The sequence below is a fragment of the Nannobrachium achirus genome, assembly GCF_963921795.1.
Source record: "Nannobrachium achirus genome assembly, chromosome: 15".
Lineage (NCBI taxonomy): Eukaryota > Metazoa > Chordata > Actinopteri > Myctophiformes > Myctophidae > Nannobrachium > Nannobrachium achirus.
Window position 1 is genome coordinate 6454847 of NC_137822.1, and position 70806 is coordinate 6525652.

General features: G+C 42.3%; 7 protein-coding genes across 7 annotated transcripts in view; 4 read left to right on the forward strand and 3 right to left on the reverse strand.

Annotated features, from left to right (window-relative positions):
* The first annotated feature begins 1995 nt into the window (after positions 1-1995).
* enoph1 (enolase-phosphatase 1) lies at positions 1996-11713 on the forward strand. The gene is made up of 6 exons (XM_080743209.1): positions 1996-2303; positions 4114-4215; positions 8168-8370; positions 9176-9308; positions 10217-10340; positions 10842-11713. The coding sequence occupies exons 1-6, from the start codon at positions 2220-2222 to the stop codon at positions 10979-10981; spliced, it is 786 nt and encodes a 261-aa protein (XP_080599335.1). The 5' UTR covers positions 1996-2219; the 3' UTR covers positions 10982-11713.
* A 180-nt stretch (positions 11714-11893) lies between these two features.
* LOC308299430 (E3 ubiquitin-protein ligase TRIM35-like) lies at positions 11894-14041 on the reverse strand. The gene has a single exon (XM_080743207.1). The coding sequence runs from the start codon at positions 13818-13820 to the stop codon at positions 12423-12425; it is 1398 nt and encodes a 465-aa protein (XP_080599333.1). The 5' UTR covers positions 13821-14041; the 3' UTR covers positions 11894-12422.
* Positions 14042-16857: 2816 nt separating this feature from the next.
* On the forward strand, positions 16858-28865 carry trim23 (tripartite motif containing 23). The gene is made up of 11 exons (XM_080743827.1): positions 16858-16932; positions 18972-19134; positions 20033-20154; positions 20832-21110; positions 22250-22432; positions 23047-23262; positions 24495-24629; positions 25792-25921; positions 26098-26208; positions 27033-27157; positions 27607-28865. The coding sequence occupies exons 1-11, from the start codon at positions 16861-16863 to the stop codon at positions 27784-27786; spliced, it is 1716 nt and encodes a 571-aa protein (XP_080599953.1). The 5' UTR covers positions 16858-16860; the 3' UTR covers positions 27787-28865.
* A 6240-nt stretch (positions 28866-35105) lies between these two features.
* Positions 35106-38082, forward strand: LOC308299435 (NF-kappa-B-activating protein-like). Its single transcript, XM_080743212.1, has 2 exons — positions 35106-35597; positions 36166-38082. Exons 1-2 carry the CDS (start codon positions 35302-35304, stop codon positions 37088-37090), a joined length of 1221 nt encoding a protein of 406 aa, XP_080599338.1. The 5' UTR covers positions 35106-35301; the 3' UTR covers positions 37091-38082.
* A 3618-nt stretch (positions 38083-41700) lies between these two features.
* On the reverse strand, positions 41701-43662 carry LOC308299195 (dual specificity tyrosine-phosphorylation-regulated kinase 2-like; the record flags this gene model as incomplete). Its single annotated transcript, XM_080742913.1, has 1 exon — positions 41701-43662. The coding sequence occupies one exon, from the start codon at positions 43660-43662 to the stop codon at positions 41701-41703; it is 1962 nt and encodes a 653-aa protein (XP_080599039.1).
* Positions 43663-48443: 4781 nt separating this feature from the next.
* On the reverse strand, positions 48444-64437 carry lin54 (lin-54 DREAM MuvB core complex component). The gene is made up of 14 exons (XM_080743826.1): positions 64386-64437; positions 60463-61256; positions 60208-60325; positions 59643-59773; positions 58105-58266; positions 56975-57167; positions 56337-56410; positions 55400-55603; positions 54871-54956; positions 54167-54238; positions 52837-52939; positions 52190-52327; positions 50961-51163; positions 48444-49709 (listed from the first exon to the last, which is right to left on the reverse strand). Exons 2-14 carry the CDS (start codon positions 61225-61227, stop codon positions 49508-49510), a joined length of 2451 nt encoding a protein of 816 aa, XP_080599952.1. The 5' UTR covers positions 61228-61256; positions 64386-64437; the 3' UTR covers positions 48444-49507.
* Positions 64438-67209: 2772 nt separating this feature from the next.
* cops4 (COP9 constitutive photomorphogenic homolog subunit 4 (Arabidopsis)) overlaps positions 67210-70806 on the forward strand; it is a gene marked incomplete at its 5' end in the record, with an annotated part of 8413 nt that continues 4816 nt past the window's right edge. The window contains 5 exons of the mRNA XM_080742700.1: positions 67210-67283; positions 67752-67831; positions 67943-68094; positions 69397-69500; positions 69976-70129. Of these exons, the coding sequence (XP_080598826.1) occupies positions 67210-67283; positions 67752-67831; positions 67943-68094; positions 69397-69500; positions 69976-70129 (564 nt within the window). The remainder of the gene's footprint in view (positions 67284-67751; positions 67832-67942; positions 68095-69396; positions 69501-69975; positions 70130-70806) is intronic.

Genomic DNA, 70806 nt, shown 5'->3' on the forward strand with positions numbered 1-70806 from the left:
TAAAACATAACTTTACTAATACTTTTCCCACCACTGGTTATATTTTGTTTCATACAGTCTATGGCTGTGTTGGGCCTGCCACCGCCACTGGGAGGTGCCAGTGATCGATCTGACCTATGCAGCTGTAGATGGCTACCAGCTCTATGCCCTCTGTCAGAAGCATGCAGATGCCAACAACACACCGCAGCAGCAGCACTGGGGCAAGTTTGGTGAGCTTAAGGCCCTTCCTCTGCCCATGGCCTGTACTTTCAGCAGACATCCTCAGTCCCAGCAGGTTGTCTCCACTTACCACTATGCTGTCCGAGCTAAGGACAAATAATATGGTCGCTTTGGGCCCTTATTCTCTGACCCCAGAGTACCTTTTTCTGATAAGCAATGGAAGTCTTTTTTCTTTTTTTTGTCTTGAGTTTAAAGCAGTTGGCTCAAGTTTTGGTTCAAGTTCAATAAATGCATGGTGTTTTTTTATTTGCTGAAGTATTCATGGGTTCTTTGCTCTTCACTGCAACTATCTTAGGTGTTGCAAACTCCTCCCTCTCCCGCCTTCAGCACGTACAGAATGCTCCCGCCAGGCTCCTGACTGGCACCCGTTAGACGGGACCACATTACTCCTGTACTGGCCTCTCTCCATTGGCTGCCAGTCAGATTCAGACTGAACAGATCAGTTTTTAAAATCCTTTTATTTGTTTTTAAAGCACTAAATGGTCTAGCACCACCCTACATCACGGAACTACATGATGTACAGCACTTTGGTCAACCTGGTTGTTTTTTTAAATGTGCTTTATAAATAAATTGACTTGACTTGACTTTACTGCCTTGGCCTTTTATAGGGTCTCTTACCCTTTTTTGGAGCCGTGGGCGGAGCCCATGGTCTCCCTCTGAGTGGCAATGTGTGTCCTGTCTCACCAGTGAGAACTGTCCCGTTGAGTTCGAACAGTACCTTTTATGACCACACATGTTAAGGGAGGGGCGCTGTTTTCAGGCCAGGCACACACACGCACACACACACACAGGGGGGAACACATAGAATCAAAAACATAGATCTGGAAGTGCTCAATTTCACGGCTCTACTTCGAACCAAGGTTTGATTTTTTTTTGCATACAAGATGAGTGCAAGTACAATATACATTGAGATATTACACAAGAATGGGTCAAGGGTCAAGTAAAAAGGAGTTGTGCAGGTGAGGTGAGATATGATATAAGCCTTATATCTGAAGTGAACTGTACTGTCCTGTGCTTTCTTATGCGAAAAAGCAGCATTATACTGTATTATAGAAAGCACAATGGCTTGTTGATAATAATAAACACAAGCCATGCACACAACACAAAAAAGAGAGAAAATACACCTAGACAAGCACAAATCATGAATGAGTCTGATACATAAAAGGAAAATAACAAAATAAAAATATACAATCACAATAGAACTGTATTGTCCTGTCCTGTGTTTTCCTAAGCAAATGTCTAATAAAGTATTCAATAAATCATGTAGGTGTATTTTTTGATGTGTTTTCTTCATTCTGTGCTGCACTTGCAGCACTCAGCAAAAGGGGCTGAACTCATGAGTTATTTGCTCTTCTTTTTTGTGCTCTGCATTCATATGCAGTCTGCATCATGATCTGCATAATGCAGCAGCAGCATGCAGATATGTGTCCAGGTTTAGCAGCACAGCACATGCACCTCCTAAAACACCAATATTGCCATGTCAATAACCCTGAGGAAAAAAAAAAGGTCGAACATTTAGAGCTTTTTTGTTGTTTTTGTTATGGCATGGATAATCTTGCGTTTCTAAACTTGTGAAATAAACTTTTTCACCCCCAATATTGGGGGGAACCTCCACTCATTCGGAGAGAGAGGTGATGCACATCGCACACACCCAGCCTGCAGCGTGCAGCCTCCTACCGGCGAAGCATGCGTGCGTGCGTCGGGAAGGGTCCAGTCCAGTGAACTAACAAAGACATGCCATTCAATGGAAGAAGATAGGATAGCTTAGTGGAACAATAACACGCGCCCCTATGAAAACCACTGGCCTTCGTCAGTTTATACAGTAAGTCCAGCCCGGTGTTAACGGCTACGCGTCTCCCAACTATTAGCTAAAAAACGTCCAGTTTATGTTCAAGTGCTGCTGTGGTGCTGCTAACTAGCCTCGGTTCAGCTAACCGTAACGTTGAGGGAGACCAATACAGACAGGCGCTGCAAGCAGACACACAGACAGCAGCCGAAAAATGGCCACTGTGTCAATCCCGGCGTGTACAAGTGCGTTACTGCTAGACATAGAAGGAACGACCACTCCGATCACCTTTGTAAAGGTAAGGGACCCTGTTTTAATCTTCAATGATCTCTTCAATGTGTACAAAATGTAAATGGTGCCATAGGGCGTACGTAGGGTGGTCCATTTGTTTACATTTCCAAAACGCTCAGAAATTGATGCATTTCACTGTGGATTTTAAATGCAACGTGATAGGCCTATAAAGCAACGCATTGAAACAGTGGCATACATTAGCAGAGCAACAATGATTGTACAGTTTGGCAGTCAACGGAACTGAGACGAGAGTTACAATGGGGATACATGGCAGTCTGCAAAATCAGATCTCCCTACTGGGATCAATTTGCTTTACACGTTGGAGATCCGGCCTAGAGCGGATATGGAAACAGGCTGTGTCCGTGCATGAATGTGTGCGTGCTAAATAACCGGATACAGTAGGCGGGCTCTAGACAGGATCTGATTAAATACCCGTAAATAAAAACACTATCAAGGTGGTGGACGCGAGGTTTCCCTAGAAAGGTAAATAATAAACCCATAAGATAACCACCACAGGACAAAATGTCTCTTCAGCTTTTGTTTATTTATGAGTTTATGGAATTTTGGAGTCGATATAATGGTCAAATGTGGTAAGAAATGTATGCGTTGCCTTGCCTTCCATCAGGATGAGGTGATTGTAAGGAACTGCCAGTGAAGTGGGCTTGGCACATAGGTGGAACATTTTGTTAATGAAATAATTAACAAATTATTGAGTGAGCACATTATTCTCATTTCAAGTTTAATTAACGGCAATTTATACTGTACTACTCTGCTTTAAATCATTTACTTTTAGTTTCATCCAGACTGCCATCAAATTATTACACTTGTTTCTCTGTCTTATGCAACATTCAGTAATCCTTAGTTACTGGGGTTCTGCAAAATTACAGGGTGAAACCCTTAACTAACATATGTTTAAACAGGTGTGCAAAAGTCGCTTTATAAGAAAAGAAAAAAAAAAATTGAATTGCATTGTACATTTTTGCAGTTTCTCTAGTTATACAATTATTGTCACAACCAGTCAGTGTAGTTTAGATCATATTATTCTGATTAACAATTTATCAATGTAATGGAAATCGTAATAATAATAAAACCAAATGGTTACAGCAATTTGAGGATGACACAAGAAAGTCCTGAGACTTCTTTATGAGTTAACTTAATTTCATTAGCTTGGCCAACGTGACCCCGGGCGTACAACAAACTTTGAGCGCTTTGTGTCAAGACGTAGGCCAGATGAATAGGCCATGTTTCAGAGCCCGGACATTTAGTGGGCGTACAACAAACTGTGCCGAGATGTAGGCCAGATGTAGGCCACGCTTTGCGTCCCAGACAAAGCCAGATGTTGGAGCTTAGCTGCTTCCAGGAGCACCGCACCGCTCAAAAATACATTACAATACAAAACACATGACATACACAGTACATAAATAACAACAAGTGCTTTATAGGGGAACCTTTTCTAAAATACATGCCTTTGTCTGCTGCTTAGAAGACCTTAGATTGGTGATCAGTTTGACACTGGTTTCAAGGTTGTTCCACATGTGCTTACCTGGGTAAAACATCTCATTGTTATATGGGGACCTCGCCATATTTGATTCTATAGATAGATAGATACCTTTATTATCCCAAGGGGATTTTTGTACCACCATGGTCAATCTGGCATGGTATTCTCTTCCCAAGGAGTCATATTACATATCTGTGTATGTGTTGCTGATATGGTCTTTCCTTTTATCACTCCTGACTCGACTGTTGCCAGTTCAAAAAACAATGCAAATGAAAAGCGAGTATTTGTGCTGCTTATTGTCTTATTTTGTCTCTTCCAGGATATTCTATTTCCATACATCACAGAACATCTCGAAGATTATCTGTCTAACCACTGGGAAGAAGATGAGTGCAAACAAGATGTTCACCTTCTAAAGAAACAGGTACAGTACAGGGGTTTTGTATTATATCCGTAGGGCATAGATTTGTACTCTTAAACCAGTGGTTCTCAACCAACAATGGCAAATTATATTACTCAATGTCCACTTGAATCGTGATTCATTATTTGATCACCCGGTTATGCACGTACACCAGGACCTATCACAGCAAGGGTGGAGGAGGCGCACCATGCTGTTTGTCCGATGTGCTGTTTTGCCAAGTTGTTGTTTCTCACGCACCGTGAGCTTGTAGATCTGCTATTTTTCAATAGTTAAAGCTCAAAATAATGCGTAATATAATGCATTCCCAGTCTAAATGGGTTAAACCCCCTCCCTCCCCCTATGAAGGACATTCATGGGGGACCCGCAGTGAATCCTTGTACCCAGGGCCCAGAATTTGGTGCGACAGCCCTGCGTAGAGCCCCCGTCCTCCTACTCCCGCCCAACACACACTCCCCGCTGACTGGCGCCGCCAGCAGTTAGGAGTACGTGCAGTGACAAATGTCACCCTCCCCACCCGGCTTCCCTCCCGCTAACACGGGCCAATTGTGCTCGTATATAGACGCTTGACAAAATGCCAAGGCGTTTCTGTACCTGTAGTGACGTGCCTCTGTGCTATCAGCCCCTTAGGCGTCTGGTTTGAGGGCAGTAAACCACAGTAAGTGCACTCAGCTGATGACTACTAAGCACATGGTTAAAGGAGTAGTTCACCACTTTTCAACCTGTCTTCATATAATAGGTCCTCACTAATGGTCATGATTAAATATCACAATTTTTTTCTACTTAGTCCAAGTCTCCTAGGAGAGCTTTGGGAAGTTCAGAATCCATAGTCTTGTGACATCATCATTTTCCAAAAAAAAAATGTTATCAATATTAAAAAAAAAAAAAAAAAAAGAATTTTATTATCGCGAGAACAATGGTTTCCACTTTAAAATTGCAACTTTTCAGGAATAGAAAGCCTGCAGTTTCGATAAGCTGGATTGGCAATCGATGATGTCACAAGACTATGGGTTTCTGACCTGCCCACAGCCATCCTCTGAAAAAAAAAAAAAAAAAGATATTTTTGAGTGAGGACCAATTATATGAACATAGGTTGAAAAGTGGTGGAGTGCCCCTTTAAGGTTTTCTGCAGGTTCCACGCGGGTGTGTCGATTAAGCCTAAACCGCACCACCGTGGATGTTGAGTTCTTCATAACAACCTGGTTGAACCCTATCGTCTCTATTTTGGTCGTATCATAATATTTAAACATTGAGTGAAAATAGCTGATCTACAAGCGCACAACTGCTGCGATGCATTGCATTGTGAGCTTGTAGAAGAGACTTGGTGCTGTAGAGGGAGTGAAAATCTAACCTCTGTTCGAAGTGGAGCTGTGTGTGTGTGTGTGTGTGTGTGTGTGTGTGTATTGCAGTTGATGCTCAGGGCAGGCTAGACTCAACAGCACCTCTCTGGTCACCCAGGATCATGTGTACCGATTTTTGTGACATTTGAAGAAAATATGTAGGAAAAGGAGCAAAAAGTGTGTTTTGGAGAAAATTCAAGATGGCGGAAAATCTATCCTGGCGCAAATGGGCATGGCCTATATGGGGGCAAAACGTAAAGTGGGCCGTTATAGCGCCACCATGAGGCCAGTGATGTAATTATTTTTCGATTCATTCTTAAAATCATTATGAATCTCCTCTCCGAGGTTTGAAACTGTAGCTCCTATGGTTTACGAGAGAAAAATACTTGAAAGTGATTTCTTGCATTGTCCCATTACAAGTCAATGGGGACAATTAAGCGTCGTTTTTTGCCGATTACGTCGGCATGGTAAGGCGGATCGGAACGAAAGGTAATAGAACACCATTCCCGGCCGAGCCGCACATTTTGATGTATATAGTGGCGTAAATGGTGCGGCACTAGTTACGCGCTGAAGTTTAGGCTACATACACGGACGGAGACAGACAGACAGACAGACAGACAGACCCACACACACGGCCACGTATAGGGAGCTTGTGTTCCACACAGCTCCAAAAAAGGAAGGATCCTTTACAGACCCCTGCAGGATTGCCGTTCAAGTGAAGTATATTTTTTACGGAGGTTTTAAGAGGTTGATGTGGGTGTGTCGCAAATTCTGCTGACAGTTCCCTGTTCGCACACAGTAGTAGCTCCCTTAAGTGCAATGTATTGGCACATCCAGCAGCAGTGATGTTTGGAGCGAATGCACTACTAATAAAGAGCATTAACTCGACACATGGTCGTGCCAATAAATTGCACTTAAGGGAGCTACATCTTTTATTGCCGTCTTTTGGTCCAGCAACTGCCTTAACACATTCCCCGCCATTTTAACATACCTTCGTACTCTACGGTGCCTCTGGTCTCCATAGACTTCCATGTAATTCATAGTGCACGGATCATGCACACCCATGCCTAGATAATGCACCACGTGTGTCCACATTGCTCACAGCTTTCAAACAAAAAAATCCGAATGGAAATCCGTTCAGGCATTCATGAGATAGAAGCCATTATGTTTTCCTAAAATGTAAACAAAGATGGCTGCCATGTTTGATAGATGGGGTTGCTATGGGGGTTAAACATGCAATTTCGCGATTTCTATCATGCCTACTACATTTTTTGGGGTCAGAAAAAAAAATTGAAAACAATTTCTTTTTGAATTTTTTTTTTTTTCAAAATGGCAGAAATTCTCGGGACTATCGGGCCTGGCAGGGAAAGACATTGAAATAATCTCAGGACTATCGGGCCTGGCATGCAATGAGTTAATTGGTCTTTGGAGGTGCGTGACTATTAACTCTGTGCTGTTTAGTGCCCATGTCAGCCAAATCTACAGTACATGTCTGTATCTCTGTCTGTCTGTTACTCGTACTTACGACCACCCCTTAACCACTTGAACCCCAGTATCTTATTCAGGGGGGTGAACGTTTGACAAAAATGGCAGATCTACAAGCTCACATTGTGTAAGAAACTGATATCATTTTCCAAATTTGGGAAAAGGGATGGCTGTTTGAAAGAGGTTAAAGGTATTGTTTCGGGGCCCAGATGTAGGCTCATGAGTAGCTTAAGCAGAGTCCTTTTCCCAGCAGTGTCCCCCTGTTTGATAATGATAAATAAAGGCAATACTATTGTTTATTTGTTTTGGGATGTATTATTTGCCTCTGTAGTAAACACAAAGTACCGATACAGTAAATAGAAAAATGATTCCTAACCTCCACATTGCCTCTGTGTGCTTGTCAGACCTGTCTCACAGCACAGTGTTCCTTGGCACCACCGTTTAGTAAACACTGGCCCGGAGGCAGAACGAGGGCAAAGTAGGTCACTGATGTGGGACAGGGTCTCTGCCATTTAGTGCCTCAGTAAACCCTGGGGCAAAGCTACAGCGGAAATGGCTGATCTACGACTGGATCTCTCAAACATTATCATGTCACTCCAAAATGTATATATATTTGGCTGCGGACCCCCCATCTGAAAATGTTTTGTGTGTGTGTGTGTGTGTGTGTGTGTGTGTGTGTGTGTGGGGGGGGGGGGGTATAGATGAGTTGATTGTGGGAAGATTTTTCAAAAATAGCAGCTGTACAAGCTCGTGCTTGTATATCTGCTATTTTTGAATAGGCAACTTATAAAACACGGATAAAGTGGACAAAATAATAAAAACACTCCCGCGATAGTGTTTTTCACAGGACGATTGCGCTATGAACGGTGAACGTGAACGCTTACCGTGAACGAAATGATTTGTTCACTGGAGTGATTAGTTCAATGAAATGAATGGGATTGCTCATCACTAATGTATTTCTGTAAGTTTGGGTCCAGGCCAGGGGAGAAACGTCTCTTTTGCGTCTCGACCTAAAAAGTTTGGGAACCCCTTGCTTTAAAGTCTTAACTCGCCTTTCTCCTCCTGCTTTTTCAATGAAACAACATGCTTAAATGTCCTCCTAATGAAAAGTGTCTGTCTTCTCATCGTGTCAGATTGAGGAGGACATGAGGCAGAACCGGGCCTGTCCTGTGCATGCCTTGGACCAGACGGCCCACACAGACGAGGAGAAGGCCATCAGGGAAGTGATGGACATAGTGCTGTGGGCCATGGCGTCAGACCGGAAGACCACGGCCCTGAAGCAGCTCCAGGGACACATGTGGAGGGCAGCCTATTCTGCCGGTAGAATCAAAGGCGAGTAAGTAGTCGGATTATGTTTTCCTTTTTTAAATATGTCTGCCAGTCCATCATGGCCATTGGGAGTCCTTGGGGAGGTCCCAGGGGGTCCGCAGTGAAATGTGTAAATACATTCAACGCATCAAAATCAAGCACTTAATCTATTTATATGCTGGCTATTCAAAAATGGCAGATCTACAAGCTTCTACCTGTGCTATGTTTTTGATTATTAAATAGATTTTTTATATTGAAAATGCTTCATACCAGTCTTCTCTTTGTGGTGCCGACCCACGGCATAAGATCACAGAAAACATCAAAATGGGGCTGCACATACGCAGACCAAGTGCCGATGTTTATTTGAGGACGCAGAGATAAAAAGAAGTATTGAATAGTTACCCAGAAGAAGGCAGTTGTATCTGTCCAAAACATCTGTCTTTCTATCTCCCGCAAATATTGGCACTTGGGCTATCTGTGTGCGGCCACTTTGAGGTTTTTACATTGTGCTGTATTAACATAGTCACAGAGTACTATCCTCTATACACAAATGAAATGTCTTCTCTGTTGAGTAGAATGTCCAAAACGTACTTTTCAGGATTAAAATGCAACGCGCCGAAAGTAGCAGATTTACAAGCTCATAATAAGTTTCGAAACGCGTTTCCAGCTTGTGGATGTGCTTTTTATATTTTTGTGTGACGCTGTAGTATGATCAAGTGGCCCGTTAATTTACAGAAAAAACATAAAAAGTTAGTATTTCTGCCTGACAACAGTGATAGGTTCATGTTGCAATTAAAATGTTGTCATTGTACCTTGTCTTGGTCTTATTGCAGCGTCTACCAAGATGTAGTTCCATCCATCAGAAGGTGGAGAAGACGAGGCCTAAAGGTCTATATCTACTCCTCAGGAAGTGTGGAGGCCCAGAAACTTCTCTTTGGATACTCCGTCGAAGGAGATGTTTTAGATGTAAGCAACATTGCTTCACAGTTCCCACATAATGGCTTAGAGAATAGACCCCACAATTATAGCCCAATTTATACTTTGACGCTGTTAAAGGGATATTCCACTTTCAAAAACACTTTTTGTCATTGCATGGTCTAATCAGGCTTGTATGAACACCCTGAACAGTTTTTAATTTTCTTCATTCAGTATTTAGATATTTGATGTAAAAGTTACTAGGCCCGACACGCCCATGCCTCTCCCCACACACACTCATTGTAACTTCAAACTCCATTTTAACCATGATAGATTCATTAAAAATACCCATTATTTTTTCTGGTGACTCATAATACCCTCCTAGTACGTGAGCAGGCCGTGTTTTTTCCATAACGTTTTTCATGTATTTTTTATATATTTTTATTGTATTTAATTTTTTCCATTTTCACAAAGAATTATTAAAAAATACATGAAAAACGTTATGGAAAAAACACGGCCTGCTCACGTATTAGGAGGGTAGTTTGAGTCACCAGAAAAAATAATGGGTATTTTTAATGAATCTATCATGGTTAAAATGGAGTTTGAAGTTACAATGAGTGTGTGTGGGGAGAGGCCCTGGGCCTGGAGGGCCAGATAACTTTTACATCAAATATCTAAATACTGAATGAAGAAAACTAAAAACTGTTCAGGGTGTTCATACAAGCCTGATTAGACCATACAATGACAAAAAGTTTTTTGAAAGTGTAATATCCCTTTAAGTGCCAAAAATAGCTCATCTACACGCCCATGTGTCACATTGGCATCTTGTAGGTTTGTAGATCTGCTATTTATTGCATTGCTAAAAAAAAAGTCCTCAACATACCTACATTTTTGGAATGGCAACCGGATGTGTATCATGTATCTCTGTTTCTAATGAGAGGAATTCTTTATCGTTTCAGCTGTTTGATGGCCACTTTGACACCAACATAGGGGCCAAAGTAGAGTGCAAAAGCTATGAAAGAATTGCGGAAAGAATTGGCTGTCAGCCTGAAGAAATCACATTCTTGACGGATGTCACTAGAGGTAGGATACTGTTTTAAGGCCAGTCCGTGCCAATGCAACTGCTTGCAACTGCCATTTGGGGATAATGGTTGCAAGGAGTTGCATTGCAACTTGGAAACTCAGCTGCTGCAGCTGCAAACATCTCACCATTGTCACAGTTTGTTATGAGTGTGGCTAATGTGCCAGTCCAGGTGAATTCAATCAACGGAGACTCATTAGACCTAGGTCCTTGAATACTGTGTGAAGATGAAGATGTAGTCTAATTCCTCACCCACACACATTTAAGCCATGTTTCATCAAGCATATCGTCGCTGTAAGGCAGAAACATCTCCATATTCTAACTTCTTGTGTTTTTTCGTAAATGAACACCCTAGTTGATCATAACACAGCACCACACAAAAGTACCAAAAGTTGTAGATGTTTTTGAATTTGAATCCTGAAAAGTAACTGTTTTGTACATCATGAGTTTCCACTCGACAGAGACTATATGCTGTACATCCAGTCATGAATGTGTCTTTGCAGAGGCTAAGGCAGCTGAAGACGCCGGGGTGAATGCGGTGGTGGTGGTCCGGCCTGGGAACACGGAGCTGACCGAGGACGAGAAGGCCCACTATAATCTGATAACATCCTTTAACCAGCTGGAAGTGACAGGGAGCGCTTAACGCCGATGTGAAAGGAAACAAGAGAGAACTTTGTCCCCCCGACTCCAGCCTCATTCAATTATGAACCCTTTTCCTTGTGCTCCCTTTTTGCATCTCCCATGTTTCACTACCTGTCCTGACAACAGAAGAGGTGAAGGCACCAGCCAGACAGTTTGCAAAAGCAAGGGCCCATTTGACTCTTTTTATCCAGCTGTTTCACGTTTGTATGGGGCACAATTCTACAAGAGATGACAACTGAAATGGAACTAGATCACTGTAATTAGGACATTTTGTTGACCTAAATTTTTTAAAGTTGTTAAAAATGGGTAGACGCATAGTAAATGCAGATTATAGCATAATCTGAAAGAAACTACATGTGGCCTGCAGAGATGTTCATTTTACTATTAAGTAGAATCATTTATTACACTTTCTGTACCTTGTTAATGTTATTCATTACAAAGCAGGAATTGTTTATAATTATAAACGACATTGTCATGACATGAACTGTTTGCCTTGCTACACATTACAGTGATTGAGTAGTATGAAATGTTTGTCACACAAACTATTTCTGCGATTTCAGTACACAGCAGATATATTGGCACTGCAATATATATATTTGTGACTCAAGAAAAAACGTCTCTAACTTGTTGGATCCTCTCCAAATGAATTGCGTCTGTATAAATAAATGTGCCATCTTATTGGCTATTAGTTTGTGTAGAACATGAAATGTAGCCTAAGAATAGCCAAATTGTTTGTTGTTGATCATAAAACTTCAAATGAAAGCCTTGTCTCAAGTAATACTTTTATCTTGTAGTAGTCCATGACGGAATTTCCCTGTCCAAATAATGTCTTAAAATGATTCACAAAAGCATGTTATCACAATATAATGGTAACAAAAAAGATAAAGAGAAAGTCTATTCATTTTAATTATTTTAAGGTGCAAGTTATTCAATCGTGGTGAATGTGAATAGTATATTGTACAGTTTCATGGAATGTTTCTAACGTATTACTAGGTTTCTGTAGATTTATGCTGCCATTCAAATGTGTACTGCTCATTACATTACATTACATCACAGTATTCAGTAAAAGAAATATATATACAATGCTCAGACCTATGAATACACAATATATCTATAAATTCCAGAAACGGTGTCTTCTGTGTTTATGCCCGTAGCCAATCAGGGGCCATGGGCCGTGTGTAACCATGGAAATCAGAGAGGGGCAAAGGGTGACATATCAAGGCTGCATTTGGGCATTTATCCAGTTTAGAGATCGGACGGGTGAGGAGAAAGGTATGGATCCTAGTCATCACAATATGAACATCCTGATTTAGAGACACTTATTGGTGTTGATTGTTATTGACCACAACATAATCACATAGATTCTATCAAACTGGGTAATAATCCCCTTTAAAGGCTTATGTCTTACCATCATCATCACCTCATCATCATGTCGAAGTGCATTATTCCACAGTTACACTGATCTTCCCTGGTAACATCTTCAGAGGGACGGTATCATCACAAGTGCTAATGAATGGAAAGAGTGTGTCAGTGAATGTGTGTGTGAATGTGTGTATGTGTGTGTTAGTATCAGGATCAGAGAATGACAGCTTTCCTTCATTCAAGTCCAGCTGGACTCTGATCCTCTGAGGATTCTGCTTCAATGAGAGATCAGTGACTTCGAATGACCCTGATGATTTTGCTTCGTATTGATATTCATCAAAAAGTATATACCAGGATTGACCAATGTGTCCCTTTCTCTGAAAAGGCTCTGCTAACACACCCAGTTGCCAGTCAAAATTGTCTCCAACCTCAACATCCCAGCTGTGAGTGCCTGAGTTAAAGCCCTTAGAACCCCGGACAAAGCCAACGTAGTGAAACCTCTCTGTGTTTTCAGGAAGCTCCTGCCATTCTCCAGATCTCACACTAGTCAGATCATCAGACATAGTTAACCATGCACTGGCAGTGTTGGGGTCCAGAATCACAGGAGTGTAGGAGACAATGTCCTTCATCTTGTTCCAGACTCTGAAGGTCAGGTTGCTCAGGTGTTTGGCCTCGTCTATCAGTGGTCCTGAGACCGGCTGTGGGTTCTGCAGTGTGAGCTGGACTCTTTCCATTGTGGTCTTGTAGCTCTGCAGGAATGAGAGGTGTTCAGCTCTCAGCTCCTCCTCTATGGCTCTGATGTTGTTTGAAAGGGTTGATATGTCTCTGTTCAGACCCTCAATTTGCTGCTTCATCATCTGACTCTTCTGCTGCTCTTCCTCCCTCAGTGCAGTGATGCTGGCCTCCTCCTCCTCTTGTAGAAACTGATGAAGCTTCTTAAACTCGTCCCTAATCTGTGTCTCTGTGGACCTGGCCTGGACCTTAATGTGTTTTGCTGTTTGGTAAAATGTATTTTTAGCTTCATTAAAGACCTCCAGTTTCTCCTGTAAAGGCTTCAGTAATTTCTGGACCTCCTCCTTGTGATCCAGAGCAGCTTCATCGATGGGTCTGAAACTGTGGTTGGTGTGTTTTTTAGAATCTCGACACACAAGGCACACTGGATCTTGACATGCCAGACAGAACAGTTTGAGCTTTTCAGCATGCAGACTGCAGAGATCCTCAGACCATGATGAAGTTCTCTGTCTCTCCTTTATGAAGGCCTCACACAGGTTCTTTAGAGCCAGGTTACACAGTGGAGGATCCTTAGAATTCATTTTCTTACAAACTGGACATTGCTTTATTCTCTTCTGTCTCCACCATTGCTGCAGACAAGCATGACAGAAGCTGTGGCAACATGACAGGACAACAGGATCTTTAAAAATGTCACAACACACAGGACAGGAAAACTCCTCTTCTGGAAGAGACGACGCGGAAGCCATTTAGTCACTGAGTGAAGCTACAAACGCTCTGCGCAATACAGAACGTCAGTCAGTGGTGGTAACTCTTCCTCCTCTAGAATGTTCCCTGAAGTTTACTCTCACTGTGAATGGTGGTTGTTAAAGTTCTTCAGCTGACAGTCAGCAGCAGGTTCCAGTGGTCTGGGTCAGTAATCCCTCCTGTACTGTGGGAAGACAGTCTGCCCTCCTTACTGGAAGTTGTGTTTAACCTGAACTTCTGTAGGTGAATATCGTTCGCCTCGTCAGCAAGGAAAGTGAGAATAAAAACCTGTCTGTTTGCTTATGTCAGCTGAGTCAGGCAAGGGGTGGAACATTGACAGAACTAACATTGCAAAGTTCACACACACACACACACACACACACACACACACACACACACACACACACACACACACACACACACACACACACACACACACACACACACACACACTCACACACACACACACACTCACTCACTCACTCACTCACTCACTCACTGGCAGGCTAAGGAACAACCCCCCCAGGCCATCAGAGTCTTAAATAGGAAGAAAGAGTGAACATGCAATAACCCTCAGCGCTTTGCACTATGCACTTTTCACCAGTTTTTATTGTTTTTATTCAGTGTTTTTATGTTGTCCCTTTTAAGGGTTATGTTTATTGTAGTGGAGCTCATAGAATTGTTAATACTTGAACTTAGTTTACAGCTCTGTTCATAGCTAAATGCACTGATGGATGTCATAGAGTTGTAGGAATTGATCCAATATCATATCATATCATGTCATCATATCATATCATATCATATCATATCATATCATATCATATCATATCATATCATAGTAATGTTCCATTATTATAGCATAATGTTCCATTATTATATAGTGTTCCATTATTATATCATAGTCTTAGTGTTACATTATTATATAGTCTTCTGTTCACCAGAGCAGCTCCAGTATTTGTCTCTGGTAACATCTTCATTACAGTCTTGTCACTCTGCCTTTCATATTAAGACAATTAAAATGGGTCTGTATAGAAATACATAATGTCAAGTCTTGCCTGTCACTTGGCAGACCAGATTAAAAATTGGCCTCTGTTCAAATTGAAAGGCAAGACACCCCCCGTGTCTACAGGAAATAAATATGAATCAACACATTTATTTATTAATTTACTTTATGTGCTCTTGTAGTGGAAATACCAACTTGTGTTTCAAGTCATATTTAGACCTGCTGCAACAGGCTATATGGGCTGACATCATAGGAGAATTGGTTGACATGCCTTTACTAATTGACGGACAGAAACGTACTCTGTGCTCTTTAGATACCTAAATAAAATGATATGCACATCAAAAAGCAATAGATCAGAAAAATATAAATGTTCTTTTCTTGAACCGATTATTTTACTAGGTTGTAATTCAATTGTTTGTTCATAATTAACTTATGTTGGAGAAATTAACTTTATTTGAACTAGTTGGTTAGTATGGTTACTAGACTAGTTTGATTAAAATAGCTCAGCTGTGCTAAATACAAGACTATTTCCCCAAGCAGTAGTAATATTGTTCTATGCTCAAGTCCTCCCTCTACTGGTTTAAATGGGTCAGCTTTTCTTTTCTTTTTTTTCTGCCTTTGTATTTGTTGTTATGCTTTTGAAACTGATATTATCCTAGATAAAGTACTATGTTCTATCCGTCTGTCTTTCAATGTTATATGAGATACTTAAAGTGTGGTTCCTGTGGAAATAAGCCTCGGCTTTCTAGGATCTCCTTTTAGTTGACCTTGTACCAGTGATTTGTACTGTCATGAAACTGTACTTTCTTTTCTATTGCAAACTTCTAATAAATTCTTCAATCTATCAATCAATGTCAGACCTGGAAAAGTACATTTTAAAATTCTGTTTCAGGCCTTGGAAAGATTATGGAAAATAATAATTTGTAAAACTTCGTGGAAGTCGTGGAATTCTGGTTAAATATTTATTTAAAAATATTTAATCAAACCAAATAACTACCAAAGGGGCCACTTAATGCTGTGTGAAAAATTAAGATCATGCAACAATTAGTTGCACTGGCACCTATGAGAAATTGTGTTTATTTTGATCATGGCAATTAAGTTCAAAGTTCTCGATAAGTCATTGAAAAGTAGGCTAATGTATTTGTTTATGTTTATGTATTACTTACCACCAGGCAGGTAGTACAGGGCCTAAAGGGTGATTTAAGTAAGTATAGCCTATGTATTTACAAGGATGATCCTTCATGAGGCAAGGCCTTGGAAGGGGAAGTTGTATGCCTGAGACAGAAGATAAACAGAACATCAAGAGCACATTAAATAGGCTACCATTGATGAAGTTTGACCTTTTCTACAATTGTTCGCGTGTTGACCGTAAATCATAATTATGCCATAATAGCGCCTCACAACTAAAATATTAGCCTGATTTCAGACTCAGTCCACTCATAGAGTGGGCGCGGGTCTACATGGAGCCAGGCAACTAAAATATAGATGGACATCATCTTAAACACATGTAATAGCCTACAGTATAGCCTAGGCCTATGTGTCATATAGCATGACATAGGAGCATGACTGACACAGTGGGCAAGATACGTTGACATGTCAAATAAAAATGCACAAAAACAATATGGGTTCTTTCAACTACCAATACCTTTCATTTAGTGGCTCCCCAGGCCAGGAAAAGGTCATTTCCTTTTTCTGATTTACAATTATGTTGAGGCTTTACAAATTTTACTAACTAGTCCAAACAGTTTACTAATAAAGCTAACAAATTTGTTTTTGTTTTTCAACCCTTTTCATATCAATTGCACCTTGTTTATATATAGGCCTTTATTTCAAGTTTTTGGACAAGCTGTTAAATGATACCTGTATCCTCCCTCAGTCATTCAGGACTGAAGACTCACTCCCCCATCTTCCACCACCTTTTTGTAGTCCTTTACTTCTACCGTAATCTCTGTTGTACTCCTTCCTCTTCTCTTTCTACCCGGCCGGTAGGTTCTACCGTATTCTCTGTTGTAGAAGTAGAGTAGACAGTCCAACCAAGAATGGCCGCTGCTGCAGGCATAAACAAGCAGGACCGACACCACGGGAGGGGGACGAATGGAAACACAGTGAAGGTTAATGTTTATTTGGTTGTTTTCCAATCAAGGAACGAGTGTAGTCGACCGTGAGGACGTTGGCTTTATTAGACGCGTTGCTTTGCGACTGATAAAGACGCAGTGTCTGTCTGTCTTCGTGGTGTCTGACTTTGGGCTGCTTGCTTGGCATCAGTGCGTGTTTGTGTGTCAGTGCAACGATATTCCGGCATTTTCGTCAGTAAATGTGTAATAGATAAACGCAGTGCTGTGAAACGATACAGTTAATGTGAAGTCGAAAGTTCGGGTATAATTCATAACATTCATAACACTAAAAAGCCAGGCCTTTTTTATGTGTAGCCTGTTAGGCTGGCTGACTGCAACATGCTAATGATTTTAGCTAGTACGTGCTGCGGTTTCATGTCACAAATCAAATGCAACGCAGTTTCTTTTCCTGTGCATAATGAACTGCTTTAAATAAGCTGACTTGAATTAACTGTACGACACAGTGATAATGTCCTTTTCACACAGAGAGAGATTGAGTGTGTGTGTGTGTGTGTGTGTGTGTGTTTGTGAGAGAGAGAACTTGGCCATGATTAAACGTCACCACTTCTGATCTGTTGATATTTTGTGTTCAATATGTCATATCCAGTCAATAATGTCATGGGTCATACTGTGTCGTATAGGGGTATAATAAAGGGTCTGTTATTCTATACTAATCTCATGTTGATCCCAACTCATTCAAACCAACACAAATGTGCAATAGTCTCTAGACAAGCCTTTTTATATTGAGTCTTATCAAATGAGCTGTGCAAACCGTGTATGACGACAACAGCCTCAAATGACAGCTTTTGGAAATACCCAATCTTCTGCTCTGCCAAGCTAAACAAATGCTTGTCATGTTTTCATTTGCAGGTGTCAGAGTGTGACTGTGTTGTTTTCATTTGCAGGTGTCAGAGTGTGACTGTGTTGTTTTCATTTGCAGTTGTCAGAGTGTGACTGTGTTGTTTTCATTTGCAGGTGTCAGAGTGTGACTGTGTTGTTTTCATTTGCAGGTGTCAGAGTGTGACTGTGTTGTTTTCATTTGCAGGTGTCAGAGTGTGACTGTGTTGTTTTCATTTGCAGGTGTCAGAGTGTGACTGTGTTGTTTTCATTTGCATGTGTCAGAGTGCACCCTGGCCACAATATGACTTCCGGTTGGTTCTAGCGGAAGTGGCGGAAGTGCTGTGTTTAACGGAAGTTACGTCATGCATTGTAGTCTTCCGTTGAAATTCTCACGGCGGAAGTTGAACAGTCTCTGCCTGATATTGCCACCAGGCTTTTCTCTTCGCAGATGAGTAACAGCCTGACTACGCGAGGCTAGTCAGAGTGTGACTGTGTTGTTTTCATTTGCAGGTGTCAGAGTGTGAATACCAAAACGCTCGCCCCACAACACAGTCCCCTGGGGGAAATCCGGCGACCTCAGAGTGGTCGCCACCTGGTATACGTAAACGTAACCTCAGTAAAACTATGCCCAAACAAACCTTGCTCTTATTTCACAGACCGTATTCTTGTACTCGTTTTACGGAGGATAAGTTGAGGAATACGTTTAGGGCATAGTTTTACTGAGGTGAAGTTTAGAAATAAGGTTATCTTTTGGCATTGTTGCACTGAGGTTTCGTTTAGGAATAAGGTTCGGTTTAGGCATAGTTTAACTGGGGTTACATTTAGGAATCTTCTTCTTTCGTGTATCATCGTCCTTGATGATTGGTTGACAACATTTTATTTCACAAGATTTCTTGTTACTTAGGGGAGGCCATGGGGCTGGCTGTCATCTTCTCCTAAGGTTAGGTTTAGGCATAGTTTAGCTGAGGTAACATTTAGGAATACGGTTAGGTTTAGGTATAAGGTTAGGTTTAGGCATAGTTTTACAGAGGTTACGTTTAAGAATACCTGGTGGCGAGTCTGGCGACCTTTCTCAGGGTGACCTGGGGCGAGGGTTCTTGTATTCCTTTGCATTTGCAGGTGTTTGAGAGTGTGTGAACGTGCTGTGTTCTCATGTGCAGGTGTTAAGGGTGTGTTGTGTTCTCAATCATGTGCAGGTGTTGGAGTGTGGCGTGTGCGAGGACGTCTTCTCTCTGCAGGGAGACAAGGTCCCTCGCCTCCTCCTCTGCGGCCACACAGTGTGTCATGACTGTCTCACCCGGCTGCCCCTCCACGGCAGAGCAGTCCGCTGCCCCTTTGACAGACAAGTTACAGAGCTAGGTGAGCACCACTGTTGTTCATTCATAACGAGTTAATGAGCTAGGTGAGCACCACTGTTGTTCATAACAAGCAGACTGATTTAGCTCTGTTGTTCTTTCAAAGCCTTTTCATTTCAAGGACCCCCGGTTTGATACGCATTAGGCCACGGACCCCCATTTGATACCATCTTTTTAAAATCTCTAATCTACAATCTACATCTTGTAAAACTTGAAGTTACAGACCTTTAAGGGTCCATTTGGTTCCTAACTTCCTAAACTATCAATAATTTAGCCAGGGACCGCCCTGGGGTTCCGTGGTCCCCACTTTGAGAACCAGTGGATACAGCAACAATCCATAAGTCTTATGTCCTAACTGGGATTTGAGCATGGGCCTGTCTTTAGTAGGCCAAACAAACATGTACCGCTCATTCAAGACAGATTCCCTGCTTGGCCTGGGAAGGTATTTGGGCGTATGAGCTTCAGGCAGTACTACTGGTCAACCATTAGGTGACTGTTGACAAGCGGATTTCGCAATGTTTGGCTGTGCTTCTCGTGGCTAAAATCCGCTTCAGACAACATTTTAACAGTTTTTGCCTAGCTAGTTCCTAACTTAATATAAGGGGCTGTAGTCTGTTCTTACCAAAGCATACCTTTTGTACTAAGTGTTCTGCAAAAGAACAAAAAAAGGTCTGACTAGGTTGAGTTCCGTTTACTCCTCCAACCACTGCAGATGAACCAGTATATTGCATTAACATACTCACTCTACCATATAGACTGGTTAAAATAAGTTCCCGGAATGCAGCTTTAAGAAGACATTATGTTTTATACTTGTTAATTTAGGTTGAAATTTGTATTTTTCTTTTAATAGTTCTCTGTGGTATACTGTGTGTTGAGGTGTCTCTCTTTCATGTCATGTGCAGGGGACTCTGGAGTTTGGGGTCTAAAGAAGAACTTTGCTCTGCTGGAGCTTCTGGAGAGACTGCAGAATGGTGCGTCCAACCAGTCCAGCATGGCAGAGGACGCCCTCAAAGGCATGGGAGAAGTACGACTGCTGTTCTGTTGTTTACTTTACACTAAATGCTACATCCAGTGTAATGGGAGAGTGCAGAGTCTGCAGTGAAGACTGAACCCGGGCATCCACAGCCTGTGTCCAGAGTTGGTGTAGTCATCTATTTTATTTTATCTATTTTTGCACGAGTCACCGGCTGTGACAAATTATAAAATATTGCTTAAAGGGGAAAACCACCCATTTTCAACATTGAACCATGTCATAACATAACTTAGAGCTGTTGTGTGGAAATAAGAAAAAAAGTAATCGTCCCCCCCCCCCCCCCTTCTGTGTTACCTAGAACTGTAATTGATTGTTGGTGTCATGTGATCAGTGACATATGGTCGCTGTACACTTTAGCTCCGCCCTCTGGGCTGCCTCATTCTAGAGTGCACCGACTGTATGTCACTGATCACATGACCGCAACAATCAATTCCAGTTCTAACAGCTCTAAGGTATATTATGACATGGTTCAGTATTGAAAATGGGTGATTTCCCCTTTAAGTGGATGGATTTATTGAAAAAATATATGTTCGATTAATCAACAAGTAATCGATGGCATAATCACTAAAACGTTAATGAATAAATGCACCCCTACATCGCATCAACATCTAAACAGACAAACGCGGTGTCCTTTGAATCGCAGATATAATTGCCCTTTCTTCTTCCAGTGTGTAATCCGATGCGACGAGGATGAAAGCCACACGGCCTCCATGTACTGCACCGTCTGTGCCACGCACCTGTGTGCCGAATGCTCCCAGCTCACCCACTCCACGCGCACGCTGGCCAAGCACCGGCGCGTGCCCCTGGCCGACAAACCCCACGAGAAGACCCTCTGCCCGCAGCATCAGGTCCACGCCATCGAGTTTGTCTGCTTGGAGGAAGCCTGCCAATCCAGTCCGCTCATGTGCTGCGTGTGTAAGGAGTATGGAAAACACCAGGGCCACAAGGTATGCAAGCAGTTACCTGCAGGAAGAAAAGGCACTGACACATGAATTAGGTTTTCAGTCTGATTTCAGTCATTTGAGCCCCGTTTCGACTGCAGCTCTAGCACCACACTACACGACACCACCACTCCACACCACACCACATGAAAATATCTACATTTTCCATTACACAAAAGTACCCCTATCGGTAAGAAACAAATTGACTCCTTAACTGTGATTATAGGCCTAATACAATATAAAATTGTATTACAACTATCCTAATTATAATGCACAATAATGGATTATAACACACTATAAAGTATTAATGTTTTACTATGATAATTATAATACACTGTAATAGATCAGAACAGTGATTATAACACAATAGAATATATTATCATGTATTACAACTATATCCTGGTGGTCTAAATGAAAAGTCAGTGAGTGATCAGTCATTATGAAGTGTTTGGCCCTGTTTGGCCTAGCTCAGACCTACTCTGGATTGGATACTTTTTTGTACCACGTTTAGTACCACTTTCACACCACTCTACCCAGGTCCTTGTAGTGGAAAACCTGGCACAAGTGGGTGGTGTGGAGTGGTGTGGTGTTGGGCCATGTCAGTGGAAAATGGGCTTTGGATTCCTTGGAAGCTAGCATGACTTCTATGGAAGCATGTTGCGCAGCGAAAATAGCCGATCTACCAACTCTCAAGAGCTTGTGGATAGGCTATTTTCAGTTATTTTAAGATTAGAGCATTTGAAGTGATCAAATTAGCAATGTGTTCATAAGCATCTTCCATAAAATCCTAATGGTATGGGATATTTCATATAAAAGTAAATGTTAAAGCCTCTGTCTGTGATTTCTTCACCTGGTTGGCAGTATGTAGAACAGCAGGAATTTTGCATTGTGTTCATTGTTTGGGGATCAGCGCTAGAGTGTGTGTGTGTGTGTGTGTGTGTGTGTGTGTGTGTGTGTGTGTGTGTGTGTGTGTGTGTGTGTGTGTGTGTGTGTGTGTGTGTGTGTGTGTGTGTGTGTGTGTGTGTGTGTGTGTGTGTGTGTCTACTTGTGGATAAATGAACACTGAAGTCTTTATTTGCCTACTGTACATAAAATCAGAGGAGGGTATTATTTAGAGTGCGGCTGTGTTTTGCCCCCTCTCTCAGCATGCTGTTCTGGAGGGTGAAGCCACTCAGATCCGGGCCTCCATCTTGGACATGGCCCACTGCATCCGCACCTTCACAGAGGAGGTGTCGGAGTACTCCAGGAAGCTGGTGGGCATCGTGCAGCAGATCGAGGGAGGCGAGCAGATCGTGGAGGACGGGGTCGGCATGGCTCACACAGAACACGTAAGAGCTGTACTGCATCCTGGGCCAGTGGTGGAAGGAGTAGGCCAATGTGTTTACTTAAAGCCTCACTTTGTAACTTATTCTTAATGAATAAATAAATACCGGTGTGTGATTTTGTCCAATCTGTATAGTTGTAGGTAGTAGTAGAGTATGTTGAGACAATATAACGTGTAACAAATTTTGACCTGATGATCAAGTTGAAATGTATCCCCTGAGCAAGCAGTGCTGACATGAAATGTCAGCACTGCTTGCTCAGGAAACCGGGTGCACAGGAAACCGGGTTAAAATCTGGCGTAGAAGAGGAAAGTTACATAGTCCAGTTTAAAGTAAAAAAGTAGCAATACCACAATTTAGAAATTCTCTGTTACAAGTAAGTCACTTTGTGCTGCACTGTGAACTTGTACATCTGCTATTTTTGAACATTTTCTAAAAATCTTGGAAGTGTGATAACTACTGATTTAGAAGGTATTTTGTAGAATCTGCCTTAGATCTTAATGGGTGATTTGGTGGCATCCCAAAATCCTGTAGGTGTTTCTTTAAAAAAAGGAAAGAAAATAACAATCTAAAGGCCCCCTATATTATGTTTATTTTGTGGGTCTTTTCTTGGCCACCAGATCCCGGGCACGGCGGAAAGTGCGCGCACGTGCGTGCGCGCCTACTTTGTGGACCTCCACGAGACGCTGTGCCGCCAGGAGGAGATGGCGCTGAGCGTGGTGGACGCGCACGTGAGGGAGAGGCTGATCTGGCTGCGGCAGCAGCAGGAGGACATGACCATCCTGCTGTCCCAGGTGTCCACGGCCTGTCTGCACTGCGAGAAGACCTTGCAACAGGTAGGTGTCCACAGGGGCGTCACAAGGGAGGGGAAAGTGGGACTGAGTTACTAGGGCCCAAGGTGGAGGGGCCTGGAATTATTTTACACTTTAGCTAATGAAAAATAGCAGATATACAAGCTCACAGCGCGGCACCGAATGCCGTGCTGCGAGCTTGTAGATCTGCTATTTTTTAAAAGTCGTGAAAATGTGTGCAGATCTTTGAATATATGTATTTTTAAGCAAACATTTGTAACAAAAAAGTTGCTTCTGGGGGGTCCCTGGAAGTACTAAATATTTTGAGATGGGAGGTCTGTGGCCAAATACATATCATTTTGGGGGTCCTTGACATGAAAAAGTTTTAGCACCACATAGAAACATAGGGTTTTCAAAAAACCTTACAAGGATTTGAAACATTCAAAGACACACATTTTCATGAATTTTCGCGTGCCGCGCTGTGAGCTTATATATCTGCTATTTTTCAATAGTTAAAGTACCCAGGGCCCAGAATTTGGTGCGACACCCCTGGTTGTCCACCGTAGACATGGAAAGCTAGATGCCCCTTTTGGCTCTGGGACATCTGCATCTGCGTCACAGAAACGGAAGTTCGGTACGCCAGCATGATCTAGGATGGCCAATCAGAGGCAGGTGGGGGGCGGGTCTTTTCGCAACCCAGGGTGCGTTCCAATATAGGAACTGAGGGCACTGGTGTGCACTCTGGTCGTTTGTTTATTCGAGGGGCAAATATTTTAAAAATAGCAGATCTACAAGCTCAAAACGCTGTTGTGACCTTGTTGTTCTGCTATTTTCAGAATATTTATCTCAGAGCTCCTACTCCTACATTCCAAGTACTTGGGTCAGGGGATCCCCAGTTCAAATATGATTATTTTTGGTGGGGTCGCGGCCTGAAAAGGTTGAGAACCACTGCTATAGGGGGTTCCAAATAGATCCTTACAGGTCCGTTACTTATGATGGTCCATGGAATTAACACCTTTGAGATCCACCAGCACTGAAGTCCACATAACCAGCTCTTGACAGTGTGATTTAAAATAAAAAGGGTTCCCGTTCCTCCAGATCCCTACCCCTAGTATCTTTGCATCCATGAGGTTTATAGTTTACAGATCAGAACGGCGATGCCCTTGAGCCAAATCTCCACATATTACTAAAATTCTGTGTCTATGATGTAAAAATGTGAAAGCGGTGGAAATGAACAGGTCTGTTCGCTTGTGTTTGCATGTCGTGTCTTGCTCTAGGATGACTGCAGAGTGGTGTTGTCAAAGCAAGAGATTAACTGTCTGCTGGAGACGCTTCAGAAACAACAGCACCAGTTCACCGAGCTAGCGGATCACATCCAGCTGGACGCTGGCATCCCCGTCACCTTCACTAAGGTAAAAATACAACGCTGTCCAATCATCAGTGGAAAAGGTTTGGGAACTACTAGAGCAGGGGTCTTCAACGTTTTCAGGCCAAGGACCCCTTAGTTGAGAGACAGATGCAGCAGGGACCCCCACAACCTTATCATAGATTCCATATAGTTTCATTGTTTGACAGCACAATCATCAGTGTATTTTGGATTCATGTAAATTTGTGTTTTCAGATATTTAACCACTTGAACCGTCAATACTTAATAAACTTGACCTTTCACTCTGTAATTAGTCTGCTCTTTTTCCCCTCTACACCAAACCTCTTTGCCGAAAACAGCCGATCTACAAGCTCACAACGCCTTGCAGCGCGAGGCGTTGTGAGCTTGTAGATAGGCTATTTTTGGCTAAAGTTCTCAGAACATGGACGCTAGGGTTCAAGTAGTTCATATAAAAAAGGAGAAAAAAAGTTTCTATCACAAAGATTTGGAGGACCCCCTGTAGTAACTCTGAGGACCCCCTAGGGGTCCCGGACGCCCAGTTGAAGACCCCTGTACTAGAGATATCTGCATGGAGTTTTCTTGCCTAAAAGTGGCAGAACGCTCCTTGCAGAAACTGTTCAGCGAAAGTCCTAAGAACAAAATTACATTGTGGAGAAGTCTTATATCGTCACTGTCTGGCCACTACAGAACTACATTTTTGAGTTTTTCAATTTTTTGGCATAAATCAGGGCTATTGAACATCTGTGTTGGTTAAAATAATATTGAACCGATGGAAAGTAGTAAAAAGTGCTAGGGACAAAACCTCCTAACTCCACACTTCCTGCCAAACCAGCAAACTCCAACCGATTAGCCCTCTCTTTTTTTCATAAATATGTGCTATTGAACATCCTTACCATCTGTGTGTTGGTTAAAATAATATTGAACCAATGAAAAGTAGTAATAAGCCCTTCGGTCAAAACCTCCTAACTCCACTTGAGCTAATTTTCGGCCGAAATTGGTTTCGGCCCAAAAGCAGAGATATAATACAGGTATATCGTCTGTTGAGTGGAAACCTCCTCACATGTCCAAAACCCTTAACTTTTCAGGATTCAATTCAAAAGTAGCAGATCCACAAGCACAAAGCGCGTCGCCTCACGCTGCGTTTCGAGCTTGTGGATACTCAAACCACAGGTTTTGTTTTTTTCCAGGACAACCGGGTTCACATTGGTCCAAAGATGGAGATCCGGGTGGTGACCCTAGGTCTGGACGGAGCAGGAAAAACCACCATCCTCTTTAAGCTAAAACAAGATGAGTTCATGCAACCCATCCCAACCATTGGTAAATACATTTTAATATCCACTATGAACCACTTTCAACCTGGCACCCCTAATATGGGCATGTCATTATTAGGTGAAAATAAATTCTTCAAAAATAGCTCAAATAGATCATCGTCAAAATGTACTGTGACATGAATGTACATGTGCGTTTATGTTCATGTAATCTTTCTTTTCAAGGTTTCAATGTGGAGACGGTCGAGTACAAGAATTTGAAGTTCACCATCTGGGATGTAGGTGGAAAACACAAGCTCCGACCTCTCTGGAAGCACTACTATCTAAACACACAAGGTAACGTCTGACGATGCTTTTGGTTTGCCCTTAGAGCAGTGGTTCTCAAGCTTTTCAGGCCGCGACCCCCAAAATGATCATATTTTAACTGGGGACCCCCCACCCTGATGAGCACTAAGAGTTGAGGCATTACATTTTGTATAACACAGTTCAATTGTGAAAATAGCAGATCTACATGCTCACAACGCCTCGCAACCTGGCTATTACCGCCTCTTATATTAGACAATTTGGTCAAGGTTTAATTTGTCATTTTAGAGGTATTAAAAAGTCTTTTGAAATGTGTAGATACCCTCTATATCTATACGCTTAAACTTTATGTTGGTTTATTTGAGAAAACAATGTTTCACATTAAGTTAATCAACTGGGGACCCCCTTGGGGGTCCTGACCCACAGGTTGAGAACCACTGCCTTAGAGGACGACTTCACCCATTTTCAACCTAGTATCTTCATATAATTGGTCCTCGCTAATTTACTCATGTTAATATGGTACCATTTATATCATGAGCATTAGTGAGGACCAATTATATGAAGATACTAGGTTCATAATGAGTAAAGTTGTCCTTTAACCAGCATCCGTATCGTGGGGAAAGCTATCACAGAAAATAGCTGATCGACAAGCTCACAACGCGCCGATGTTATGTCGCTAGTATGTCTCGGGGGGACTTCTATAGCCTTTCTTTTGGCTGTAGAAACGGCTGGGGGATCGCACCCCGACCTCCCAATCTCAGGGTGGACACTCTTAACCACAAGGCCACTGAGCAGGTGATTGGTTACGTGACTCTACCTTAATGAAGCTCTCCTCCTTGTGTTTTGCACATGGACAGCGGTGGTGTTCGTGATTGACAGCTGCCACAGAGACCGGCTGATGGAGGCCCACAGTGAGCTGGCCAAGCTGCTGACGGAGAAGGAGCTGAGAGACGCACTGCTGCTCATCTTCGCTAACAAACAGGTACTGCATACTGGATGGGGTTATTCATTAGGCCAGGGGTCTTCAACATTTTTCAGGCCAAGGACCCCTTAGCTGAGCCAGAGATCATGAAGCAAGGACCCCAACTACATATTGTATAAAACTGTGTTGCAGATTAAACCTTTTGTTTAGACTTGTTTGGCAGCACTACATCTTCATCTATGTTAAACTTTACTTGTTTTTTCGCCTCTACAACTAAACTATTTTCGGCTTATGCTCCCCTCTGAATAGGGATGCTAGGGTTCAAATTGTTAAACATATAGAAAATCCTATAGTAACCTTTGAGGACCCCTGGGGGTCCCAGACACCCTGTTGAAGACCACTGCATTAGGCAGACCCCCATTTTGATACAGTATTTCTACCCCAAAACACACTTTTTATTAAAAATCCTGCACATAAATACCATGCTGTTCCCTCCCTCTGTCTGTTAGGATGTACCGGGTGCCGTTGCCGTGGAGGAGATGACAGAGTTACTGAGTCTACACAAGCTGTGCTGCGGGAGGAACTGGCACATCCAGGGCTGTGACGCCCGCAGTGGCGTGGGCCTCCACGAGGGCCTGGACTGGCTGTCCAGACAGCTGGTAGCTGCTGGGGTCCTGGATGTGGCCTGAACTGTGCAACACCCCCACCCTAGCTCCAATCGGAACCTCTCCCTCCGCTGTCGTAGCTCTGAGATGAGGTTCCACTGCGTAGGGTGCCGGCGAGAGGTGGCCCTCTTCCGCACATTCTATCCAAAAAGTAAAGGTATCCCCCATTGCTCTCAGACAGACGGGTTGAAACAAGTGTTAAATCCCTTTTTTTTTGTCAGCCTGTGGCCAGTCAACCCACATCCGCATGCGCAGTACTGCTCCCTTTGTGGTTGCATTGGGAAAACATGGCACAGGCTGACTAATTTAAACGCTTGTTTCAACTCTTCACTTTCTCTTTACCACTAAAATTGAAAACATCTGAGACCAGCGGGGACGACCTTTACTATTTGGATACGATGAGCATAAAAGGGTAAAAATCAGCAATATTGGCCACCGTTCAGCGGTGTCGCACTCTGCCGGCACCCTATTCAGCGGGACCTCATCTCGGAGCTATGCAGCGTAGGGAGAGGTTCCAAAAGGTGGCTACACCCCACCCCAAACCTTCTGAACTCATTTTCCTCTTATCTCGTCCCCCCCGTCCGGTGGTTTCATCATGTAACCACATTCCAGCCTGACATCGCTCATCAACCTTGCAAGCTGATTTATGCTTCATACGTCGTATGGCGGTGGTGCCGTGCGCGGAAAACAGCTGAACCCACAAGCTTGTAGAATCGCCTATTTCCGGCGGCGCGAGTAGTGTCTGTTAACAGGTGCAGTAAGTGATATTTTTGGTGTTTTTAAAATGAGTGTTGAATAGCTCTATATTCTCATAGCGATCGTTGCGATTATAGTGTTTGTCCAGCTCTTTAAAAATGAAAGGCATTTTCATGTAGGGATACTGATTGTTCTCCAGGACAGAGAACTCATACAGGACGAACGGGATGAATAAAAGTGAAATCTGAAGTGATGACACAAAGAAATTAGCAGACAAAATTTGAACCTGATAAATGGGTACACTCTCCTGACTCGGGAGAGATGCGTTGGGGAGACTTCTGTTATTGAACAAACACTGCTTTTTAGCAATGATTACCATCGGAATATACTATAGAACTTTAACTTTTTTCTTTTACAAAAAATTGTTTTGTTTTAACCAAAACACATCACTTACACTACCTTTAACATTGAGATGAGCATGTATCATAACTGTGGCCTAAACCTGCCCCTGTCCTTCTTCCTTTATGTACCAGAAAGTGTTTTTCTCAGGTGTCTTCAGTAGTTCTCTCCTTTCGACTGCACCATGGGTAAAGAATTAGGCGAGTGAAGCAATGCAGTATCCAACTGTACTAAAATTACAAGAATAAGCATACAAAATACTAATATAGCAAAATATAAAGCCCCGATATGTTCTTTGTTGCGTGGACCGTCTACAAACTCAAAACTGTGGCGTGCTGTGAGCATGGGGGGTGGCCATTTTCAGCACTTGACAATAGGGCTGGGAGTTCAAACCAATATCACCGATTACGATAAATGACGCCGGTAATTAAAAAAAAGATCTATAAACTTGTGAGCTTGTAGATTAGGCTGTTTTCACTATTTCTCTACGCCACCAACAAAATATAATGGCACGGTCAAGTGGTTAATCATATTCAATCCATCTATTCTGTCGATTCATAGAAAATTATTCTTTTTTTGTGTTGATTTGTTGATATATGATCCAACAAAAAACAAGCAACCTGTTTCTCGATTATAAAATAATCTACATGAGCAAGATTAAGTCAGTCATTGGTTCTACAGTCAATATCAGTTTGGATATACAGGTATATTCGGTTAATTGTCCAGCCCTAGTCGACACCTCATGCAACTAGGCCTCAATCAAGCCTAACTATTGCACTGACTAAACAAAGTCTGTCCTGCTATGCTCACACCTACCACTTCATCCACCAATATATGCATTTTACAGATTAACTAATCACTAATCCTAAAATAAATTTCATTAGTGGATTGCTGATAATACAATAACTCTTATTTAAACAATATATTCACATTTATATACACATTCAAAATAAGATTAAGACAGCTTATTAAATAGTTGGTGACTGGTAACATGGTGACTTTTTTTTCTTTTTTTTACTTCTCGGATCAACCGTTATAAAAGAAGTAACTATGTCATCCCTAATAGGCAAGTACTTTATTCAGTAAAATTTCAGGAATAGTGGCTTGCCCCTGACAGTGAATTGTATCAGTATTTTCTGATTTTCTGTCTGCGGCACACATAAATGCATACTAGTGTATTTTGTACAAAATTATTAGAGAATTATAACTGATTTTACGTTCACTTGAATGGTTGGTTAGCACAGCACATTCAGTGTTCCCAAGTCGGATTAAAATGCGAAAACACTATTGCATAGCATAACAGTATGGATTATGATGCTTTTCACTTTAGGACTGCTATAAGATAATATTTCAATACAAAATAGGGATATTTAAAGTGACTTCCAATTAAATTCAGTTAAGCTGCAGATTACGATATTCACTCCCTTCCTTACATATTCTAAGTGCTAAATACACAGAGGACTTGCTTCAAATTGGCTCTATCACCCTTCTGTAGTTTTACAACTCATATACCAGTTTTTCACTATCCTTTACCAATCTCTTGACGTCTTACATAATTACAGGAAATTATTAGTTACGTGGAAAGAACTGAGATTCTTTTGAGTTGCTTGTATGTACAAGCTATTAAGTGTGTTAACCTTATTTAATGACGGCTGGTCTTGAAACAGCAGTTTTTGTTTTGGAACTGTATGTACATGATTTCTTTGGTTTGAATGTAGAATGTCTGTTACAGAAGAAGCGGGTTACTGCTGAACTTATTTATGAGGAGAGTTACTTTGAAATGTCTCTTTAGGAAAAGTTTATAATGCAACCATTCTCGGACTCCATTTTGCGGGGTGTTTTGCACGCAGAATGCATTGGATGCTTGCCTCAGAATGACGCTTAATTTATATGTCATCGTATTACGGTGTCGTGTGCTGGAAATATCTGATATGCTATAAGTTATGAAACACGTTGCATTAGGGGTGGGCGATATGGTGATAATTATCGTTGAGACGATACAATGTCTCCACGATATGCCTTTTCAAAGGTATCGCATATATATCCTGATACAATTGAGGGAGCCTTGTAAAATCCTGTTTAATCGTTAATACAGAGATTCATTGCAGAATTCAATTAAACCTGCATTTTGGTCAAAATCATCAGTTCTCAAACTTTAAAATGTCAAGGTCTCCAACTCTCCACTTAACTCTGACAGTATTTACGGGTCCATTTGGTTTCATTTGTATACTGTCAGAGTTACATAATTGTAAAGTTCAATTTAGATCTCCCAAAAGGAACCCAGAGAGTCTAGTTTTTGTCAAGTAACTTGAAAAGTAACCATAAAAACCAATGTGAAAAATAATCGTGATAAAATCGTGTATTGTGATACAAGCTTGGGAAAATATCGTGATATTGTATTTTTCCATATCGCCCACCCCTACGTTGCATTTGTGATGCATTGTGACCTTGTAGCTTGGCTGTTTTCGTCACACAACAGCGCGGTACAACAAAGTGTAAATCAGGCTATAATTTCCGTTGTAAGCAAATGAAGAAAATGTCTGCTGTTAAATGGTGGTCTCCAAGTGTTACATATTACAAAACATGTCTGCTGTGATGAACATCCATCTCAGTGTTGCCAGATAGGAAATGTTGAATTATCGTACCGGAGGCTCAGAATTATCGTATTTGACATGAAACTATCGTACGCAGCCAAAAAAGAGAAATCACCCGCGTAAAAAAGTAATTTCACCAAAAAATGCGTCTTTACGGTAGGAAACAACCTTGTTTGAGACTCCTGTGTGACAAAAACGCATCGCATATGCTGCGTGGAGGCAGGAAACCTCCTGGAGCTTATACACAAATAAAAGCCTAAAACTGGTCTGGGAAGACACGACTGGTGTTTTTAATGGTTCCAAGTACAGATCTAGGGTCAGATTGGCTGATTCTTTTGAGAAGCCAAACCTGATCCCAGATCAGCAGCCAGGGAATTTAGTGATTTCACGGTCTTTGTTTGTGATATGCCGAAATTATCGTACATTTGGGCATTTTTGGAATTATTGATCGTACATTGTACAGAGGGTCAAATTATCGTACAAATACGATAATTATCGTACATCTGGCAACACTGATCCATCTCCTGTTCTATCAACCTTTCTGGAGTGCTTACTGCGTTAACTTAACAAGAGTTCTGTGTATATATGTAGATGTGAAATTTAGTCGAGCATTAACATGGACAGCACCTAAAACGTCCGTTATAGTGCACTGAGGAGCCATTGGTTTTTAAATTAATTTTCCTCGTTGCTATGTAATGTTTGCTACTCGTTTAAAACAAAACAAACAGAAAAAGCATGCGTGGAAAGTCTTTCCCTTCAAGAGTCTCTTGGGAAAATGTTTTTTGAAACATGTAGAAGCACAGTGCTCATCCACTCCTTTGTTACCAGTGGACTTGATAATGGCTTTTTGTAAATCATTCATAATTAATGTGATGCTAAAAAAAATAAAACAAATTGACAATGGATTTGTTTAGTAGCTGATCTTCTCTTTTAAAAATTCTATACCACAATTTTTCACCCAGTGCCAATTCCCTAAGCTGTAATCCTGGGCGCTGCTCTCCCTCTGCCAACCTGGGGAGAGCCCCGAACTGAGCTCATGCTTCCTTCAGTGCATGAGAAGTGAGCAGGCCGCTTCTTATCACCTGACAGTGGGAGCTGACGTAGCATGTGGAAGGAACATGTTATTCCAACCAGTTCCTTTCCCCTCCATCAGCCCCCCGGCTGGCCAGGGGGAGGCATTATAGAGACCAGGATTACTGCATGTTTTTGTGAGGGTAAGAGCAAAACCCTAGACAGTATAGAGCCCTTGGGTATCTGGTCAACTAAGTATAGGGTTTAAGAGCTTACTGTCTTGCACTTTTATATTGAGAAACCTAGTGGCCCAACCGTACAGAAAAGTCGTGTATCAGGGCCAAATCTCTTGAGCAAGGAAGTAAATCCCAAAATAAATTTCACATTGTAAACAGTGCATTTACAGTATATAGAGCCTTTTATCCAAGGCACTCTACAATGATTGTGCATTACATTCTCCCCTTCACCAACACATTCATACACTGATGGTGGAGGAAACCATGTAGGCATTGGGGTTCAGTGTCTTGTTCAAGGACACTTTGACAGCGACTCTGGGGTAGGCCGGGATCGAACTGGCAACCTTCCGGTTCTCAAGCTGCCACTCTTCCTCCTGAGCCACTGCCGCCCATTGTGACTTTTTAAAATTTACCCTGAAAGTTGGATTGTTCTTAAACTTTGCTGAAATGTGGAGCCGACTGAACGCATTGTACTGACATCAAGCGTCACAAGGGGGGGGGGGGGGGGGGGGCCTTGATTATTTTATACTTTAGCTATTGAAACATAACAGATATACAAGCTCACTGCGAGCTTGTAGATCTGCTATAACTCAGAAGCAACTTCTGAGGGGGTCCCTGGAACTAAATATTTTGAGATGGGGGTCCGTGGTCAAATACATGTCATTTTGGGGGTCCTTCACATGAAAGAGTTTGAGCACCACTGGCATAGAAACATAGGTTTTTCAAATACTTTTCCACGATTTAAAAAAAATAGCAGATCTACAAGCTTGCAGTGCAGCACTCTGTGCGACGCCCCTGTGTGTCTCTGCCAGGCCAAAGACAAAATGTTAAGATCATTGTTTTCTCCCCTTTCTGTCTGTCTGGCTAATCTCACAATCCACTGGGCTGATGAATGTCAAATGTCTTGAAATAACTCCACAAATAAAATTGTGTCATGGGCTGAAACCTTGCCCACATTTGGAATCATACAACATAGATAGTGTGCTATGTTTGATGTCTAGACTCATATTCAATCTTTTTATCTGTAGGTATATTTTAGACTGAAATGTCAATATGTTGGCATCAGGCATAGATGGACTTGTCTTTATGGTGTGTGGCGCCCTCTGGTGGCTACATTCCTCCTTTGTCATTCTGCTCATCCCACATTTAATGTGTCCATGGGTTCCATTTAAAAAGGGAAATAAACAGGTGTTCAAATGGTATAAAAGTTATTTCCAAGAGGCATTGTTCTAGAGAAATAATCTAACAAACACACATTTCTGAAATGTCAGAAGTTTATATACATATTACAAAAGATATATCCAAACATAGACACCAGACACAATATGTCCATTATGGGCATTCACAGATATGGGCTTAATGTTGATGACATCAGCAATCTCCATATATGGGCATAAAAGTGTACACGTCCTTGTGGCTATTAAACACGTTGTGTATTGATGACATCAGGGATCTGAATGATGTCATCAGACACAGGGCATTAAAAGTTAACAAGGCGTGATCGGATGTCTTGATGACATCAGATCATCAATACACGTCCTTGTCCCTTTTATGCCCATATATGGAGATCTCTGATCAGTCTGATGTGATGACATCAATATTAAGCCCATATCTGGGAATGCCCATTTATGGACATATTGTCTCATGTGGTCTATGACGTCACAGTCACGTCAGTCATCTCCATATTTGGGAAAATATGGCCACAATTTGTCCAACTTAAACAATCAAGCAGGGCTGAGCTTTTTTTTTTGGGTCAAAGACAGTTGATCCCATGCCAAAGTGCTAACGCTCGCCCAGCAGTCTGCCATCACCCAGGCGGATGCGTGCAGTACGTGCCCAATCTGCCCATGTGCTTGTTTAGGGTGAGGTCGCTTCTCGCCCTTAGGGCGTCTTACTAGTAGTCTTTTTTTTATATATATATATGTTTTTGGAAACTATGTTTTTGTAACAATTTAAATACAAAAATATTTTATAGGGGTCCCTGACTCGGATTGACTCCTCCCTGGCACAAATAGCTTTTATTTTTTTTTGCATTCCTAAGCCAAAAATGTGAGGTGATCTTTGTGTCTCCATTGGGAACCACTGCTGGTCATGATCAAATTATTGGCTTTATGCGACAAAAAACAAAAGCCTATCCATGAATTCAAGTCTCCATCATGGGGCGAGTAATCGATAGAAGATATTTTGTGTGTGAATATCCCTTTAATCTGGGGGTCCTTGACATAAAAATGTGTTTTAGAACCACTGGTTTAGGTTTAAACAACATTAGGAAAAAAGCCCAAATAAGAACCCCCCCTCCCGTTGCACGCACGCAACGCAAGGCTATTGGCGCAAAGTGCAGACTGCTGGCCAATCAGATGAGGCGGATTGCTGTGTGAAACGCACACAGGAAACAACCAACAACTTGTTACGTTTTGGTTTACAACGCAGAGACCACGTTTAATCTGCTTTGTGAGCTCAGCTGAGAAACTCGTCAGACCGGTTGAAGGTTGAGTCATTCTTCTCCATTCGGCGTTCGTTCTTTGAACAGACAACATCCCACTGCTCCCGTGTTGATTCACAGTGAAACCACTTTTCATTGTTTTAGACAGAAAGAAGTCGAAATGCCGTCTGCGTCGTCGAGCTCTTCTTCTTCGGACGATGAGCCGCAGCAGCAGCGGAGGAGCCCCAGGCCCAAGAGACGGAGTCGGTCCCGGTCTCGGAGTCGGAGTCGCAGCGGGAGCCGCGAGCCACGGGATCGGTCACTACTATGGCCGGATTACTTCGGCCCCAAGCCTCCTAAGCCCCGCAACAGAGAGAAGGAGAGGGAAGACGGCGAGCGTCGCCTCAAAGAGGCCAGGAACATCAAGCGCTTCCGCGTAGGAAGCCCCCGCCGGAGCCGTTCACGGTCCAGGGAGAGGTAAGGGATGGGACCATTATGACATTTTCATCATGTCACGATTATTGTAACCTCGCCTACCAGGCTTTCTGTACGATTATTGTGACCAAAGAAATTGCCATTCACGATATTATCGCGGTAATCAAAATGTCCACAACAACATCCATTATCTTGGGACGGAATATCAGCCAAAAAATAGCTGATTTACAACTTGTAGATTGTGAGCTTGTAGATATTTTTTGGCAAGGAGATTTCTTTTATTTTAGGACGTTATCTTGTAGAGAGAAAACGTCTCAAAATAAAACCACTCTACAAGAGTTGTGATTTATGGCTAGAGATTTGGTGAGTGAGAAAAAGAGTCAAGTACTTTATTTCCAGGTCCGTTTTACAAATGGAGGGTTTAAAATTTAAACCATTTAAACTTTAAATGGTAGCTAATATCAGATATTGCAGCTTGGCGCATAAAAAGTGAATTTATCAAAGTGCATGATAATAAATTTAGATTTCCAGTTTTTTCCACCGTAAGATTATTGTGAGTGTTTCTTTTTATCACGATACACGATAATAACTATTATCGTCCCATCCCTAGAGAGAGGACAGCGACAATGGATCGGCTGGAGAGACACAACAACAGCACCCACCACTTGTTCGAGCCAAGGAAGTATGGACCCAGAAATGATCACGGCGACCCGGAGAGGGACGCCGCTCAGCGCCAGATCCAGGAGGCCTTCATGACCCGCCGCCTGCAAGAGAGGGAGGCGATCGGTGAGACTGGCCTGCCGGAGGTTTGGGGATACTCGCCACGGGTCAAGGAGCCGGACTCTGACGAGTTCACTCCGGTAGAGGAGGACACGAAGGACGACGACAAGAAAAAGAAAAAGAAGAAGAAGAAATCCAAGAAGAAGAAGAAGAAGCAGCGCAAGAAGCACTCGGAGGAGAGCGAGTCAGAGGAGGCGGAGGAGGACGAGGGCAAGAAGAAGAAAAAGAAGAGCAAAAAATCCAAGAAGTCCAAGAAGAAGAAGGCCAAAAAGAGCCGCAAGTCCTCCAGCGACTCGAGCAGCGAGCAGTCAGACGAAGAGGAGGATAAAGGGGTGATGTGGGTGGAGAAGACCTGCATGGACGAGCACCTGGTGGGCCCGGAGCCCCTGCTCACCCACACCACCCAGCAGGGCGAGAAACCCCTGGACTTTGGTCACGCCCTGCTGCCGGGTGAGGGCGCGGCCATGGCGGCGTACATTGCCTCGGGCAAGCGGATCCCGAGGAGAGGGGAGATCGGGCTGACCAGCGACGAGATCGTGCTCTACGAGAAGTCCGGCTTTGTCATGAGCGGCAGCAGACACCGGCGCATGGAGGCCGTGCGTCTCAGGAAGGAGAACCAGATCTACAGCGCGGACGAGCGGCGCGCCCTGGCCTCCTTCAACCAGGAGGAGAGGAGCAAGAGGGAGAGCAAGATCCTCTCCAGTTTCAGACAGATGGTGTACCAGAAAACCAAGGGCAAGGAGGAGAAGAAGTGATGCCGTTCACTTTCTCCGCCCCGGCTGTCACTGAGCTCATCTTTATAGGCTAGGACGGGGTTCCCCAATTAGTTTTCCCCAAGGGCCGAATTATGTCTAGGGTACCAAGCCGAGGGCCACAGCATTGCAGGGGGCGACGGCGGCGTTCCCGCTACTCCGGCGACAGTTCAGATATCGTCGTTGTCGGGTGAAAATCTTGTATGTCCAAAACCGTTCGTTTTGCATTTATCATTTTAAAAATGATTTAAACTAGTGAAAACAGCCGATCTACAAGCACACAACGCCTCGCACCGCAAGGCGTTGTGTGCTTGTTTTCACTACTTTTGTGAGACGGCCTTGAATGATGAAGCAATCTCTCAGGGACTTCAACGTTTTCAATGTTGTTTTTTTGTCTTTTTTTCATGGAACGTCTTTTGAAAGATGTTTTTAATAGATGGACAATTTAGATTTTCAACTACAATTTTTTAAATTGTGAAAAGGAGGGGGAAAAAAGTGATATTTACTTGCGGCCCACAAATTGTTTATGCGACCCACACATGGGGGTCCCAACCCAGTGTTTAGGAAACAGTGTTGTAGTAGACGACGCTTTCAGACTGGATGCTGATGCTTCTAATAAGAGTCCTGTGTGTGGACACGGGACATGTTATGGACCATGTTGTACACTTGAAGAGGACTGTGTTCCGTTGTGATCATGCTGGAACTTCTCTACACTTTTTGACATCATGGATTCAGGTGTTTTGTTTGCCATTTTTGTCTTGAATCATCAGAATTTAGGTCTTTGTTTTAACAATGTGAACACACCAAAGACAGGTTATTAACGTGTCAAACTTTTGCAGCATTCACTAGCCAATTTCACTGGAAGTTTTTCCGACTATAGGGCCTACCTCTAAATGATGATGTCTTTCTTGCACAAACAATATTTGGTTCACTGTGTAAACTGCTTCAACAGCACTATATCTTTTATTAGATTTATTTTGTAATTAAATTGACTACATTTACTATTATGGTCATGTTTTTCTTGGTGCACAAAATACATTTGAAGTGATTAAAGTCCACCCAGGAAATGCAATAACAGTGTTCTGATTTGGAGTGTGTGTGTACAGTATAGACACTGGAATGGAGATGCAGCTTCGTCACAAAATGATAAATCAACCATCTTAACTTCCCAACTTTAACTGCTCAACTCGACTGATTTCAGTGAGACAACTTGTAATTCACAACAAAGATTTCAGACAAGGAGCTGCTTGTGGCATAAAATGACTTATAATTTATAATACAAATAACTAGGTGAAAACGTGATGAGACGTTTTTGATAGGGATCCCTAGAGACAAGCTGTAGTCTCCATACTGCCCTACAAAGCCAAAGTGCAGTAACTATGTTTTTGGACAGTTATGGACACTGACTAATTTGTGTGTCCCAAAGGTCAAATTAGCCCTCAAGATTTTGGGGGATATACAATTAGCTCACAGAACAGCTACAGTTACAATTTGTTTAATATCATGTATATGCCGATAGCCCATTTGACTGACCAATTGAAACGGTTTTAAACCCTTTATTTTTTAAACCAGTTAAATAATTTGCGTAGTTTCACTCAAAGGAGGTGTGAAGACTGACATGACCAAAAAGCCAGCCCAAATCTCACTCCTGTTACAACGGGACCATATGTTTCACAAAAGGCCTCATTTCAATCTCTACAGTTCTTGATCTGAAGAGGAGGGTGTCGGGGAGACTGCAGAGACAACAATGGCAAGTTGAAAGCCAGTATAGAATGCAAATATAGATCTGACTTTAGGGCTGTCACAATTATTACATAATCGTCTAATCGTGATTATTTGACATTATCGCAATTATTTGTCATAATCGTGTCATAATCGTGAATGTTGAAAAATGTCAGAAATAGTGGAAATAGCAGATCTACAAGCTCACAACGCGTCGCATCGCGATTAGTTGTGAGCTTGTAGATCGGCTATTTCCACTATCAATGTTATTTTTTAAGTAGTAAGTTGTCAAATATGTCAGTAATGTATTTGTATATTTAGGTTATGTGTCATATCTACCATATGCAACTTCAAAGCCTAAAAGCCAAACAGAAATGTAATTATCAACGACAAATACACAATTAAATCGTTAATCGCCAATTATTTGAGTGACAATTAATCGTCATGTAAAATGTCATATCGTGACAGCCCTATCTGACTTACAATGCACAAATAATGTGACACATGATTTTATCCTGAATAAATTCTATAACAAACTACAGTATTAATTTTGACCAGGCATCCACAGTTTGAGGGGGGAAATATAAGAGCACTTCTGTTTGCAGTGAATATTTGTTTTTGAAATAATAGTGGAGTAAAAGTCATGTTTGAGACTCCATGTTGACACTCATACTGGCCTAGTTAACCACACAGCTTGGGTTAGACATTACGCTCTATTCTGTGATAATGTTGTCAACATTATCACATTTAGGTATTTATTTGGGGATCTGTTTAGAATATTCTACTTATCACTGAATATCCTTTGCAGGCTATTATGGCTGATTTCATCATCACTGACTTGATTTCACCATCAAATATTCTGCTGTGTTACTGTGGAATGGTACTGTATACCTGCTTAACTCATACCACATGTCACCTTTAAGTCTGCCATAGAGAGTTGGCACAGCAGACCTATAAGCTGTTTCTAAATTGGGAACTGCGCAGATAGTAGGCATTGTGGTTCCCGAGAGGTTTGTTTTTAGTGAAAATTTGTATTTTTTGAAGGCATATTTATTTTTGTTTTGTTTTGACCTTAGTATCGAAATTGTAGATGGTCTGAAGTCTGATCCTGATTCAGAGGAAGCAGACTAGTTTGGTCATCTGTAAAGTATGCAAAAGGCTTCAACCGGTCAAAAGTCTGAGGGTAACCAGAAGGCTCGGCCCAAAACACGCTCTGCCTCATTTTTTTCCATCAACCGCACGCTGGGGCCGTTCTTGTATTCTTGAATTTGTTTTACTGAGGATAAGGTTAGAAATAAGTTTAGGGTTAGGCATAGTTTTACTGAGGTTAAGATTAGGAATAACGTTAGGTTTTGGCACTATGTTACTGAGGTTAAGGTTAAGTTGAGGCATAGTTTACTGAGGTTTAGGTATACCAGGTAGAGACCATCCGAGGTCACCGGATTTGCGCCCCGGGGTGACTGTGTTTTGGGTACGAGCGCTTTGGTATTCCATCTGAGGCCCAAAGCTGTTTAGAATTTTGTAGATCAGCAGGAGATGGTCACACTAATTGCAATGGTCACACTAAGCCACATTTGAGAACTGATTCAATCCACAAGGGGTGAGAGCAAAACATTTGAAATCACATTCAACCTGACCCATGAGGGCCATGACCCATATCTTGTCATTTTGAGATAAACATTTAAAGATATCAGAAAGCTTAAAAGGCTATTCTTATTGTATGGTGAGGAGGAACTGAGGATAGACATTTTCTCAGGCTTTACTACATTGTCTACTTAAAAGGAACAACGGTGGTATTGTTAAAAACCAGAGATGACAGAATTTGTGAGGCCATTAAAGAAGACAACAGATCATCATTTCCTTTGCCAGGCATTCCAGGGGGACATCTGTACCATCGACTTCTACAGAGAGAAGAACTAATAGTGGGATAGAGTGTTCCCTCTACAGGGAGAGGAACTAGGTTGGATAGCGTGTCACGTTCTCAGTGTGAAAAGTGAAACTTCTTACCATCAGGTGAAGAGAAGCGGCTGGGGACTTCTATCGGCAAAAAGGGGTCAGCAGTGTCGGAATACACATAATATGTGGGGACAATTGGTGGCTAATTTGGGAGAAAATGGAAAAAATATGAAAAAAGAAAAGAAAAGCTTTATTTAAGTTTTATTCCATTTGTTTCCAAGTTAAATCATACATTTTCCTTTGAAAAAAGAGACTATCACAAGTTAATTTACAGCTACTCTACAGTTTCTCTTCTCATAGTCCGTATATTTGTGATCTCATGCTGGAGCAACCATCTTTGCCCTTACTTAACTCACCATCACTTTACACACCAGGGGCGTGATGACTAAGACTAAACAATACGAAAATCACTAGTGAGTATTTTGCATCAAAACAACTATATTCACATAGTTGACGCCTCAGTTGAGCCATTAATCACGGTAAAAAAACAGCCTTGTTAAGAATAAAAATGTACATTTGAATGTGAATTGTGTGAATGTACTCATATGACATTATGATATATCAACAGTTCGAAAAAATATATCTTCACGCAAATTAATCATAAAAACTGTCCTGTTGTATAAGGAACTCAGCGGTTAGACAAAACGGTTATATACCGCCATGTTGCAACAATGACTGTACACACTACAGTACTTACCTTTCTGTTTAACTTCTGAGGGAGTATTCATCTTCTGATCTTCAGCACTTAACAGCATTGATCTTAAGGGTGCAAGTGGAGTCCTTGTTTTCCCAGAGTCTCCCATCATCATGATGCGCCTCACTATGCTGTGGTGGGAGACCCAGGGCTCTAGTGGGCCCCGGGTTGGCTATGGCGCTTGAATCACACAGAACACAGAAGTCATGTGTTGCTGCTGTCCTCCTCTCTCCTGCAGTCTTCAGCGTCTGTAGCCAGCGTTCACAGCCTCCTCAACGTCCTCACTTTCAGTGCGCCGACGTTTATTCATCGACCAAGAAGGACGACTATGGGGGGCATAATGCATCATGTCGTCCCTGTGAACTGAGGTGACATGCGGTTTGAAGCAGGATGTGAAGTGGTGCTCGGGGAACCGCTTCCCCGCGCGTACCCCTGGGCTATATTCCTCTTGCCGGGGGCAACTGGCCCCGTGCAAGGGCTTGCCTGCCAGCCAGGGGTGCTTGAGGGCTTCGCTTGGAGAGAGGCGCGTCGAGGGGTCCCAGTCCAGACACTTCTTTATGAAGTCAGTGAAGGTGGGGTCCTCGCAGCCCTTGAGTGCAGCTCTCCACTCCTTGCTCCCCGGGGGACCTCTCATCTTACCCAGGCGGGAGTGTGACCCCGTGAGCATGGTGCCCCCTGTGGGCCCTGGCTTGGCCACGCAGTAGCGCGGATAGCCTTTGGAGTTGATGAAGTTCTTTGCCCGCTTGGCCTGCTCCAGGACCTTCTGCGGAGGCTTGCCCAGCAGCTCCATGACACAGGCCAGCTGGTCGCCTTCGTCCTCACCGGGGAACAGCAGGTTGCCCGTCAGCAGCTCGACCAGTATGCAGCCAAAGCTCCACATGTCGATGGGCAGGCCATAGCACATGCCCAGGATCACCTCTGGGGCGCGGTAGAAACGAGATTGGATGTACGCTGTTCGGAACACGGTCTCCTCGAAACAGCTGGAGCCAAAGTCAATCACCTTGATGGCGGCATCGAGATTGACTTTGGCTCCGGGCGACTGACTTTGGCTCCCCCGTCCTTCCCTCTTGAGCTGGATGTTATCAGGCTTGAGGTCACAATGGATGATTTTGAGTCTGCTCAATGCCTCCAGACACTGCAGGATTGAGTGGGCAAACTTCTTGACCACCGGCAGGCTGAAGCCATGGAACTTGGAGCCTTGCGACTTGATGAACTCGTGCAGGTTCATACCCAGCAGTTCGAACGTCATGCAGATGTGGTTGCGGAAAACGAAGTTCTCTAGCATGTGCACCACGTTCATGGAATCGTTGAGGTCCTGCTTGCGCAGGTACTCCAGGATGCGGATCTCCTCCTGCGCCTGCCGGTAGTAGCGCTTGTCGTTGCGAACCATCTTCAGGGCCACAAACTTCCGCTGCTTGTGGTCGTACACCTTGGCCACTTGACTGAAGCTGCCCTTGCCGATCACTTTGAGGAACTCATAGCGGTAGGCAAGCTGGTCATGGAGGACAAGGATGTAGTGAGCGTTATCGTCGTCGTAGCCGTGGTTGTTGTTGTCGCTGCTGCCAGCGATGCCGGTGGTCCTTTTCTTGGCGTTGGTTCCCAGAAAGTAGATGTCCGGGTAGGAGTAGACCTCCGTCTGCTCCAGCGGGGTCAGCAGGGTTCCGTACAGCCTCAGCGCCTGCTCGGGAGTCAGGGGCAAGCGTGTGCTGTTGCCCTCGCTCCCACTTCCCTGGGGGCCATGCGAGTCACCGGAGCCTTTACCGGAGTCCACACCGTGCTCCTTGGACAGGCCGTACACTGGGGCGGGTTTGACCGGCACCTGAACCGCCGCCCCGCTGTTCTGGGCGTTTGCCACTGCAACAGCGTTGATCTTATGGCTGTACGCGTGGTCCTCGTATAGATAACTGACCTTGAGTTGACCACCCTGCACCGCTACCTGATCCCTCGCCATGCCCTCATTATTACTCACCACCGTGGGTTTAGGCATGGGGGGTGGCACGGATGGACTGTTACTCACCACCGTGTGTTTAGGAGGTATGGAGGCGAGCCCAGAAGGGCTGTCACTCACCAATGTGTGTTTAGGAGGTACGGAGGAGGCCAGCCCAGATGGACTTTTACTCCCCTCTGTGTGTTTAGGCGTGGAGGGTAGCCCAGAAGGACTGATTGCGTCCGCATGTCCCTGTAGGATGTGGTCTGTTCTCATGTACGAGTCATCGTACAAAATGCTCTTTTGTGTAAAGAACTTTGAAGTTCCTTTGTGCTGAAATGTGGTATTCAAATTATTAGCAATTGCACTGCCTTTCCTTGGCTTACTCCATGGCGCCATGCAGCGAGCTGTTTGCAGTTGGGCCTACAGTTCTACGGCGCCTTTTCAACGAATCAATGACTTGCTATTTTGTCCCACTTCTATATAATTTAATGGCTAGATGGAATGACTGAATCAAGAGTGTGCAATGGCATGCCACGACTCAAAATGAGCTATATATATGGTGTGGAACGATGACGTCACCATGAGCTCTATACCTCCGTGTTGACATAATCATCTGTAACATAACGGATGGCAAATATTCGTTTTGTTGTACTAATCTAATGTTTTGGGCTTTCATTCACTCTTCTGCACGCTTTCATTGTGTCTAGGGTGGAGTGTCCTTGGCCTAGTTACCGTCACTTGGATCATGTCGTGTTTATTTTGTCTATTGAGAAGATACAATCTAACCTTACGTTCATATACTTTTAATCATCTGTTTTACTATTATGTTCTCCTATAAATGTATACTGTGGGGGATTGGGATTCAGAGTTTTAGTGGTACCATTTTGTTTTGTTATGAAGTACTGGAATTATTTTTGTCAGCTTGATATTCCATATTAAATAACATTCACTGATGTTGAAGTTTAAAAAGTATGTTTAAATTGTAATAAATCAAAATGTATTCACAGACCCATTGGAATTAAATGATTACTGGTATATTCAAATACATGTAATGAATAGTAACCAACATAATAAATACTTTGGTTTGATAATGTTTGTGTATGACTGTGTATGTGTATTGTTTGCATTATTCTTTCATGACTGCACTTTAACCTGTTAATACACACACACACACACACACACACACACACACACACACACACACACACACACACACACACACACACACACACACACACACACACACACACACACACACACACACACACACACACACACACACACAAAAAAAACCTCAGACTCTGACATAGACCTTCTGCACATATAAACACTATCAGTATGACTGGACCTCTGACAGACCTGCACATATAAACATAAACCTCTCCTCGTTTTTCCCCCTCTACACCAAATCTCTGTGGCCAAGGCTATTTTCGATGAATGTTTGCAGAATGTTAGCCTCTTGTAAAATGCCCAGAATAGGGACAATTTAGCAGTTCAGGACTTGACACTCAGCAATTGGGTCAAAATATGATCAAAATAAAAAACATTGTGTGTAGAACTGAATCTAAAAACTGCCACGGAAAAATATGTCCATGTACGGACATATTGATGACCCCTGTCCCCAACAATGTCAAGGCCATAGGCAGCTAGTAACTATCATACTTCCTGGATTCTAGACTTCCAGTTCCCGATTTCAATATAAGACTCACACCCACGGTAATATATCAGTGCTCCATTTTCCAACCTTTTGTTTTTTTGTATAAGTCAGTGCTATTGAACACCCGTTACAAATATTGAACCAATGTAAAGTATTAAAAAGCACTACTGACTAAACCTCCCAACTCCATAGTATCCTCAACCTGTTGGACAAACCACCTGACTCCAACTTGCAGGGGTGCCGCACCAAATTCTGTGCCCTGGGTACAAGGATTCACTGCGGGCCCCCCATGAATCATCTTCATAGGTGGAGGGGGTTTAAACCATTTTGACTGAGAACGCATTATTTTGTGCTCTAACTATTGAAAAACAGCAGATACACAAGCTCACAGCGTGGTACCGAGTGCCGCGCTGCGAGCTTGTAGATCTGCTATTTTTGAAAAATCGTGAAACTTTGTGCAAGTCTTTGAATATTTTGACCCGATCCTATAAGTGTCTTCTAAATCTTTCTAAGGTTTTTTGAAAAACCTATGTTTCTATGTCAAGGACCCCCAAATGACATGTATTTGGCCACGGACCCCCATCTCAAAATATTTAGTTCCAGGGACTCCCAGGAGAAAAGTTTGAGTTACAAATGTTCGCTTAAAAAAAATATATATAATCAAAGATTTGCACACATTTTCACGACTTTTCAAAAATAGCATCTACAAGCTCACAGCGCGGCACCACAAGCTTGTATATCTGCTGTTTTTCAATAGCCAAAGTATAAAATAATTAAGGCCCCTTCCACCTTGGGCCCTAGTAACTCAGTCCCACTCCCCCCCTTGTGACACCCCTGCCAACTTGTGAGATAAGAATGACTACGGGATATACCGGGCCCGAATTCAAGACAGAGGATCGCTGTCGTTTGAAATGATCACCGATCAACCCCCCGGGGACGAGATCTGATCTGATGCAATATCTGCCTCGTCTGGGGGGCCCTTAAGTCAGATGGAAAGAACTAACTCTCAACATTAATGGTCAAAAAGGGATAATATAAGGACACAATCAAGTATCTGACAATGTTTAAAGTCACCATACCGACTTTGATGAGGCAGTACCAAAACTGAAGTGTTGTTCTAAAATCTTTTTTTCAGAAAAGTTAATATTTTGGACTGGTTTCTGCCCGACATTAATTATTACATTCCCACAAGAATCTATATCTGAATATACATTATACACGTCTTCCCCAATTCTTCCCTTTCTGTGTGATATAATCTAAATCCAAGCCATTTTATTTAAGGTCTTTTATTCAGCAATTGGTTTACACATTTATCTCTTTTTTTTTTACATTTAGTTTGCTCAATTCACTTTTCTTTGTCACTTTGATTCTCCAGTGTTTTAGTTGGAGATGTTTCCATAGGTGACCGTTGCCTCGTGTAGACTGCATTTTCTCCACTTCCTTGTTTAAAATTAAAAATATACATATATTCTTTGCAATGATGATCAAGGTTTTTCCCAAAGGTCACCATATAAAACGACAATGCTGCGATGGTCACTAAAATAACACTAGTCCGAAATGCATATGAACACCTCGAAGCATTCTAAAAAACCTACCAAGAAACTTAACCACAAATTTCAAGACCTAGTGCAATTAGTATTAGTCAACCTTTTACTCGCCACAATGAAATGTTAGGCAACCAAATAGAAACACCAATTAAGTCTGTGACACCAACCTGAAGACAATTTCGAGGGGGGCGGGGTTCTAGGGCTGGGCAATTAAATGAAAATATCAAAACTATAGATCAATATTAAATATTTCTCGTGGCAAGATTGATATTTTGATATTCACAAATTATCGAGATGCTTCTTTTTGTCAGGGGGTATAATGTTTCGTAAATTTCATATATATCACCATGTCGACACGATATATATATTTTTATAATCGACTAAATTGATTAATCTAATCACTTAACCATGTATTATACAGTACTTCATTGTACAATTGGTGGCACACAAAAATAGACAATTTATAGTCATATCGCCCAGCCCTAATCTCAGGGTTCATTCACAAATTGGTTGTGGAGCAATAACAGTAGGTGTATTGAGTAGACCAGGGGTCTTCAACAGGGGGTCCTCAGAGTTACAAGAGGGGGTCCTCCAAATCTTTGGGTGATAGAAACCTTTTTCTCCTTTTTTGTATTAACCACTTGAACCCTAGTGTCCATATTCGGAGAACTTTAGCCAAAAATAGCAGATCTAAAAGCTCACGCCGCCTCGCTGCGAGGCGTTGTGAGCTTGTAGAAGTGGTTGTTCAAGTGGTTAAATATCTGAAATCACAAATTGACCTGATTCCAAAAAAATGCAATGAGGATTGTGCAGTCAAAGGATGAAACTATCTGGAATCTATGAAGATGTTGTGGGGGTCCCTGCTTCATCTCTCTCTCTCAACTAAGAGGTCCTTAGCCTGAAAATGTTGAAGACCCCTGGAGTAGACCAACCTTGGTGTTGGCGTTCTCTCCCCTCTCCCTTACGGGCGGCTGATTCACACTACTTGGGTTGTGCGCCGTCGCTTGCTGAAAATAGGTCGATGTACTGGCGCACAAAGCGACTCTTATAGATCATCTATTTTCAGTGCCCGACACTGGGCGCAACCATCAGGCTTTACTTGACAGCAACTCCACATCAGTGGTTCTCAAAGTGGGGTAAGGGACCCCCAGGGGGTCCTTGATCGGGGTTCCAGAGGGTCCCCAGCAAAATGATTGGGTTTGGAACAGGGACACTTTGAGGTTTGCAAGTGACAGTGTACAAATGGAACTAAATGGACCCGCAGGCCTATTGCATACCAAACCCCAGGTCCTTGAAATTAAAATGTTTGAGAACCACTGCTTTACACCGTCATGCATGACTCCCAACTTTGCCTTCGGCAGACGTACCAGCCCAAACATCGCCAATACAATGGCGGAATCCTCCTTCACACACAAATAAATAAAGAATTTAACTGCAAAATTAAGATTATAGATATAGAAAACACACTAAATGTATGAAAAAAAAAAATGCAATTACACAAGTCTGTTTGACCTTTTTCCTTATCATGTCACCATGGATAGTACTCTTTAAAAGGGGATAATAGAAACCACAAACAAGGCTGATGCTGGATATGGCTCACAGCGCAGCCGCGCCACCTAGAGGCGAAGCGGAAAACGTCAACACCTCCAGGACATCAGACGCACACACACAGGAAAAATGTAATCCCCAAGTCTCGCCGAATCAAGGGGCGAGAGGAGGATATGTCCTTGGAACTCATTTTGTCAAGTCCGTAAGCAAAACTCTGAGTTATTTTACATGATCTGGAAGATGCTTTTTCTGGTAAAAAATAAGATTTTGTTTAAAAAATAAACATATTTTAACGAGGATTTATATTGTCGAGTATGTACTTTATGTAAGCTTATGATGGAGAAAACGACATGGACCAGTTTGAGCTTGAGAACCGTTTCTGGGGAAAAAAAAGAAAGCATAAAATTAGTACAGTACTGTTTCTCACACCCACGTACTGCAATTACTTTTTCTATTCCCATATATACTCAAAACTGTGGAGCATGTGAGCAAGCATAACGTAGTGTGATTTTTATGCAAGTTACATGCCAACTACACGGGACATAATAACTACATCCTGGTTAACTGTAATAAGGTATTTGAATTTTACCTTTTCCTTGCATTAATTCTCCCAGGTTGATTCTACACACCAAGATTCTTTTCTGAATGACTAACACGCAGTTGTAAAACAAACCCCCCCAAAAAAGTCATCCTGCCAAAAGCAAATACAAATATTAATCAGATAATTTAAGGCATTTCTGCTTTATGTGACAGAGCGGAAATGAAGCTGGAGAGGTTAAGCGTCAAAGCGACATCCGACAAGCGTTCACGAGTTCGTTTTCTGCCCACGAGTATGGTCTTCCGGACTGAGCGCCCGGGACACATCCTGATCTCCGTCCTTCCTTGTTCCCCTCGCCTTGAAGTGTCCGTACCCCACGTCCCCCAGGGCGATCGCAGTGTTCCCAGGGGAAGTCGTGATCCTCGACGCAACATATCAAGTCAATAATAATAATAATACCATGTTCAGTGTCGCCGACGAGCTCCAGACTTCAACCAGTTAAGCAATCACAAAGTCATTAAGGTTGAAGTTTTGGGGTTCTTGGACTTTTAAAAACAAAAACAGACACTCTGATTGGGATGAGAACCTCTTCTTAATCAAGGCCAAAGGGGGGGACGTTCTTCGGGGGGAAAAGAAGGAAGTTCAATCCTTGACATGGAACAAAGGGTGCGTTTTTTTCATTTTTATATAGATCGATTACTGAACGCATCCTCGCATCCATGAGTTACTTTTCCCTCTCGGAGGACAAGCCTGAGATGTGAGACACAAGACCTTTATCCGCTGGTTCTCTTACTGCTGGGTGAGCAGAGGAGAGCCAGAGAGCCTGGCCTAGCAGTTGATGGAGGCACAGTCCGTTTTAGCTTTCCCCGCCGAGCTGATGATCCTCATGAGGCAGTGTCCAAACTCCTCCAGGATCAGCCTCTCCGCCTCGGCCTGGGGCTGCTGGTTGGCCTCCGCCTTCTTGGCTTGCTCCAGCAGACACTCGCACGTCGCCTCCAGCACCTCCTTTGTCACAAACGTGTACGGCAGCCTGCGGGGAGGGGGGGGAGAGGAAACGGCATGAATACACAGGCAGGCAGTGGTGGACAACGTATAGATACTAGGGCATTAACTAAAAAGTAGACAAGTCGACTGAGTCGACTTCATTACACATGTCGACTCCCACCAGAGAAAGTCGAAGTTGAAAAAACAGCATTCAAACAGTAGGAATGCTCATTGTCAAGGACGAAATGAGCCAATATTACAGTGCTACATTACATTTGGTATAACATGGTTCTATTGTGAAATTAGCAGACCTACATGCTCACAACGCCTCGCGATGCAAGGCGTTGTGAGCATGTAGATCGGCTATTTTCACAATTTCTGCCTCTATATATTTGCCAATTTGGCCAATGTTTAATTTGTCATTTTAGAGGTATTAAAAAGTCCTTAAATTGGCACTTTAGATGTGTGAAGATACACTTAAACTTTATGTTGGTTTGTTGCACATTAAGTTAATCATCAAACGATAAAGTTGTTTGACTCAACTTTTTACTGAGTCGAGTCGACTTGCAAAAATCACAAGTCGTTAATGCCCTAATAGATACTCCTGGTCAAATGTACTCAGTCAGATTTGTACTTTGGTTAATGAACAGCTTATTTGGACAACACCTCACAGCGGATAACGAACAATAATTGCGATTAGGTGATTAATAGGGCTGTCCTAATTATTACATAATCACAATAATTTGAGATAATTGAAATTATCTTTAGCTTAATCGTCATAATCATCAATCATCAATCAATCCTTTCCATCTCACAAATTCTTTTCAAATTCTTAAAGAAAATGGTGGAAATAGCAGATCTAAGCTCAATAAATCACATGGGCAGCAGCAGCAAGCGAAAACTCAGGGAGAGAGAGAATGAGAGATGCATGACAAAGGGGATTTTACATTAGGTCTACTTTAGCCAATTTTGTGAAAAATGTAGCATGTTTTATGAACAACTGAACACGTGAAGTTGCCTTTTCGCCAACTATAATTTCAGACACTGGTGCTGCCTACTGGGGAGGTTTCTTTTTTTTCCTTTCTCAGGTTGTTAGGGCCGGACCGGCCCAGTAGGGCCCAGTTGGGGCCCTTAATTTTCAGGCCCGTTGAGAACTCGAATTCATAATGTTTCAATAATGTTCAACGACAGAAACACAATCAAATCGTTCATCGCAATTATTATGAGCGCCAATTAAACGTCCAGTAAACTGTCCTAATGGTGTACAGCCATAGTGCTACGTTGTGTGACCGACTACCTTCCGCCTCCACTGTTGATGACAGGTGTGGTCCTCAGCAGCAGGTCAGAGATCTGGGAGGACAGCTTGGTCTTGGCGGCGGTCTGCTGCTGAACCCGGACCTCTGCGGCGTCCGCCAGGTGCATCAGCGTCTTCCTCTCCGGACTCTCCTCAAAGTTCTTGCAGCCGATGCACTTACAGATCGACGAGCACATGATCTTTGCCTGGTGGGTGGGTGGGAGGCAGGGGGGAAAGAGAGAAAAGGGACATCAGTTTTATCAGTCTGGGGCGCGGTGGCGCAGTTGTTAGCGCTGTCGCCTCACAGCTAGATGGTCCTGGGTTCGATCATTCTGTAGACCAGGGGTTTTCAAAGTGGGTGACGGGGCACCCTGGGGTGCCGTGACGGCAATCCAGGGGTGCCGCAAGATAATTTGATAATATTTGGAATTGATTTGGACACTTGAAAAAATATTTAGTATCATTTAAAACTTGAAGTACAAAGTTATTTTCAGTCAGTTCTAACCAAAATGGCGATTATCTCAACGTTTTCCTCCCAACATAATCACTAAAATATCGTCACTGTCGGGTAGAAACCTTGTATCTCCAATTTTCAAATGTGTACATCTTTTGGTAAAGCAAAGCCCTGCTTCATCATACAAGACTGTTGCACAAAACTAGGGAAAACAGCCGATCTACAAGCACACAACGCCTCGCGATGCGAGGTGTTGTGTGCTTGTAGATCGGCTGTTTTCACTAGTTTAGTACATTTTATAGAAGATAAATACAAAACGAACGGTTTTGGACATACAAGGTTTCCACCCGACAACAACGATATGCTATAAATATAAGGTGCTGGGAGTGAAAATTATAATGTAGGGGTGCCTCGGATTAAAAAAATATTCATGGGGTGCCCTGAGACAAATAAGTTTGGGAACCCCTGCTGTAGACTGTTGGAACGTCTACTGCAGTAGTTCTCAACCTGTGGGTCCCAAATGATTTTAGAGGGGTCCCCAGATGATTAGCTTAATGTGCAACATTGTCTCGACAGTAAACAAACTAACATCTGGTGGGGTCCGCAGCCAAATACATGTTAGATTTGGCACAAAAAGATTTGAGAAGCCCTGATCTTAGCACAGTGTCTCTCCACGCGGGATCCTTGAGGTTATAGTTGTGGATCTATAACTCAAGAGACTGTCCAAAGTGAACCAAATGGACCAACTGTAAGACATGTCAGGGTCAGAGGAGCTCACCTCATAGCACTCGCAGTAGTTCTTTAGACAGCCTGATCGTTTGCAGTTGCAGCCTTTGCTGTGTCTGCGGTCTGATTCTCCCTGTTTGCCTTTTCCGATTTTAGGCTTGAAGGCCTCTGGATTCCGGTCTAGGCATGTCTATAAAGAAATAAAACAAAATTGACATTGACATCTTGAAGCAATTCAGTCTGTTACAACAAATAATAATAATAAAAGGTGGATCCGACTCCTCACAAGTGGTGGAAAGTAACCAAGTATATTTACTCAAGTACTATAATTGACTAACTCTACCACATCTGAGGCAAATTTTGTTCTTTTTTTACTCTACTGCAATTATTTTAAAACTTTATTTGTAAGTTACTACGTGGATAAAAATAAATTATTAGAAAACATACCATAACCACTTAAGCCCTATTTTATACTGCGGCTATTCAAATAATAGCCGATCTACAAGTTCCATAAATAAAAAGACCTTGTAGATTAGTTCTTTTCAAAAGATCTGGACAAAGGTTGAAAACATTCTGCATAATAATTTATAGTTTTAAGTAAGAAACCCTGAGCACTTCTTCCACCACTGTTTGACATCAACATGTCTATCATGAAGCAACCCTTTTACCATAACTAATGCAACAAAAGTGGGTCCTCACCTTGATGGCTTTAAGTCGTTCTGTTTCGTGTTCCAAGTTGTTGAAGCAGTTATTGCAGTTACAGTTGCTGCAGAACTCTCCGTTAGCAAAGCAGTCACAGTACCTGCAAGAACCAGTGGGTGTCAGTCAGATATTAACACCCATTTAGGCCTAGAATTATTGAACGCTTTAACCAGTGAAAAATAGCAGATATACAAGCTCACAGCGCGGCACCAAGTGCCGCGCTGCGAGCTTGTAGATCTGCTATTTTTGAAAAAGTCGTGGAAAATGTGTGCAAATCTTTGAATATATGTATTTTAAAAGCGAACGTTTGTAACTCAAATTTTGCTTCTGGGGGGGGGGGGGGTCCCTGGAACTAGATATTTTGAAATGGGGGTCCGTGGCCAAATAAATATCATTTTGGGGGTTCTTGACATGAAAAGGTTTGAGAACCACTGACATAGTAGTCTCTCAAGAACAGACTAACTGAGCTCCAGTTGAGTGAAAAGGACCTTTTCTTTGACGATGGCTGGCCAGATTGCTGACATAGAAACATAGTTTTTTTTCCAAAAACCTTAGAAGGATTCAAAAGACACTTATAGAATCGGGTCAAAATTCTAATTTTCACGGTTTTTCAAAAATTGCAGATCTACAAGCTCGCATTTTTTTTCTATTTAAAGCATAAAATATTGCGTCATAATGTGTTCAGGCCTAAATGGGTTAACATAATTCCTGTATGATTTATTACAATGTTAAGGACTTTATTTGTATAGCACCTTTCATGACATGAAATGCATCTCAAAGTGCGTTACAGAGCAAGAATAAATCACATGTGCTTTACAGAAAAGAACAAATAATTTAACAATAAAGCAAAAAAGAGCATAAAACATAAAAAATGGTCTGAAGCACTCAAAATGATGTGGGTCCTTGCAATTAAACGTTAGAGGCCCAAGGATCCCTTCGCCGAGAGACAGAGATGAAGCAGGAACCCCTACTATACTGTATAACATTGTGTTGCAAATGGAACCTTTACATAGATTTCATAGATAGCTTCATAGACTTGACAGCGCTGTTATGCTGGAATCACGTTAACGTGTATTTTCAGACATTTAACCACTTAAACTGTCAATACTTAGTAAACTTGACCTTTCACTCTTTACTTTTTCCCCCTCTAAAGTCTCAACCAAACCTCTTTGCCGAAAAGAGCCGATCTACAAGCTCCCCGGCCCCACTGCTGTAACTCTGAGGAATCCCTGCTGAAGACCCCTGCGTTAGAGAACCATTGGCATACAGTAGATCTTTTCACTTCAACGCTACAGGCTACATTTATAGACGTGCCATTTGTACTTACAGTTTGAGACACTGTGACTTGGTGCAGTTGCATGGTTTCCTTGGTCTCGATGTTGTATCTGCTGCTGACAAACTGAATAAAATGACATGCTTTGAGATGACGCTTACATAAAGTGTGATGTAACAGACTAAATTGGCTAAATACACAAAGATTAACACACACACACACACACACACACACACACACACACACACACACACACACACACACACTTTTTTTCCTAAATGTGCTTACATATAACAAGGGAAAAAAAGTCAGTGTAGAGCGCAAGAGTCATGTAAAATAAATGGCATGGAGAGTGAGTTTTTATAGTGACACCAATTAATAGGTACTTAAAAACACTCATGATAGTCGTATCGTGGAGATTTAAGTTATCGTGATATTGTCCTCCATCATGGACTGGGATCAATTCACCTTTTATTTGCCGAGCTGCATATCCAGTACCACTTAAACCCTCTATAATTGGTAAAAGTTACTCATAATATACATACTTTTTTCCACTCTATGAAATGTCTTCGCCAAAAAATAGCCAATTGCTCACAACGCGTTGCGCTGTGAGCTTGTAGATTCGCTTTTTTGGCAAATGTTCCGCCCCAGGATAATGGATTTTTATTGCGATAATATCATGAATCCCATTTCTTTTGTCAAAATAATAATGATATGAAATTTTAATATCGTCCCATCCCTACCCTGGATAAACGTACCCATTGAGTGGCAGCCTGGCCTGAGTCTGGATGCTGGTCGGGGTGGAGAAGGCAGAACTGCTGGCCATGGAAACAAAAGGTGACTGCTGGATCTATGTGAGAAGTAAACACAGGAATATCATTAAAACATCACACTTAAATATACAGTATCGTTACTTTTGGGCAGAAACCTCTTATCTCCATATTCTAACTTTGTGTTTAGCTTTTTTTTTTTTTCTCGCCCTACTTGATCATACTACAGCATCACACAAAAGCAGCAGAAGTAGTAGATCTGCAAGCTCGAAACGCTGCGCATAGCATGTAGATCTGCTACTTTTGCTATTTTCGAATTTGAATCGAATTTGAATCGTGAAAAGTAACAGTTTTGGTTTCCACTCGACGGAGACAATAAACACATGTTTCACCCTGCCATACAGCTGTATTGCGGGCAATAATAGCTGATCTACAAACTTGTAGATCGCCTATTTTTTACGCACAATTTCAGGCCGTGTGATAAGGTGTAGATCTGGGTGATTACTTTGTGTGACACACTGACTTGTGTCACGTATTGTGCTGGCACGACCGCGTAGCCCACGTTGCCTCCCCCGGGAGCCGGTGCCAGCACGGTGCCCGGCGGAAGGTTGGTGAAGTTGGGCTGGATCTGGGGGAGCGGCGTGGCGGGCATGATCAGGCGCTGTGGCGTCTGGGTGGTGGTCACCACCTGGGCTGACGACGTCATGGGCTTGGGGACCACCTGAGGGGGGGGGGGGAAATACTGACCATGAATGACACGGATTGAAAGCTTTGTAGAAGAGAATATTTCTATCTACTGTATATCAGTGATTTTCAACATGTAGGCCGGGGGCCAATTCTGATATGTTCACAAATTGGTACCACCCAAGGCGACCGTACATTTTTTACATTTTTGAATTCCTACATGTCTCTAGTTTACATTTTGGTATGATAACCCTTTCTGAGACCCAGCTTATGTTTTAATGTTTTCTGGGTATTTTCCTCCTGTGTAGAAAGTCGATGGGAGACCGACTCTAGTGGCTGATAACATCAATTAAGCTGGGTCTCACAAAGGGTTTGTCATACCAAAATGTAAACTAGAGACATGTAGGAAGTCAAAAATGTAAAAAATGTACGGTCACCTTGGGTGGTACCAATTTGTGAAGATATCAGAATTGGCCCCAGGCCTAATGGGGTCTGGAGGTTCTTGAGGGGGTGACCAACTAAATGATTGATAGTTAGGAACCAAATAGACCCCTATATGGGTCTGTAACTCTTAGAGTGTACAAATGGAGCCGACTGGACCCTTATGGCTCCATTTGTACACTCTCAAGAGTTAAATTAACTTTGAGGATTCTACAGAGCAAAATGGTATCAAATGGGGGGTTCCACACTCCACAGCCCAATGCATATCAATCTGGAGGTCTTTGAAATAAAAAAGGCTGAGAATCACTGACCTACACTGAGATGCTAACCTGTTTCATGGTCTGCGCCGGGACGATGGGGACAGACATCCGTACTGCTCCGGCATTGACCACCATGGGCTTAGCTGTGGGACAGAAGCATGTATCACCACAACTGCAACTTCAACACGAACGACAAACATCAGCTTACCGATCGGTAACTCATTTTAACTGGAAAATGAAGGTTCCAAATGGAGTGTAAAAATGGAAATTGGATTGAGGGAAAGATGTGTAATGTTACCTGGTTGCATAGAGCTGGACTGAGGGAACCGTGCTTAATTCATTTTAGACCGAGAACATGTTATTACGCACTACTACATTTACCACTATTTTATGCTTTAACTATTGAAAAATAGCAGACGTACAAGCTTGTAGATCTGCTATCTTTGAAAAATCTTGAACATTTGTGCAAGTCTTTGAATATTCCTGACCCGATTCAATAAATGTCTTCGAAATCCTTCCCAGAAGCAAATATTTGAGTTACAAATGTTTACTTTAAAAAAAGATATATTCAAAGATATGCGCAAATCTAAATGATCTTTCAAAAAAAGCAGATCTACAAGCTCGCAGCGCGGCACCGAGTGCCGCGCTGTGAGCTTGTAGATCTGCTATTTTTAAATGGCTAAAGTATCAAATAATTTCAATGTTACCTGGTTGCATAGAGCTGGTGCTGGGACTGCAGGTCTGTCCCGTGATGCTGGACGTGGCTGTGACCAGGCGGACGTAGTGGAAGCGGCTGCCTGGCACCTGGATCTGCTGCACGTTGGGCTGGGTGTTCAGAGGGATGATGGTCTTGTAATGTCCGCCGGGAGTGGACGTCACCGTGTGCATCGTTTTAATGGTCTGGTGGCAAAGGTTCAGGGAAAAAGAAGACAAGGCAAGTTAGAGCTAAATCAAATCTCACGTCGGAATTCTTTTTTGTCAGGCAAAGTCGTGAAAAGAGCCCCCCCCCCCCCCAACATATACTAGTGCTGTGTTTCATAAACAATTAGCACTATGTGTACGATTATAGTGTATAATGATAGCTATATACATCCAACCGGTTGAAAGAAATTGCAGATTGAGGTTTTATCCTTTGCTTATATGAAATATCGGAGACCATTAGGGTTTTCTGGAAGATGTAGTCTATTGATAGTTTGACCACTTCAAATACTCCTTCATCTTAAAATAAATAATAACCTAAATTAGGCTCTCTACAAGCTTTCGATGAGCGTTGAGAGCTTGTAGATAGCCTAATCTGTGGTATCTTGCATTATTTAACCTCCTACGCGGTCAAATCCAGAACCAGCATTATTAGATGCATTAATTCCAACACATTTTAGTCTTGGTCTAAGATAGGGCTGTCACGATTATGACATTTTACATGACGATTAATTGTTACTCAAATAATTACGATTAACGATTTAATGGTGTTTTTGTCGTTGACAATTATATTTCTGTTTGGCTTTTAGGCTTTTAAGTTGCACATGGTAGATATGATACATAACCTAAATATACAAAGAAATTACTGACATATTTGACAACTTTAAACTTAAAAATGAACATTGATAGTGGAAATAGCCGATCTACAAGCTCGCGATGCGACGCGTTGTGAGCTTGTAGATCGGCTATTTCCACTATTTTTGACTTTAAAAAAAAAAGATAAACATTTTTCAACATGGTAACGATTATGACGATTAAGAAAAAGAATTTGCGATTATGTCAAAGAATTGCGATCAGACGATTATGTAATAATTGTGACAGCCCACGTCTAAGACAGAACTTTCCGTGCTTGACATACTTGTGTTGTAGACTGGCTGGAGACCACCTTGGCTGGGGAGGTGGAGGTAGACTGCTGTACGTGCAGGATCTGCTGGCCCAGGGCAACGTTGACGGGCAACGCCATAGACTTCTGAGAGGCGTTGGGGGTCTGGGAGTGGGAGGCCAGGGACACCACGGTCAACTGGAACAAACAGAACAAGACAAGTAGGGCTGTGCTCAGAAAAATATCTATACGGCAACATATCGTATGTCAGGGTTCCCCAATAGGCGGCCCTGTCTGGCCCCCACCAACCTCAGTAATAATGGTGGTATAAGAGCAGCAACAACACAAGTATATCGTCGTTGTCGGGTGGAAATCTCGTATCTCCAAATTTGTAGGTTCTTTCGCAAATCATACAAGGTCGTCGCACAAAAGTAGTGAAAACAGCAGATCTACAAGCACACAACGCCTCGCACCGCGAGGCGTTGTGTGCTTGTAGATTGGCTGTTTTCACTAGTTTAAATCATTTTTAAAATGATAAATTCAAAACGAACGGTTGGACATAAGATTTTCACCCGACAACAACGAAAACTGTCGCTGGAGTAGTGGGAAGGCCACCGTCGCCCCCTGCAATGTTGTGGCCCTCGGCTTGGTACCCTAGACATAATTCGGCCTGTGGGGAAAACTAATTGGGGAACCCTGTCGTATGTAATACAATATTTTTTCATTTATTATTAATATGAACTCTGAACTCGGGACTACAAACATCATCTTGTATTTTTCTTTAAGTGTTTTCAATGTGTCTTACGTAAAACTTTGACTATTCTTTTATAGAGAAAAATAAAGAAGAGCTCTTGTAGTAAATTCAGTAGGACAAAGTCAAGATTCAAAATGTATCACGATACGTATCGTAGGGTTGTAGGCAATAAGGCGACAAAATATATAGAATATGTACCTTCGTCGCAATATCACCATGCGAGATATACGATACATTTCAACAAAGACGTCTTTACTCTTTAACTGTTCTAATTGGTATTGTGTGCCAATGCATTAATAAATGCATCAATACATTTGGCCGGTCAGTCAGAGCATGTTCAAAACGAACTAATGCAAGACAAGCAGCAGAATAACAATCCAATAGAAGTCCACTCCTCAGCGTTTTGCGATTGTGACTCCTAAAGAGAAAACTTCCAAGTGCCACAGACAAATAACAGAGGCCATGGCACATTATTTGGACATGATGCTCTGAATACAGTGAGCAGATAGTCTCAGAGTATTAAACAGCTTGGATCAAAGATACCAGATTCTTATAAGTTTTTCTTTTCTCGTTATAATTAAATGTTTTTTGGCCACAGCACAGGCTGCTTCTTGCCATCGGTAAGTGTTTAAATGACTGGTGAATAAATTGATCTGTGTGTCAATGAAATGTTGTATATTACAGTTTTATTGCCATAAAATTTGAAAAGGCCTCTTCTGATATGAGGCGATCTACGATTCTCCTCTGGGGATATCGATACGAAAAATAACAACGGGTAGGTGCACCACCTAGCGACAATGACGTTAGACTTTCTACTTACTTTGCTGGGACTCTTGAGGGGTGAGATGGCAATCTTTTTGTTGGCCAAACTTTGTAGACTAGTGTTGAGGGGCTCCGAGATGGTAATAGTCCTTGGAGTCATCACTGGGGTGCTTTGGGTTAGGACCCGGCCTAAGATACACAATCAAAGATGGGGTTAGTTAACTCCCTACAGTGATCGTTTAGAACGGTCAGTGGCTCTCACTGGGTTCCAGGGAGTCCCAAGTAGGGCTGTCACAATTATTACATAATCGTCTAATCGCAATTATTTGACATCGTGTCCATGTTAAAAAAAAATCATATATTTTTTTTTTAAATAAAAAATAGTGGAAATAGCCGATCTACAAGCTCACAACGCGGGTGCATGAAATTACAATCTCTGACTTATATTTATTCTATTATTCTAAGATTCTCTAACATTCTAAAATGAACAATTTTATAGTAGTAAAACATAATAAAACTATTAGGTCTGTCCTAATTTATTTTATTGGGCAGAAAATAGGACATCCGTGTGACTTGTACAACAGGAAAGAATCACATATCAGAATGAAAATCAACATAAGTACCTGCAATGACGGGAGATATCGACGTCTGAGCCGTCAGCCCTTTGCTGTTCACCGTTTTAGTGATGATGAACTTGATCGGTGCTGCAGACGAAACCTGTGTTTTCTTCATCTGTACCTGCTGTAGAGGCAATTTGAATAAGGATGTTTTGCTTAAGGTACATAGTTTAACTGAGAGAGAAATGTGTGATGGAAGAGATCCACATTGGCATCAGACCCCAAAACCAGGTATTGGTCAAATTAAGCCATATGTCTTACCTGCACCGTCTTCAGCTGCTGGGCCTGTAGTGTGGGGATCGGGTTCGTTGTGTTCCCCAGAACAGGCTTCAGCTCCGACCTTCCTCCGATTGTCACCACCTTAAACTGGGGACCCTGGGGCTTGGCGTCTCCTGAGGCCTGGCCCAAGCCAGTCTTGCCACTCGTGTGGGGTAACTGGAGCACAATGGGTTGCCCCGATTTCCCTATAGCCGTGACCAATAGTTTTTGCCCATCCTGCTTGATAACTTGGGTCGTCGTGCCCAGAGCCTTTGACGCCTCCGTGGCTTGAGACGACGCCACCTTGTTGAGGATGATCTGGTGGTTTGCCGCAGAGATGGTGAAAGGGGCTGAGAGCTTCTGCAGGCCGCTGGTGGTGACACTGGTCCCGGTCAAGCTGTCTGTCGTCCTGGTGGTTGCCGCGGAGGTGGCCATGGCCGGCCTGAGCGTGAGCGGCAACGAATTGCTACTAGAGGGGGTGAGAAGCAGCTGGCTCCTAGTGGTGGCCGTACTGAGTGGGGAGTCCGTCGTGGCGGAGGTGGTGGGGGTGGTCAGGGCCTGCGTGGATTGAGTGGTGGTGGGGCTAGCCTCCAAGCGGAGGCTCAGGTTGTCCATGGAAGTGTCCGTGTCCATTGGGACCGGCGCGTCGTCGGCAGGCTCTGAAGCGCCGCCGGCAGCTTGTGGAGGGACCTCGTCCATGGCGATGGCCTCCGTGTCCATGATCTCGTCAGGGAGAAGACTGTTGAGCTCTGGCGACACCACGTCCATGATGCTTGCGAAATGGGACCTCTCAGTTACTGTTGAAACACAGATTATTGTTCAGAAGTATATTCTCTAAAACAAATCAAAGATAAAAAAAATATGGATAACACAGTTAAAGGTAGAGCAATTGATTTTCTTTGTTTAAAGTGTTAAATACCTCTTTATTGTGATAGTACTCATTGCTATTTGTTTGTTCAGTAACAGTAACTCTTTAATAACATAATCACAAAATATCACATACCCCAAGTATACTTTTAACAACTTGGACCCAAGCATCACTATTCCCGGAGGCTACGATTTGGCAAAAATATCAGATCTACTGTACAAACTCACAAAACTTTGCGACGTTTTGCGAGCTAAATTTGCTATTTTTGGCGAGTGTAGAGCAAGAATAAGAGGGGGCCTGCCTAGAATAGAGCCCTTGGGAATCCGGTCAACTAGGATTTAAGTGGTTAAAATATCATTGTTTAAATATGTTCTCAAATTACATTATGCAATTGTTTATGTAGGCTACTTTTATAAGACACATGATACATTACTAGTACTATTAATAAATACAATATCCTACACAACATGACCTAATCACACTCATTTCATTTGTGATGACACAAAGGGATCTAATTAATGAATTAATTGGTCAATAGCATAATGCACATACACACCATTACAAATGTACAATCAACCCTGTTTAATTAATTGATATAGGCCTACATTCTTGTGGCCTAAATGCCTCAGCCTAAAAGTAGTATGTTTAAGAGTTAATAACACCCATTTATATTAATCATTTGTCTACTGATTATGATCAGACAAGACATTAAACAAGCATTGTCTTTAACAACAATAACAATAAGCATGCAAATTAATTACATTTTTAGCTAGCTCCCTGTGCCATTTATGGAACGTGCACCAACTTTGCAAGATTAGAGGAATAGATTAGGAGAATATGATTTCATAACAACATAATTAATGTGGTTCTGACGTAGTAGTACTAGTCATAATAGTTTATTTCGATCATAAGCCATGTACAACGTATGTCTCAGTCAACGTCGACACTTTTTCAATAGATTTTTTTTTTTAGTTTTTAGCAACACAAAAAAACGACAGATCTACAAGCTGACGCGTCGTTAGCTTGTAGATCGGTTCAAGTTCGGTTAAGCGACATGTAAACAGAGGCTTTAAAACTGGAGCCTTTTGGCCTCAGTCTCCAGCCAGGATAACTCAGAGCAAGAACAACAAACCTGGCTTTAAATCGGTGTTTCGCTTCCTCCACTTTTGTTACTGACGCACATTACTTATAAAGCCACACAATCTAACCGTTTTTTTTGACAGTTTGACCATTGAAGCAGAGAAACTAACGACACAAAATACACAGGGTGTGTTGTGTTGTTGTGAACACGGGCACACACACAGCGGAAAGAAAGCTCGCCTTTTCTGCGTTACTATTTTCAGGGCCGGGGTTTGGATTTCGAAAGATCCGCCATTTTTCCGTCGTCATCATGAGTCCCAGCTAATAGCTCAGTTACTACCGCACTGCGAGGAACACCAACAACAACAAGAAACATCTCGATAAACGCAGCAGATGTGTAGTTGGGCGGCAGCTTTCGGTGTTTTTGGGGGGTCAGTAGCTTATAGGAGCTTATAGGAGCTAAAGCTACCGGCTGAACTACATTACCCAGGTGGCTTTGCGGTTACTAGCTCGACTACTTTCAGAATGATGCAGCTTCCATCTCCTCCTCCTCCAAGTAGTTCACTTCAGCTGTCTGTTCTCACCGACCAAACGCTGCATTCTTCACATTCACTACATGTTTAGTCAGTTACAACACAACAACACTGCACAACACAACACATGAGTCCTGAGTGCAGTCTGAGCATCACATCAAAGTCAAAGAGGATCCTCCATCTCAGGAGAATACATTTGTATCTTTTATCTTTTGTGTTTTTACTATAATGACAACAAAGTTCTCAGCCACATTCAACAAAAGACACAAAGTATTCGATGTAGTTAGATAAACTTTGACTACTAATTAGTCGTAGTAGCTACTTGATGGAGAGTGCAGCTCTAGCTGTTACTTTTCTTAATGAATAGTAATAACAACAGTATAACAGTAATTATCCATTTATCATGGATAAAACCTTATCTTAGGGCTGATTATAAACAAAGGATATACTCCTCTAAATGGCCTGAACACGCCTGTATTCGTTACTAATATATTTAGTTTATTATGTCATAAAGGGTGTGTAGATTGACATCACCAGCAGACATGATGATGGGGGCAGTACTATGGTAGTTAAGTGCATGATGACCTTGACCATTAAATCATAAATAGTTCCAATTAAAATATGTATCTCACACCGTGGATCAAGCCAACGAAGGAGCTGATGGTTATCATTTTGAGATCAACAATGAGGGGACTTTAAATCCCATTTCCCCTTTGGTAATAATAGCCTACTTATAGCTTCCCAATGAGTTTATTGGATGAATATGGACGATTTACAAGCTCGAGCATAGCCTTTAGATCAGTTATTTCTAACTTAGATCTAAATTGTTCTTCTAACGTTCTTCCTTCTTGTCGCAGTTCTGGTATTTTCGGATGTATTTCTTGCGTTTCAGTTATTTTTTCCTGTTATTTTTCTTGCAGATCCGTTACGTTTCGGTTAGTTCCTATTATAGTAGACTAGTTTGTGTTATTTATGTCTCTTCCTTTTTCTTTTTTTTACCACACTGAAAAACGTCCACCTCGACCCGCAGCGATCAGCAGTTTGTGTACAAACTGACTCTGAGCAGTGGTGGAAAAAAAACAATGCGTCGCGATTGTGAGATCTGACATTTTCAAAAGGCCGAAATGTAATGGACTCAAGTGGTTAATGCATGTTTTGTAACAATAATACTAATATAGTAGTAAGTAACCAGGCAGTAACTAAAGTTTTCAAATACATGTAATAGAGAAAAAGTACAATATCTGGATCCAAGATGTAGTGGAGTAGAAGTAAAACCAGTGGAAATTGGAAATACTCAAGTAAAGTACAAACACATCAAAACTGTACTCGAGTACTGTACTTGAGTAAATGTACTTAGTTACTTTACACCGCTGACATTAGCACCGCTAGCCTAACGTTGTTGTACAACAACACACATTTCTAAGAGCCTCCGCAGTGTGTCTCACCTTCCCCTGTTCCAAGGGTTTTCGGCTCTCCAAGGTCTCGGCGCTACACGCCGGCGGAAGAGGATCGGATGCGATGTGAAGCGCGATGTCCTCGATGCGTAGAAAAATGCCCCAAAACGAAGAGACGATTGTTCAAAATACCGCGCCGAGCGCCATTCCTGCTTGACATCTCACACGACGGCCACGCCCTCCTCACCGCACGTCATCCTCCTCCTCCTCCTTCTTCTTCTTCTGACGTCCCGCACGCACTGGACGAGTCCACGGCGCGTTGCTGCTCCCTAGCGTTTAGACCTGTGGTTCTCAGGGGGGGGTCCTCAAATGATTTTGGGGGGTCCCCAGATGATTAGCTTAATGCAATATTGTTTTCTCACGGGGGGGTTAAAATATGATTCTTTTGGGGGTCATTGATTGATTGATTGATTGATTCATTCATTCATTCATTGATTCATTGATTGATTGATTGATGAAGAATGTATTAGAAGTTTGCATAGGAAAAAGTACAGTTTCATGACTGATACAAGGTCAACTGAAAGGAGATCTAGTAAGCTTTTTGGCTTATAGCCTATACAGGAACCACTTTGTGTATCTCATATAACATTGAAAGACAGACGGATAGAACACAGTACTACTATGCATTGGATAACATAAATTACCAAAGCAGGAAAAAAATAAAATATATAAGGTAAATAAAATAATCCAAAAGAAGCAGATATTTACAGTGGAAGAGGGGAGGCAGGGGTGTCACAAGTCAAGGGAGGGAAAAGTGGGACTGAGATACTAAGGCCCACGGTGGACTGGAGGGCCTTAATTATTTTATACTTTAGCTATTGAAATACTAGCTTACAGCGCGGCACCGAGTGCCACGCGGCGGGCTTGATCTGCTATTTTTGAAAAGTTGTGAAAATGTGTGCAAATATTTGAATATATGTAGACCTATTTTTTTTTTTTTGTAACAGAAATTTTGCTTCTGGGGGGTCCCTGGTTCTAAATATTTTGAGATGGGGGTCCGTGGCCGAATACATATCATTTTGGGGGTCCTTCACACGAAAACCCCCTCCCCCTATCAAGAACATTCATTGGGGGCCCGCAGTGAATCCTTGTACCCAGGGCCCAGAATTTGGTGCGACACCCCTGAGGGGAGGGTATGGGCTTAGTAGCCTGATATATTTACAAGTTTCGAGTAGCAGCCGTCTGTACTGTAGGTGACTTTTCAGACCAATTTTGAAGGAGGTTATAGGGATAGCTACATCCTTTAGGGCTTGCGGAAGGGTGTTCCACATGTTGGTGGTATAGCAGGAGAACGAATCTGAGCCTTTTTTTTTAGCCAAATCTAGGTTGAACGTGATTTAATAGTGGAGCTGCCTCTGGTCTACTCTGGTGTTGTAGTTGTGGACATCCTTGATTGAGTCAATATGGATATCTTGGTGGTGTAGTGAATCTTGTACACCAGGCCCATTGCAAGATGCTGTAGGCTACTTTGTCAGCTACTGTGAGCCACCCCACGCTTATGTGGTGATAAGCGGTGAGGTGGGCCTGAGAAGAAAGGCCAAGCAGGGCCCTAATCAGTTTGTTTTGGGCTGTTTGGAGCTTTAACTTTAAGGGATTTGGGGCACGGCCTGAAAAGGTTGAGAACCACTGCTTTAGACCTAAGAAAATATCAACCTTTTTCATATCAAGGCCCATTTATTCTGAATTTGAGCCACTCCCCTAGTCAAAAAATCCTTTAGGATTCCGATAGAAAAATCCTTTAGAAATCCTATAGGATATCTTCTTATAGTATTATAAAATCCTTTAGAAAATCCCATTAAGAATCCTATAAGAATCCTTTACAGTTTTGGAACAGATCCTATTGGATATTTATATATAAAACTGTAAAGGATTCTTATAGGATTCTTAATGGGATTTTCTAAAGGATTTTTCTATCCTATTGGATTTTTTTCTTATAGGATTATTATCCTATAAGAAAATATCCAATAGGATCTGTTCCAAAACTGTAAAGGATTCTTATAGGATTCTTAATGGGATTTTCTAAAGGATTTTTCTATCAGAAATCCTACAGTTCCAATAAAATCCTATTGGAACTTTGAAAAATCCTATTGGATTTCCAAAGTTAGATATAACCCAATAGGATCCTATTGGAACTTTACAAAATCCAATTGGATTTTGCAAAGTTCCAATAGGATCCTATTGGACTTTACAGAGTTAGATATAACCCAATAGGATCCTATTGGAACTTTGCAAAATCCAATAGGATTTTGCAAAGTTCCAATAGGATCCTATTGGACTTTCCAAAGTTAGATATAACCCAATAGGATCCTATTGGAAATTTGCAAAATCCTATTGGATTTTCTAAAGTACCGATAGAATCCTATAGGACTGTATTGGAAATTTGTGAAAAACCAATAAGATCCTATAGGATTTTCAAAATCCTATAGGATTATATTGGAAATTTCGAAGATCCTATAGGATTTTTTGACTAGGGTCAGCCACGGTCCACCATTTGATTCCTCTCAGACCCAAGACTTTGTTGTCGTTGGATAATATTTTGTTCACAATTCCACGTTGTATTGATGTGGCACCATAGCAGAGATAACAGGCACACGTTTTTTCAAAAATAACAATTCTTTTCTAATTGTGTACACTTGTTATAAAGTAACCAATGCAGATGTTTAACAATAATTTAACTCTTGTCTTGAGAGAGCCACTGTTATAAATAACCCACAGGAGGACACAGCCGAACAGTGGGTGGCAGCAACACGCCATCTAGTCTGCAGGAAGGTGGAAACACAAAAGAAGAAGAAGTTGTTGATACTAGACGGCCAAAATGGCGACCGACGTGCGACAGGAGCTGGCTGGGTTGATGAACTCCACTGGATCTCACAAAGATCTGGCTGCAAAGTACGTATTCACGCACGAAAAACATTACAATTGTGTACGGTTTGTGATAGATAGATAGATATATATACTGACACACGTGGGGCAATTTCCTGGGAGAATACCTCTAAACGAGAGAACGTTAGCTAGCTATAGCATTGCAATGAGCTGTCCCCCTGCTAATTAATGTCCCCCTGGTTTATCCATTATCACATTCAACTACACACATTTTGACAGTTTGCTTACTTGCACACATGCACATTAATCCAAGATTATTATTTGTTACATTTTAGCACACAAGTGCAATTCTTTGATTTGGGTTCATCAACAGCTGTAGCTGCAATAACACAGTAATAAAGAAGTAGTAAAGATAGCAGCGTGCACAACAACAATAATAAATATAAACACAGATACACAGCCATAGGTCACTCCCATACGACTGAGCATCGCCTAAATCGGGCTTAAATAATGGACATCTAAATTCTGTTTAAGGTACCGACAAATCTTGGAGAAGGCCATTCAGTTTACAGATGCAGATCAACTGGAATCATTGAAGGCATTTGTTGAAGCAAGTATGTGTGTGATGTCAGCAATGCCACTTGCTTACTTACTTGCATTACATTCTTTAATTTGAATCAACCACTTAAATCTAATCGTGGCACTCTATCTGTTCTCTCTTACAGTGGTCAATGAAAATGTCAGTCTCGTCATTTCCAGACAACTGCTCACTGACTTCTGCACTCACCTCCCCAGTCTGCCGGACGTTACGGCTAAGGCTGTGTACCACTTCACCCTGGAGAAGATCCAGCCCAGGGTGATCTCTTTTGAGGAGCAAGTGAGTAGAGCTGCAGCTGAGTAGGGATGGGGTGAGATGATATTATGAAAATGACATGTCACGAATCGATTTTTGTGGCAAAAACAATTGCGATTAACAATACTATCGTGATAATCAGAATATGCTTAAATAGCAAAAATAGATCTACAAGCTCACAACATGTCACACTGACTGTGCAGCTTTGTGAGCATGATGTAGCTCTGTTATAAAATTCCTCTTTTGGTTAAAGGAGTCGTTCAGACCAAAACACATATAGGGTTAAATCTGCCTTTTTTCATACCTCGATTACTTGTCAAACGGCTTCTGCTCTGCACCAGAGCAGGGAGGGGAGAGCCTAGAAAGGGAGGGGATCTTCTCATCTGTTTGAAAAGTAAGGGTGCCTGTGAGGTCAAAACAGCGGTTTGATTGGTCTCAGGACGTTGTGTAAACACAATCCAATAAAAGAATTGCAACAGGGGCAGCTGAAATCTAGCAACAGGGGCAGCAATGAAAAAAATCGACTAAAGCAGGTATGAAGGGGTATGATAAAAGGCAGATTTAACCCTATATGTGTTTTGGTCTGAACGACTCCTTTAACTCAAGCTAAAACCTTTTACTTTGGGAAATGGGGAAATAGCATTGCCCTCTCCCCCTGACAAAAGAAGAGATTAGTGGTGAAGACAGTTTTACATTTCTCTCATCTATACTATAATTTTGCGAATGTCTGAGTGTCTGTCACAGCGTTTCTCCTCAGTGGCTGGAGCAATTGATCTGAAATCGCATCACCATAAGCATATGAACACACCTGACATAACTGTGAAGCCCGTTTGTCACTTTCACAAATCATATGCTGTATATTAGCATTTTTATGGTGTATCTACTATCTATTCTGCATCTAGCTTGAGGCACATCTATTCTGCATCTAGCATGAGGCAAAATGTTTAACCAGCTCTGTGTGTGTGTGTGTGTGTGTGTGTGTGTGTGTGTGTGTGTGTGTGTGTGTGTGTGTGTGTGTGTGTGTGTGTGTGTGTGTGTGTGCAGGCAGGCGGGTGTGTGTGCAGGCGGGTGGGCGGGCGGGCTGGGGGGGGACAGTATCTCTGTAGCCATTAAACGAAACGGGTTTCTTACATTGATGCTCCTACAGTACATCATGCAAGCACCAGTTAAAGTTACTTTCCATCCCTCATATACTGTGTGCACAGTGCACATCCCATAACCCACACACTGCATCATTTTGGAGCTCATATCTTTGAACGGGTAAGGGCTAGTTATTATAAAGTATTGATGAAACCGTAACTATAACAACCTTAATGTGTTTTTCAGGTTGCGTCCATCAGACAGCACTTGGCAACCATTTATGAAAAGGAGGGAGACTGGAGAAATGCTGCTCAGGTTCTGGTCGGCATTCCCCTAGAAACAGGCCAAAAGTAAGTTTACCAGTTCACTTATTTATTGGTATTCGGGATCTCAGAATAACGAAAAGATAACGACAAATCCACACAGGTTGCGTGCTGCAGCGTGCAGCGGTGTTGTGTGGACGATAGCTCTGGTTCAGAGCGTTAGAGAGTTAGAGAAGGTGAGAACTCGCAAATGCTCTGGATCAGAGCTAGGGCCGATTCATACTCCAATACTCCGAATTTATTTCGGTTCAGTTCGGGGAGTCACAAAATCTCGGTGGCACCGAACAGCCCAATTAATGCCGGTGCCCGCCCCCCGAACCTCTGAATGACGACATATTGTAGTTTGGACAGAGCTGTACCGAAAAGTAAAAAAAGTAGAGTATGAATCGGCCCCTATGTTGACAATGTCATACGCGGCTCACACATACGCATAAACGTTGTGTATGCATGGAATATAATTGACAGTTGCAGCCCTAATGGTCATGTTGTTTCTTTGCCTCAGGCAGTACAATGTTGACTATAAGTTGGACACATACCTGAAAATTGCTCGACTCTACTTGGAGGATGACGATCCCGTTCAGGCCGAAGCGTACATCAACAGAGCCTCCTTGCTTCAGAATGAGTCGTCTAACGAGCAGCTGCAGATACACTATAAGGTATTCAACTTACCGTCTTTATAACAGTCAGGGTTCCCACGGTCATGAAATTCCTGGAAATATCTTTAAATTAGACAAATATTTTTCCAGTACTGGAAAAGTTTTGGAATTGATCAAGGGTCCTGGAAGGTCCTGGAAAAAATAGCTATGCATTGTCTTTGGTTATTGATTTTGTTTATACCTCTGAAATGACAAATTAAACATTTGCCAAATTGTCAAATATTAAAGGCAGAAATTGTGAAAATAGCAGATCTACATGCTTGTAGATCGGCTATTTTCACAATAGAACCGTGTTATACAAAATTCCTCAACTCTTAGTGCTCGTCAGGGTCCTGGGGTGACGTCCCCAGTTCAAATATGATTATTTCGGGGGTCACGGCCTGAAAATGTTGAGAACCACTGGCATACACTACCTGTCTTTGGGCATTGCGCATAGGCGACTTGTTATTGAGTTGAATTATTGTTATATAGTCCTGGAAATTGGGTTAAATATTCTGGAAAATTATTTGGAAATTAATTGGTAAAAATGTGTGGGAACCCTGAACAGTGTATCAGTAGCAGTATCAAACATTTTATGGACCCATTAACAATTAATGCGCTCAAAGAATAGCCTAATAATTCTGCAAGACAAGTGATTTTTGTTCTTATCCATGCATCTTACTTTTTGTTTTGCCATA

What these genes read in the sequence shown, in the direction of transcription:
- enoph1 (XM_080743209.1), top strand. Translation starts at nt 2,220, where the DNA reads ATGGCCACTGTGTCAATCCCGGCGTGTACAAGTGCGTTACTGCTAGAC. An exon ending in CTCCGATCACCTTTGTAAAG is followed by an intron (nt 2,304 to 4,113) that starts GTAAGGGACCCT and finishes TGTCTCTTCCAG; the next exon opens with GATATTCTATTTCCATACAT. An exon ending in TCGAAGGAGATGTTTTAGAT is followed by an intron (nt 9,309 to 10,216) that starts GTAAGCAACATT and finishes TTATCGTTTCAG; the next exon opens with CTGTTTGATGGCCACTTTGA.
- LOC308299430 (XM_080743207.1), bottom strand. Translation starts at nt 13,820, where the DNA reads ATGGCTTCCGCGTCGTCTCTTCCAGAAGAGGAGTTTTCCTGTCCTGTG.
- trim23 (XM_080743827.1), top strand. Translation starts at nt 16,861, where the DNA reads ATGGCCGCTGCTGCAGGCATAAACAAGCAGGACCGACACCACGGGAGG. An exon ending in CCCTCAAAGGCATGGGAGAA is followed by an intron (nt 20,155 to 20,831) that starts GTACGACTGCTG and finishes TTCTTCTTCCAG; the next exon opens with TGTGTAATCCGATGCGACGA. An exon ending in CTACTATCTAAACACACAAG is followed by an intron (nt 26,209 to 27,032) that starts GTAACGTCTGAC and finishes GCACATGGACAG; the next exon opens with CGGTGGTGTTCGTGATTGAC.
- LOC308299435 (XM_080743212.1), top strand. Translation starts at nt 35,302, where the DNA reads ATGCCGTCTGCGTCGTCGAGCTCTTCTTCTTCGGACGATGAGCCGCAG. An exon ending in CGTTCACGGTCCAGGGAGAG is followed by an intron (nt 35,598 to 36,165) that starts GTAAGGGATGGG and finishes TCCCATCCCTAG; the next exon opens with AGAGAGGACAGCGACAATGG.
- lin54 (XM_080743826.1), bottom strand. Translation starts at nt 61,227, where the DNA reads ATGGACGTGGTGTCGCCAGAGCTCAACAGTCTTCTCCCTGACGAGATC. An exon ending in AGCAGCTGAAGACGGTGCAG is followed by an intron (nt 60,326 to 60,462) that starts GTAAGACATATG and finishes TTGCCTCTACAG; the next exon opens with CAGGTACAGATGAAGAAAAC. An exon ending in AAGTCACAGTGTCTCAAACT is followed by an intron (nt 52,940 to 54,166) that starts GTAAGTACAAAT and finishes TGGTTCTTGCAG; the next exon opens with GTACTGTGACTGCTTTGCTA.